General features: G+C 42.8%; 3 protein-coding genes across 6 annotated transcripts; 1 reads left to right on the top strand and 2 right to left on the bottom strand.

The window, feature by feature from the left end:
- Positions 1 to 3,817: 3,817 nt before the first annotated feature.
- Positions 3,818 to 32,565, top strand: TK2 (thymidine kinase 2). Of its 3 annotated transcripts, XM_032230419.1 has the most exons (11): positions 3,819 to 4,186; positions 6,812 to 6,849; positions 8,433 to 8,507; positions 9,689 to 9,742; positions 10,350 to 10,439; positions 11,246 to 11,319; positions 14,425 to 14,513; positions 14,690 to 14,769; positions 16,177 to 16,257; positions 28,633 to 28,707; positions 32,490 to 32,565. In XM_032230419.1, the coding sequence occupies exons 1-11, from the start codon at positions 4,012 to 4,014 to the stop codon at positions 32,499 to 32,501; spliced, it is 843 nt and encodes a 280-aa protein (XP_032086310.1). In that variant the 5' UTR covers positions 3,819 to 4,011; the 3' UTR covers positions 32,502 to 32,565. The 3 variants fall into 3 exon arrangements, with proteins under 3 accessions (XP_032086308.1, XP_032086310.1, XP_032086309.1); XM_032230417.1 differs by lacking the exon at positions 32,490 to 32,565 and having other exon boundaries at positions 3,818 to 4,186; positions 28,633 to 28,891; XM_032230418.1 differs by lacking the exons at positions 28,633 to 28,707; positions 32,490 to 32,565 and adding an exon at positions 18,115 to 20,221 and having other exon boundaries at positions 3,822 to 4,186.
- On the bottom strand, positions 18,428 to 27,752 carry LOC116517462. 2 transcript variants are annotated; one of them, XR_004256465.1, is made up of 2 exons: positions 27,293 to 27,380; positions 18,428 to 18,513 (listed from the first exon to the last, which is right to left on the bottom strand). XR_004256465.1 is itself a non-coding variant. In XM_032230416.1 (2 exons), exons 1-2 carry the CDS (start codon positions 27,611 to 27,613, stop codon positions 23,991 to 23,993), a joined length of 1,674 nt encoding a protein of 557 aa, XP_032086307.1. In that variant the 5' UTR covers positions 27,614 to 27,752; the 3' UTR covers positions 23,871 to 23,990. The 2 variants fall into 2 exon arrangements, 1 of the variants encoding a protein (XP_032086307.1); XM_032230416.1 differs by lacking the exon at positions 18,428 to 18,513 and adding an exon at positions 23,871 to 25,343 and having other exon boundaries at positions 27,293 to 27,752.
- A 320-nt stretch (positions 32,566 to 32,885) lies between the features above and the next one.
- BEAN1 (brain expressed associated with NEDD4 1) lies at positions 32,886 to 42,782 on the bottom strand. Its single transcript, XM_032231112.1, has 4 exons — positions 42,749 to 42,782; positions 39,878 to 40,132; positions 38,754 to 38,895; positions 32,886 to 33,245 (listed from the first exon to the last, which is right to left on the bottom strand). The coding sequence occupies exons 1-4, from the start codon at positions 42,780 to 42,782 to the stop codon at positions 32,897 to 32,899; spliced, it is 780 nt and encodes a 259-aa protein (XP_032087003.1). The 3' UTR covers positions 32,886 to 32,896.
- Between the last annotated feature and the right edge of the window lie 19,905 nt (positions 42,783 to 62,687).

The raw sequence follows: 62,687 nt of genomic DNA, 5'->3' as shown, positions 1-62,687 counted from the left end.
GCTGTCAGGAATTGAATTATAATCAATGAAAGTATAAATAAGTAATGCAGAGCTGCAGGGAATTTTGTATGGATGCTTATTTGAGAGGCTGTTATTAATTCTTCCTTATTTTAGATTAAAGGTAATCGTATTGGTCAGATAAATTAGTAAGAGACTTTGGGATCCATTAAAAAGGTGCCCTTGGTTAAATAACGAGCGAGGATGATATATTCTCAAAACTTTATTTTGGAAGAGCTTTGAGTGACAAAAGTGTCTTCTGCAAAGATGCTGGAGATATGAGTTGACAAGTGGTTTGTCATTTATATAATAAATTTATACAGCCTCTTATACATCATTCTGGGTGGCTTACAATTTATTGAATAAGAAATAATCCAAGGTCAGAGCCTCATTTCTGCATTAAATAGAAAATGCAACTTGCAGATTACACTGGCTAGATTCAGGGGTTATGCTAAAACATAAGGTAGTGTTTAGTTCAAGCTTCAAAAGTGTTGCATGTGAACCCACTTCAAGTGGCTTTTAAACCATGATTAATGTCACCATCATGGCTTGTACCAATCGGACTTCACCAGCCTTTTTCTGGTCCAAAACTACGATGAGCTTTGCTAAAGGAATTCCGGTATTGCAACAGGAAATAATTTAGCAAGAACCTTCTTATTTACAGCTCTGAGATAAAAGTAGCTCTTTGAAACACCAGGATGTTGATTCTTCTTTGCTTAGACTCAAATATTTATTGTGCTTCTTGACTGTTGTTATTAGTGGTTGAACATTTTGTTTCAATCTTCCACCTGGAATTGTTTTTTTGCATGACTTAGGAATTTTGTTGATATTTGTTCCAATTATTTATTTAAACAATGCTTACATTACTGTATCTAATCTTGATTATGGAAGGGTAACAGGGAAGCCAAAGAACAATTTATACTAAAACTCAACTTTGTGTAGACAAAAATGGCTGCCTAGTCTCCATCAGTCAGATAAAATGGCAGTGTAAAAGGGAGGTTTTCCAGAATGCCAAAGGGAAAAGGGTAAGTTTAATTTGGTGTTGAGAAGATCTGTCTTCTGCTCCCATTCCTCTTTCATAATTGTTGAACTGTGTAGCTTCAAGGGACCATAAGGTCATTTAGCTCAACCCTCTGCCCTGCAGAGGAAAACCAAATCCATTATCTTGAGAAAGGGCTGCCTGGTCTCTGTGTCCAAATCTCCAGAGCTATTTCTCTTTCATAGACTGACTGTTCCACTCTTCTTACTGTTCCCATCAGGATTTTTTCCCCTTAACCTCTGTAATTTATATCCATTATTTCTTGTGTGGTTTCCATGGCGATGGAAGAGTGGGCAATTAATTATGCAAGTCCCCCTCCCAATACTCCTGGAGGATGACAAAATCCTAATATCATGTGTTGCTGGAGGGCAGGCTGGGACCACTCATAGAGTGAAAAGGCCACGTTGATACATGAGAAATAATTGCAGGCCACAGAGGGAGACCCGACGTGCCAATCAGCTGTTTGACGGCTAGCAAGGAAGAGGCAGTGATGGAGCTGGCATCCTGGGTGAGGCCTTGAAGTAGCTTTTAGCATGTCTTTCGGGCAGAAGTGGCTTTGAAAAGTTAGCTAGTGGTGACATTTGATGACAATGAATTGCTTTTCAAAAAATGCTAATGGACTGCATGTTTCGCAGGCTTCACACTACGCATTCGGAAATGTTTTCATCACAGGGACCAGTGTAGTGATCGCAAAGTGGCATTCTCCTACAGTTGTGAAATAGGCTCTACTACAGGTAGTCCTCGACTCACAACAGTTCACTTAGTGACTGTTCAGAGTTACAACGGCACTGAAAAAAGTGCGTTATATGTCCAGTTTTCACACTTACGACCGTTGCAGCATTCCTGTGGTCACGCCATTTACATTTGGACTCTTGGACACATATTTATGATGGTTGCAGTGTCATGGGATCATCTTTTGCAAGCTTCTGACAAGCAAAGTCAACGGGGGAGCCAATTCACTTAGCAACCGTGTGGATCATTTAACAGCTTGCAGTGATTCACTTAACAAATGTGGCAAGAAAAGTCTTCAGATAGGCAAAACTCACTGAACACTTAATTTTTCACGTAGCAACATAAATTTTGGGCTCGATTCGTTCATGAGTTGAGAACTACCTGTTGTAGTTTGGTCATTGCCTTGTATGTGAAAGCTTATGAGCCCCACATACAGTGTGTTGCAACATTCAACATTACGGCAATAAGAGTGCGAGTTCCTGTCCACAACATTTCCTTGTCCAGTGAGTAGAAGAGAAGACAGTAGGAAGGGATCTTGTAGGTCATCTAGTCCAACCCCCTGCTTTAGCGGGAGAGCCCATACCATTTCTGGCAGAAGCTGTCCAGTCTCTTTTTGAAAGCTCCCCGTTATTCTGATTCTTCATTCTCTGCAATGCAGAGGCCATTACGATGGTTAACAAATCCATCATACTAAGCTATATAACAACTGACTTGATTTCAGCATTTTTGTGAATCACATGATTCTTTATTATTTCATTGACAACTTAGTTTGCTTTCATCCTCTCATTTTAATCTCTTCCAAATCAACCCCCTTGAGAGGAAGGCTGGATTGAAAGAAAGCAGCAAGCCCTCAAGTCATGAGCCCCTTGCCTTGCTACCTTCCCATAATCCACTTAACCAGTTTACCAAATTCACTCCCCTACCCTCCCTGGGCTTCTATAATACCCAGAATCATGGGATGCGTGAGCAGGCTGACCTCACCTATGCTTAACGGATGGTGCGGATGCTAGATGCAAAGTTTCGAACTGAATCGCACCCACCCGCCTGCAGCTGATTAAGAACAAAAAACACCCTCAAAACGACACTACAGAGCATGGCACACCAAATCAACTAGACACAAGGATAGTTTTCCCCCGAATGCCATCACTCTGCTAAACAAATAATTCCCTCACCACTGTCAAACGATTCACATTACAATTAGCTATTAGTCTTCTCATCATTCCTATCACTCATCTTCTCTCCCTTATGACTGCAGGACTGTAACTTTGTGGCTTGTATCCTTACGATTTATATTGATGTCGATGGTTTCCTGATTGCTTATTTGTACCCTATGACTATCATTAAGTGTTGTACCTTATGATTCTGGACGAACATATCTTGTCTTCACTGAGAGCATATGCACCAAAGACAAATTCCTTGTGTGTCCAATCACACTTGGCCAGTAAAGCATTCTATTCTATTCCATTCCATTCCTCACCTACTGTAGTCCTATTCTATTCTATTTTTTCTTTTCTATTCTATTCTATTCTATTCCATTCCATTCCTCACCTACTGTAATCCTATTCTATTCTATTTTTTCTGTTCTATTCTATTCTATTCTAGTCCAGTCCAGTCCAGTCCTAGACTTACTGTAGTCCTATTCTATTCTATATTTTCTGTTCTATTGTATTGTATTGTATTGTATTCCCATTCTATTCTATTCCATTCCAGTCCTAGACCTACCGTAGTCCTATTCTATTCTATTCTATTCTATTCTATTCTATATTTTCTCTTCTATTGTATTATATTGTATTGTATTGTATTCCCATTCTATTCTATTCTATTCCATTCCAGTCCTAGACCTATAGTAGTCCTATTCTATTCTATTCTATATTTTCTGTTCTATTGTATTATATTTTATTGTATTCCCATTCTATTCTATTCTATTCGCTTGCAAGCCCTGCTAGTACACCAGGCTAGAAGACTTGAACTACAACTCCCAGCACCCCCTGCCCAATCTGGGGAAGCCGCGGCCGGCTGACGCGGATCGCAGCTGCGCGTCTTTCCTCCCCCCCTCCCCCTTTTCCCCGTTGCAAAGCGTAGCTGCTGGACACGCGCCCAGGGCGCGCGGCGTCTGCGAGCGCAGCTGCTTGTAGCGACGGAAGGAAGCGGGTCATCGGCCCGGGCAGCTGCTCTTTCCTGCTTTTGCAAACGCGGCCGCCCTCCGGTTCCTGCGGGACTCCCCGCATGGCCTAACATGGGCGATGTGGTGGATGCGATCTCTCCGTCCCCGTCCCTGGCTGCCTGGCTTGCAGCTCTGGGCGGCTGGGCCTCTCTCGGCTTCCTCCCGTTGCAAAGCCGGCTTCTCGGAGCTCCGTCGCCCTGCGCCGCCGAAGGATCCACGCTACCCCATGGCCGGGTCTTCCCAGCACGCCTCTTGTATGTCCGGCCTGGCTTGGCTTGGGGTCCTTCCCGGGATGGGATTGGGAGGGGGGAGGGGTTGGCCAGATTTCTAGGCTGCTGCCCGTCGCAAGATGCAAACGGTCCCAGGGTTGAGTTCACACAGATTAACAGAGTTGGAAGGGACCTTTTTAGGTCTAGTCCAACCCCTGACTCAAGCAGATTCTACACCAGATGTCTTCAAACTTGGCAACTTTAAGACTTGTGGACTTCCAACTCCCAGAATTCTCCAGCCAGCTATGGCAGTTCATGTTGCTCGGAGATTCGCTTTGGTTTTGTTTAAAATCTTGGCTGGGAAAAGGTTAAAACCACGTGGGAATAGAAGCATAAATTGCCGGGTTTATTTAATTCATTAAATGAACTAATAGTGTTTTAGTACCCCTTGAATTGGAAAGCTGAAATTTCTAACTATTGTCTGAAAAGAGTCTGGGACATTTCTTCACTGCTTGTTTCTATTTTTTTGGTGTGTGTATGTATGTTTGTGATAACTTGACTATGTTGAAGTCAATCGTTCCCAGCATTAGGCTCTTCTCCAGGGAGTCCTTCCTTCTCATTAGGTGGCCAAAGTATTGGAGTTTCCTCTTCAGGATCTGGCCTTCTAAAGAGCAGTCAGGGTTGATCTCCTCTAGGACTGACCGGTTTGATCGCCTTGCAGTCCAAGGGACTCACAGGAGTCTTCTCCAGCACCAGAGTTCAAATTCTTTGGCGCTCAGCCTTTCTTATAGTCCAACTTTCACAGCCATACATTGCAACTGGGAAAACCATAGCCTTGACTATACACACTTTTGTTGGCAGTGTGCTGTCTAGATTTGCCATAGCTTTCCTCCCCAGAAGCAAGCATCTTTTAATTTCTTGCCTTCCATTCCCATCTGCAGTCCAGGAAAATAAAATCTGTCACTACTTCCATTTCTTCCCCATCTATTTGCCAGGAATTGAGAGGGCCAGATGCCATGATCTCAATTTACTTAATGTTGAGTTTCAAGCCAACTTTTGTACTCTCCTCCTTCACCCGCATCAAGAGGCTCTTTAGTTCCTCTTCACTTTCTGCCATCAGATTGGTATCATCTGCATATCTGAGGTTGATGCACAAAAGCTTATGTCATGGTAAACGTATTCATCTTGAAAGTGTCACAGGTCTGGACTTAAGGAGGATCCCGCATGAAATCAGGCCTGTGTTGAATGGTAGACAATAGGCCAACATCTGACAAAGACGTTGAGCTGGGCCTAGTCTGTGATTTTGGCTCTTCTTGTTTCCTCAGTAAATATGTCAGTTGGTCCTTGCTTTGATGCAAGAGACTCCTGGTCCTGTTACACAATCTTACCCTTTCCCACATCCTTCCTGTACCTATTTGTGTCTGCATCCGGTGTGGTGAGGAGTGCTGTGCAGGTGTGTTTGTGGCACCTGCATTCACACTGCCCCTGTCCTGCCTTTGCCTTATTTTTCCTCTCTATCCAGCAACGGAAAAGACGTTTGATGTTTTCTTTCACACATTGTGCTAAAATAATTGTTTAATTCTACCTTGTGTTGGCTGGATTTGCACATCATGTTTACCACACGTCATACTAAGCCACTTCATGGCTTAGTGTGACGTGTGAAACTTGCAAGGAACAAATTAAGTGACCATGATAGCACATCCTGCAATTCAACTCTGCCATGAGTGGTAATGTTGATTAGGATTCTGGCAAGGCTGTTCAATCTCCTATACTTGATCATCATCTTCTTTTAAATAATTGATATTAAAAGAAGATTTCACAAAGGTTTTAAAAAATATTGAAAAATAGAAGAAGAAATAGCGGAGGGTAAAAGGAAAACAGAAGAATAGCAAGAAAGAAAGCTAAGACGCTGAGCTTGTTGATCAGAAAGTTCGGCAGTTCGAATCCCTAGTGCCACATAATGGACTGAGCTCCCATTACTTGTCCCAGATTCTGCCAACCTAGCAGTTCAAAAGCATGTAAAAATGCAAGTAGAAAAATAGGAATCACCTTTGCTGCGAAGGTTCCAGCGTTCCGTGCACCTTTGGCGTTTAGTCATGTCGACCACATGACCACGGAGACGTCTTCGGACAGTGCTGGCTCTTTGGCTCTGAAATGGAGATGAGCACCGCCCCCTAGAGTCGGGAACAACTAGCACATATGTTCGAAGGGAACCTTTTATCTTTAAGCAAATTTGATTCTTTGCAGCAGTTGCAAACATAATGATTACCAGGTCCTCCCTCCCATATTGCATGTCATAGTTCCTTTCTTCCCCTAGACAAATCATTCTAATCAATACATCCAGAAATCATCAGTTCATTTTTATTCATATGCAGCAAAAAGTCCATAAGCGGTTTCCAGTTCTTTTAAACAACAGTAATTGTTGTTTTCTCCTTAAACAAGTTCTTGTCTAGATTCAACTTTAGACTGTCAGAATTAACAATTAAAACAAGTTAATTTAGCCATTTCTGCTATCTTCACAACCCATTCCTCCATGATTGCTGTTTCTATAGTCTTCCATAAAATAGCCTTAATACTATATTTCCCTTTCCTTTGTAGCATTACTAATATTTCAACTGATTACCAGCACCAATTACTCTTCCAGCTGAATGCCTTTGTTTTCTTTTACAGATAAGCGCCTGGCAAATGGAGAAAAAAAGAAGACAGTTGTAAGTATGAACCCCCCTCCCCCATACTGCATTAATGAAACAGTAATGAAAACAATTACTATGCATTTCTGAATGCAGACTTGCAAATCTTTTTGTTGGATACTATAAAGGAGAATAACAACAATATATATGTAGTATGTTTTAAAAAGAATTGGGGCATACAGTCTGCAGATGGAAAGAATAGGTGAAGTCCTTTATTGAAATCCTAATTGCGGTGACTGGAAACCGATAGTTCATGCTCGCTCGCTTGATTAATAGCATGATTGCATGGATTTTGTGCTACCCTTTTTATTTGATATTTGATGTATCAGTTTTTTGAATTTATCCAGACTGGGAAACCTGACTCCACAAAAAGGGTAGAACAAAGCTTTATTGAAATAATATTAGGCCAGGGGTGTCAAACTCAATTTCATTGAGGGCCGTATCAGAGTTGAGTTTGACCTGGGGGGGGGGGGGGACTGGGGTGGGTGTGGCCAGGGTGGGTGTGGTCAGCTCAATGTCACTCGTGTCGGGGGCGCCTGTGTTGGCCTGAGCGCTCTACCAATGAAAACGGGCTCCTGAGCTCTGTTTTTGGCTGCCACGGCCACTTGCCACTCTGTGCCAATGAAAACAGAGCCAAGGAGGCCCTCCCACACAGCCCTCCCACACTCCGTTTTCACTGGCAGAAGCACTGTGGGCCAATCATTCACTATTTCCAGGGTGACCCCCATGTGCCAGATCTAAGTACCGTGCGGGCTGGATCTGGTCCTGGGCCTTGAATTTGTATAGCAACAGAATCGGATTGTGAATTGGTTGTGAATCAATAGGCTGTAAGTAGAAACTTCTGTCAACCTAGCAGTTTGAAAGCATGTAAAAATGCAAGTAGAACAATAGGAACCACCTTTGGTGGGAAGGTAACAGCATTCCCTGCGGCGTCAGCGTTTACTCATGTCGGCCACATGACCATGGAGACGTCTTGGGAGAGCGCTGGCTCTTTGGCTTTGTAACAGAGATGAGCACCGCCCCCTAGAGTCGGGAATGACTAGCACATATGTGCGAGGAGAACCTTTACCTTTACTAGAAAGTTAGGTTGTATTTTACTTCTCCTCCTTGTACTTCAGAGTGTGGGGAAGGAACTAGCCTGAACTAGCCTGAATGATTGGCCCACAGTGCTTCTGCCAGTGAAAACGGAGTATGGCCGTATCTACCTAATACTTTCTCCTTTCCCAAGGCTTAAAGAATGTGTCTGCTCTTGTTTCTGTAAGAACTTTTGAGTAGTTCCTTCAAGACCATTCCATGGCTCTCTACAGCATGGTAGAAAACGATATTCTTTCAGCAAAGGGTTTAAGGGTGTATATATAACGACACCTATAAGATGGCTTAAACGGAGTAACACGATTATGTGGTGATTTACAATGTGGATTTGGGGAGGGTTTTTCACTTATGCAGAGAGAGAAAACAAAGCCCTCTAGATTTTTCACATTGAAAGAGTTCTAACTTTCTGCCGAATTTGAGCATCACACCATTAAGCTTGTTCACCTGCTGTCATTTCATCACGCTCCAGCCTTAATCAGGATTTCGTTCTTTCTTTCTGTTTTCATCAGATCTGCATCGAGGGGAACATTGCTAGCGGGAAAACAACCTGCCTGGATTATTTCGCTAAAAACACTGGCATTGAGGTGAAGCAGCATTGCGGCTCCTTGAGTTTCTTCATATTCTAAGTGTGTTTCATGTGATTGAAAACAAATAGGATCAGGATTACGGTTCACATGTTTAGTGACATTCCTGCCCTATGAAATATTTTATATTACATATATTTTATATAGAGAGAGTTCCAGAAATGTTGCTGTCCCCCCCTTGAAACTACTTTATATGACTCACTTTCAATGCTTCAGGGCAGATTACAAAAATGTCATAAAATAATTCATTTGTAAAACTCAATTCCACAAAATCCATAGCACCCAAAAAGTCTTGGTGAAAACAGGCTGCAGCTTTATAAACTATAATAAAAGGGGTGAGCTTTTATAATTTGAATGGCATTTTGCTTCGTAATCCATACCTGTTTTTGGAAAAAGTGGACTCAGTTGCTAACTGGTATCTGGGAGACTGAACCTGGTCTAAACCCATCTCTGTGTCACTGTATGCCAATTTCAGAAGTTGCCTATTGCTGCACTGCTTCTGAAACTTGATAAATATCAGCTTGGATCACTGTAGAAAGTCCTTGTGTTAAATTTCTACATGATAACGGTGGGAGGATTGAAAAGGCTGACTGGATGTTCAGAAAGCGAAGTTAAAGAAGGTGTAGCAAAAATAAAAAAAAATGTTTTTTTTAATTGAATAAATAAATTAAGACAAAACTCCTTTCAACACTGCAAAATTAGAAACACAAAGCAGAGACAAAAACATAGCTGATGAAACAATGAAAAGATCACAAATCAGGGGTTCTCAACCTTGTCTTCACAACACAACCCTTTTAAATACCTTTTGTGGCCACGGAGCATGGACCCTTAAGACTTAAAACAAGATTTAAATGACATTTCTTCAAGCCTTTGTGGACCCCCTATGATGACATCCCCCCCTCCCCAGGTGTGCAGACCACTGGTTGAAAACCACTAATATACATATTTTTTGGCTAGTAGTTTCACGTAGTAGTGAAAGAACATAAGAGAATCGTAAGAGAATCTTGGTCTTTGGCAAAGCAGTCAGTCATATAGAAGCTTACATACTTTGCATGCTTTCTGTCTAAGGGTACTAGATGCTAATCTTCTACATTTCTTGATTGTTTCTCTAGTATAGGTTCAGAGAAGTAAACTGAAATTTTCTGTATTGCACTGATTATTTTTTAAAACTTTCAACCCAGGTGTTGACAGAACCAGTATCTAAATGGAGGAATGTCCGTGGACACAATCCTCTGGTAAGTTTCTAGAATGAAGCTCCTGGACTTATTTTCCACATTAATTGTTTTAACTGCTTGAAAGGCCTTGAATTATAGTGAGAAAATAAAACTGAACTACCCTTGTCTAACCCCAGAAAATATGCTGATTCTCTAAATTCAAAAGTTATGATTTAGACTTTTTCCCAATAGGGTTGCTGATATGATTCACTATGATAAGATATTCCAAGCATATGCTGTACTTCCTCTTTGTAATTTGGTAATGAATTTCAAGCGTTTTTAAAAAGAAAATAGTAGGTCTCAATTTTAAGTGCTGGTCCTTTTGAAACCAAAAATACATTTAGGCCCAAAGGAAGATATGAGTCACAATTTTTCGTTGGTGGCCAGTGTCCCATTGAGAACTGATTATGCTTAGTAAATCCTTCCCATTGGGGAGAAGAAATTAAATAAATATTGGAGGATTTGGAACTATATGTGCTCATGTACCTAATATTGCAACAACTCTTCTCTTCTCTCCCCTTCCCCTTCCCCCTTCTCTTCCCTTCCCTTCCTTCTCCTCCCCTTCACTCCACTCCTCTTCCACTCCACTCCCTTGAATATAGTCTTATTGTTTTCTCCCCAATGGCAGGGCTTAATGTATCAAGATGCAACCCGGTGGGGGATGACATTACAGACTTACGTGCAGTTGACTATGTTGGACCAACATACAAAACCAATGGTATGTTTTAAAAGGTAGTAACTAGAATCCCAATGTAGGTAGTCCTCAACTTACGACCCCAACTGACCTCCAACATTTCTGCAGCTAACTTCTACATAGTTATGTTAAGTTCATTTTGCCCCCACTTTACAACCTTTCTTGCCACACTTGATAAGTGAATCCTTGCAGTTGTGATGCGAGTCTGACTTTCCCATTGACTTTGCTTGTCAGAAGGTTGCAAAAGGCGATCACACAACCCTGGGACGTGGCAAATACATGCCAGTTGCCGGGTGGCCAAATTGTGACCACGAGAATGCTGCAATAGTTGTGAAAACTGGTCAAAGACTTTCATCACTGAGGTTGTAACTTCAGTAAATGAATGGTTGTAAGTTGAAGACTACCTGTATTAAGAGCCAGTGTGACCCTCATAGTCAAGATTCTGGAAAGATAATAGGGAGACCCTGGTTCAAATCCCGTCTCTGCCATGGATTCTAAATGGGTAATTTTGGATCTGTCTCCTTCACTTCAGCCTTCTACCTTGGCTGATCAATGTGGGGAAAATAGGAAGAGAGAGAATTACAGTTTGAGTTCTTGAATGAAAGGATTGAAACCTAACGTTGCAGGCTTTGTAAAGGCCTTGCCGAAGTTAAATAAAGTTCAAGGGAATAAATAAAGAGAAAAAAAATCTCATTTCCAATAGGAATGTGTAGTCCAGTGGATGCTGCAGAACAGCTAATCTCCCCCTCCCCTTGAATAGCTAACAATCTGTGTGTCTGTCTGTCCACTCGTCTATCCATCCTAAATGGCTTTTGGCATTTAATTTGCAGATTTCTCCCATAAGAATGATGGAGAGGTCAATTCACAGCGCAAAGTACATTTTTGTGGAGAACTTATATCGCAGGTACGGTTCAGAGCGTGCTTTTTAAGAGAGTGGCTTCATATATTATTCATTCTGAAAAAAGCTCAGGAACACGGCCAAATCACCGTCAAATTGGCAGTTGCACATTGACTGAGTAAGGCAGGCTGGCGGCTGCTACTCGTCTTGCAGTATCTTTTCGATTTGTCTTGCCATTATTTTTTTGCACTGTGAATAAACATCCAGCCAAACTAGATTTTTTCCTTCTGAAATACGGGAGGGAAAAGAGAATCCACAAGGTGGCATCTCTGCTACAGAGTCTCTTGAACAAAGGTGCAGATATGATGGTACGATACCTTTTGGGTCTCTTTTATCCCAATTGCTGAAGTAATACGATGTAGCGACCACTGCATCTGTCTTGATTGCTATTTGTGTATGACTTTGAAGAAGTTACATTACTGCCTTTTTTGCATGTGCATATTGGATATAGTTTTGCTAATTGTTGGATTGGGTGGAAGGTATAGTATAGTATAGAATAGGATAGGATAGGATAGGACAGGACAGGACAGAACAGAACAGAACAGAACAGAATTCTTTATTGGCCAAGTGTGATTGGCCACACAAGGAATTTGTCTTTGGTGTATATGCTCTCATTGTACATGAAGAAAAATAAAGTAGAATACAATCATCAAGAATCATAAGATACAACACTTAGTAATAGTCATGGGTTACTAATAAGGAATCAAATTATACTAGGAAACAAAACACTATAATATGTAAAGATGCAAGCAACATGGTTATAATCTTAAGTGGGAAGAGATAGGTACTAGGAAGGAAGAGAAGAATAATGGTAATACAGTCTCAATAGGTAATGTGATAGTGTTGTGGGAATTAGTTGTTTAGAAGAATGATGGCATTCAGAGGAAAAATGTCCTTGGGTCTAGTTGTTCTGGTGTGCAGTGCTCTATAGCGTCGTTTTGAGGGTAGAAGTTGAAACAATTTATGTCCAGGATGTGAGGGGTCTGTATTTATTTGCACAGCCCTCTTTTTGACTCCTGCATATACAGATCCTCAGTGGAAAGCAGGTTGGTAGCAACTGGTTTTTCTGCAGTTCTAATTATCCTCTGAATTCTGTGTCTGTCTTGCTTGTTTGCAGAGCCAAACCAGATAGTTATGGAGGTGTAGATGACAGAGTCAATAATTCCTCTGTAGAACAGAATCAGCAGTTGCTCCTTGGGCAGTTCGAGCTTTCTGAGTTAGCGCAGAAAGAACATTCTTTGTTGTGCTTTTTTGATGAAATTTTTGATTTTAAGTCTTAAGATACGATAGAACCTAGAAACGTGAAGGTCTCTCTACCCTATTTTTATGAAATTAAGTTCGTTCTTTTGTATTATTTAAACCTGAACTATAATAAACAAACCACGGTTGTATACTGTATGCTCTGGTTAGTTATGGAGGAGAAAGCTGGTGAAAGCGCAGGAATTACCTCCCATGTGCTCCATGTGCTCTCCTGCATACAGTCCTTGTGTAGTAACCAGGCAACACCGAACTGATTCATATGAATGTTGAACTTGTTCCAGTGAATGATTACTGAAAACATATCAGATACATTACATTAAAATATTTTGGTTCGATTGTCATTGAGGTAGAAATACAGTGATGTGGTGGCCTAGCAGTGAAGACACTCGCCTCCCATTCGGAAGATTGAGAGTTCAATCCAAGGTAGCGGCAGATGTTTCTCTCCTAGGGCACAAAGGAAAAAAAATGCTGTGAACTCCACATAGATGTCAGGAAGGGCATCCAGCCAGTAAACGCTCAGCTCTGTCCAGTCACCCCCAATTCTAGCCCAAATTATGAGATTGCAGGGTCGTAAAAATGGAGTGGCTGAGGTAGAAATATACAGAAGTGAGGAGAGATATATACACTGATTCTCAAAGATAAGTAAAATGGGGCAGCCCTTCAACTTGGATGAAGACAACTAGAAAATACAGGATTGTTGGCTAGACTGAGAAGTTGTGAACATACTGAGAAGAAGGAAGTAGTGAATTGCTTCTGTACTTTTGTGAAATAAAAGATAAGAATGTACCTATATGAAGGCATCAGGAGTTGAGCTTGACTTAAGGGAGGTGGTAGACAGGTAGAAAGTAGCAGATGTTGGCTGACCTGCAAAAAGCTGAACAAGGTTGTGCCTGCTTAGTCCCTGCAGAAGAGATTTTCAGTGGTCTAGACTAGTAAACTAATTGTCAACCCTGAAGGGAACCTGGCTGAAGCCATCTCGGAGGCTTCAGGGTTGCCACACAACAGAAAGAGGGGGGAAATAGTTAGATGGGGTTTTGTAGCCAAAACAATAAAAGTTTTCTCATGGGAAACAAAGACATTCTCCTAGGGGGCTGGCCAGAGGAGGAGTGAAGTAACCAAGCAACCGGCCAGCACCTCGATCGGACAGCATGACCAGTGACTTGGGGGAAAGGGGATACTTTTACTTTTTAATTAGGTGAAAGCCGTGGGAACTTTCAGAGTTGGCTTTCACCACTTGTGTCAATTTGATGTATTGAATAAATTGTACTTTGAGGATTTTGCCTGCCTTGGAGTTCTGCTTTCTAGGGGTGCATTACTTGGAATGCTGACGTCAAGCTGACTTGACTGTGAGAATGTCCTACCTGACACACACAGACAAAAGAATCATCATCTCAGGAGAAAGCAAACTTCATGCAAAGTCAATGGGGAAGCCAGCGGGAAGTTGCAAACGGCAGCGATGTGACCATAAGATGTTATGATTGTGTGGGATTCACCTAACAATGGCAGTTGGGACTGCCCCAACTGCCGTCACAAGATGATGCAATCACGTGACATCACACCACATAGTTATGGAATTGCTAGTCCCTGTCAACATCTTTAAAATGAGGACTACCTGTAAGCACCCACACCACTGTAGACAGGCTGAGATTTTGACAATCAGATAGGAGATCTTGGTGATGACTTTTAGAGGCAGATCGGGCCAGTGTACAAGTTGTGATGATGAAGATGAGAAAGATTAGCAGTCACCGGTTGACAATAGGAAGATGAGAAACTGAACTGTGGACAATCTTTTTAAAATTTGAGTCCCAACACTGGATGCCTCCTCAGATCATTCTCCTATATTTATTGCAGTGGGAAAATGCCAGAAGTAGATTATGTCATCCTGACTGAATGGTTTGACTGGATCATCAAGAATATGGATGTGTCAGTTGATCTGATAGGTAAACACCTCTATTGATTCTTCAGGGATGGGGAGGTTTCGTGGCTTCCGATAATTTCGGTAATTTGAGTCTTGGAGACTAACATAAGATTCTCCAGCATGATGCCAATCAGAAATGAAACGATTGAAACTGCCCTTGTATCCTTAACAGTTCTAAACTATAATGGTTTAATGCAGTTTACCTACAGACCTCTCCTGGCATGTGTTACCAGAGACTCAAGCGGAGATGCAGGCAAGAGGAAAAAGTAATTCCCATGGTAAGGAGGAGATCTTTTAATTTTGGGGAAGATTACAATTTGGTTGGTTGGAAGAAGAATCAAAAGTCTTCAGTCCCAGTAACAAGATGGTCATAAGCATCCACTGGGGCAGGGGGGTCAAATGTCAACTTATACATGATGTCATCACAGAGATGATGCAACTTTAGTTCTTCCATCAGACATCATGGTGGAAGTGTGGCATTTGTGCAGCGGTATCCTGATCCATGTAACCATCGTTTTGAGGTCACGATGGTCTCTTTTGGATATTTAAGATTAAGTGAGGTACTAATACCACTCTATAAAGCCTTAGTAAGACCACAGCTAGAATACTGCATCCAGTTGTGGTCACCACACTATTAAAAAGGATGTTGAGACTCTAGAAAGATTGCAGAGAGGAGCAACCAGGATGATTAGGGGGGGACTGGAGGCTAAAACATATGAAGAACTGTTGCAGGAACTGGGCATGGCTGGTCTAATGAAGAGAAGGACTAGGGGAGACATGATAGCAGTGTTCCAATATTTGATGGGCTGCCACAGAGAGGAGGGGGTCAAGCCATTTTGCAAAGTACCTGAAGGCCAGAGAAGGAATAATGGATGGAAACTGATCAAGGAGAGATTCAACCTGGAAATAAGGAGAATTTTTCTGGCAATGAGAACAATCAACCAATGGAACAGCTTGCCTTCAGAAGTTGTGGGAGCTTCATCACGGTCTTAGATAAACGAGATCCAGGTCTCCTACCCAGCCCCCTTCCCAAATCTGGTTGTCCTGTTGCAACTTAAATCAGATATTTGGCTCTTAATTGCAACTATTCTACCTTTTGCTCCTACAGAACACAAATCATGATTAGGTAAAGGTAAATGTTCCTCTTGCACATACTCTAGGGCAGGGATAGTCAACCTTTTTATACCTACTGCCCACTTTTGTATCTCTGTTAGTAGTAAAATTTTATAACCACCCACTGGTTCCACAGTAATGGTGATTTATAAAGTACAGAAGTAACTTTACAAAGCAGAGCTACAGCAAATCCCTACTGCCCACCATGAAAGCTGGAACTAGTGGGTGTTAGGAACCAGGTTGACTACCACTGCTCTAGGGGGTGGTGCTCATCTTCGTTTCAAAGCTGAAGAGCCAGTGCTGTCCGAAGACATCTCCATGGTCATGTGGCCGGCATTACTAACACTGACAGCACACGGAACGTTGTTATCTTCCCACCAAAGTGGTCCCTATTTTTCTACTTGCATTTTTATGTGCTTTTGAATTGCTAGGTTGGCAGACTGGGACAAGTAACAAGAACTCATTCCATTATGGGGCACTAGGGATTTGAACCGTCAAATTAATCAAAGTATTTTTGTGTCTTGTTAAAAAAACAAAAACTGATCATCCTTCTTTTTTCCTCCTCTGGATAGGAATATTTAGAAGCTATTCATCAGCTTTATGAAGACTGGCTCATTAAACAATCATTGTTCAAAGTCCCTTCTCCGGTGCTTGTAAGTATACATTCATGATTGTTTTGAAAGATAGTTTGGCCAAAACAAGAAAAAGGTACCTGAATTAGGGCATAAATTTTATTATGTTTGTAAAAAAAACTGTCTTGCTCTCCATCCTGTCATGTCTCACTATTAACTATCTTCAAAGGCTTCTTCGACTTAACTATAAACTTTCCACAAGAGGGGAAGACCTTTTAATAGCATTGTGACAGGCAATCGGCTTGGATTTTGGCAACTTGGTTCCTTCTAGGAAATACGACAAGCTGGGGAATTTGACTGTTTCTTCTTAAGAGGACCGAGCAATTGATCCTCGCTTAGTGTGCCTATTTTGGCTTATTATTAATGGTTTGAGATCTACCTGATGGCCCTTTAGTTGAGTCCAAAGGTAGTCTGTGCAAGAGGTGGCATTCAGCAGGTTCTGACCAGTTCTGGAGAACCGGAAGTGGAAATTTTGAGTAGTTCAGAGAACCGGTAAATACCACCTCTGACTGGCCCCGCCCCCATCTATTCTCTGCCTCCCGAGTCCCAGCTGATGGGGAGGGAATGGGGATTTTCCAGTATCCTTCTTCTGCCATGCCCACCAAGCCACACCACACCCACCAAACCACACCCATAGAACTGGTAGTAATTTTTTTTGAATCCTACCACTGGTCTTTGCGCTCCTAGACCTTTCCCAGTTTACCCCTTATTCTTCCCTCTGCTGACTGGTCTTCAGGAGTGTTCACAGTTCAAACTGCTGGTGCTAAACCTCCAGGCTGTTCATGGAGAAACATCCCATTATACGACTTATTTGATTGCAATTCGTGTTTGTTTGTGCCAGATTTATTTGTGCAAGCACTCACCTCAGATTTGAACCCTTTTCTAGGGAGCTCCTCCTCTGTTTAGTTATCTCCCTCTTTGAACTTCTTTGGGGCCTGATCGCCTCAGATTTAAAACAAATGCACTTACATCGTTTCCAGGACCTTTATAAAGCTTGAAGATCTATTCTTGATGGTTGCCACACCAGATACTGATATAAAATATGGTAGTCTGGAATTCAACAGATTGACATGTGCAGACAATATGCGTTGCAATATTTATGCCTGTATAGAAACACTACAAAAATACTATTAATTGAGGAGATCACATATGTTGGCTGGGCTTTATAAATTAATGTGTTTAGCACAACTTATTATATGAACTATAATTGCTTGCATTTGCATGCTGCGCTAAAACCAAGCAACGTTTTTAAGCCAACAGTCCTGGTTGAATAAATTACAGTGTGAATGGGTTGTCTTTTAGGTGCCTGAAGGAAAGGAATACAATTGCATGCCATTGAAACAAAGAATGCCAAGAATACATATAGAATAGAATAGAATAGAATAGAATTCTTTATTGGCCAAGTGTGATTTGACACACAGGAATTTATCTTTGGTGCAGATGCTCTCAATGTACATAAAAAGACAAGATACATTCGTCATGAATCATAAGGTACAATATTTAATGATAGTCATAGGGTACAAATTAGCAATCAAATCATGCTAGGAAACAATATAAATCATAAGGATACAAGCAACAAAGTCACAGTCATAAGTGAGAGGAGATGAGTGATAGGAACGATGAGAAGATAAATAGTAATGCAGACTTACTAAATAGTTTGACAGTGTTGAGGGAATTATTTGTTTAGCAATGATGGGAAAAAACTGTTCTTATGCCAAACAAGCCAGGGTTTGTAAGCCAAGAACCAATCCCAAATGAGCTCAAGCTCATGAATGTTGGCTTCCTTAACATACAATCCCAATTCCAGACTTGGATACTATCTCATCTGTAGATTTTTTCCCCCAGAGATGTGCATTTGATCATTTGAGTCTTTTTAAGGTGCTGCAGGCTGACGACGACCTGCAGGAAATGATGGAGAAATACGAAGAGAATCAGGACCAAATCTTAATGCTGGACAACACCCAACGCCGGCTGTAGAATTAGCTGTCTTACTATGGACAAGACTCTGTTGCCCAAAACAAGACTTACCCAGGTGGTGTAGCCTAAGCTAGAGAGAGAGAGCGAGAGCTGTAGGCTTGTTTTCCTGCAAGCAGCTTGAATTGGTGGGCTTGGAAACTTTGAAGATATTCTGAGAAGCTTTGCAGAAAGATCCAAGGGCTTGGAATTAAGGAATTGCTGAGAAGGTCCACCATTTCCATGCAGGATGACCCACCAAGAGCCAGAATGCGCTCTTCTCGCCTCCTATCCACAGCTTCTTCTCTGTTTGGGGACTGTACCCTTGAAAAGTAAATACATACATATAAGGTGCAGCTAATTCTTCTCTTTCACAGCAACTAATCTACTGTTTTCAGCTTGCACTTAACGCTGCTAATGTGACCCAAGAGACTCACAGATGATGGAGAAATATGAAGAGGATCAGAATGGAATGCATAGCTATGACATAGTTCCTCCCGCTGCCAACAAACGCTGCTGTTTGGAGTTAGCAAACATGCAGCTCAAATGCAATCGCATTTAAATCTCCCCCCCCCCCCAAAAAAAAAGAATTTTAATAGAAGGGGACAAAGAAAACAAGCAGCCAGGCTTATTACTAGTACGCACTAATTGCATTTGTGTTAATACTTTAGGCATACTAAAAAGTCTATACAATATGGCCCCCAACCTTTCTGGCTTCGCGGACTGGCAGTCTTGGTGTTTGGCTGGCGGCATCAGTGTTGGCGAGATGGTGGTGGGGAGGAATAGTTTTGCATCCTGCGCATGCGCAAAGGGAGCTGTGTGTGCACAGCCCTATTCCCATTGGGCTGCAGCACGATACCTGTCTGTGACACTGCCCCGACCCTCGGGGCTTGGGGATCACTGCAATATGGAATAGTCGAGTTATTTTCCATCCATGAATACATAAATTGTATGAATTATATGAGACGGGTAAAGCAGCAAACCGAGATGGACTGTATTGTGTTGACCACCCAAAGTTGGGTGGTTGTCAGAATTCATTCCAGGAGCCCACTTTGGATGGCCCCCGACCCACTCTTGAGCACCAAGCAAGGCAACCTAACCTAACCCAACCCAATCAAATCCAACCAGGATGCAGATCTTTTCGCCCAACCCAACCAGGATGCAGATCCTTTCGGCTCATTCTTCCCATCTTTCAGGGGCAGATAAATCCCGGGCATCTTCACATTGAATTTTTAGGCAGCTCAAGCCAAGTGAGCATAAAAACTGTTAGATGATCCCCATGCCTAAATCACATCCAGGGCCACATCTGAACAGGATGAGAGTGAATATGGTCCAACGGACAGCCTTTTACTTTTAACTATTTTACTATTCCCTACAAGTCAGTTCATTTGGAATTATTTCTTTTATAGAGTTTTGTGTTTGATATGAAGAGTTGGGTCCAAGGAAGATTCATGTTGGATCAGTGACTTTATGTGAGGGTATATAGACAAATGATGGAGCAGAGTCATAACTTTTTGATCTTTCTTTTACTGTTAACCTAGTTTGGATTAAAATGTCTTCAACTGAGATGGGAAGATGGGTGTAAGTTTTGGGTCTGAAATAGAACATGGATCGGAAGGTACTTGTTGGCACTGAAAAGAAGATAATTTTGCTCAACCTATTACAAAAAATATACAAACGGTTATATTAAATGCGTGTAGTTTTCTATTCGGCGTGTTTTAGAACCTCTTGGTTAGTTTGCCAGGGTAAGAACAGCAGGTGTGATTCCAAGATATTTATCATTCCTTTCCTTCTTCATTAAAAAGTTGTTAAAAATGTGTTATTGTCTCATATTCTTAGTCCAAAAAGAGAACTGTCAACCTGTTAATTTAGTTTATTCTCCCCGAGACACGGAATTCTAGGATGGAAGAGTAGGTTATGTCTTTTATTTAAATTGTAATGTTATTACAATTCTGTAATTCAGTTATTCCCTAATTGAGCCGCATAGCGATGTAAAGAAAAATATAAGCATACATTAAAAATATGTAATATATTAAGTTATTGTCAGTGATTTGATCTATGTCCAGATACAATGGGAACACTGCAATTTTATCTGTTTCCCCACCTAATATTAAATACGGCGATCTGGTTGCAAAAGCGAGAGCAATTTTGAATCATCTTTTAAGATTCACAAATGATTTTGTATAGTTCTCTTTTAGGCCTGGATAGGAAAAAAAATGCACTTGGCAATGGACTCTTCACACAAGCCTACAGAAAGATTTTGATATTGTATATTCAGTCTAAATAGTGAAACAGAAAACTTTGCTACTCTTACTGGGTGTTCTTCCAAGCTTTATGTAGAGGTGTATGTGTGTGTCTGTACACTTTTATACATGCCCTCAAGTCAATGTTGAGTTCTGGATTAGTGTCTGCAGGTTTCTTGGCAAAGTTTTTCAGCAATTGTTTGCCATTGATTTCTTCCTAAGGCAAAGATAGAGTGACTGGCCCAAGGCCACCAAGATGACTTCATGCCGAAGATTAGAACTCCCACTCTCCAGGTTTCTAGCCTGGTGCCTCAAACCAGTGGTCTCCAACCTTGGCAACTTTAAGACTTGTGGACTTCAACTCCCAGAGTTCCTCAGGTCTTAAAGTTGCCAAGGTTGGAGACCACCGATTAAGAAGATAAAAATCCTGCAAAACCAATGGAGTCAGAGAGAAGATGATTAAGAACAGTGGTCTCCAACCTTGGCAACTTTAAGACCTGTGAACTTCAACTCCCAGAGTTCCACTTTGCTGGCTGAGGAGCTCTGGGAGTTGAAGTCCACAGGTCTTAAAGTTGCCAAGGTTGGAAACCATTGCCATAAACCACTACACCAAACTGGCTTGTTTTATTTAAGCACCCCCAAGAAAAGATAGCGTGACAATTTGGAATGCAGCGGTAGGGTAATGTTATAAAATGAAGACAAATCAAGAATTATATATATATATATATAATTCCAAGAGGAGTAATTTTCAAGCAGAAATAAAAATATTCACCCTTGGCTTTTTAAGCATTACTTATAAGCATCCCATGTTCTGAGCCTTGAACTTCGGCTGCTTGTGGCAATGAGTGAATGGCTAACTGTTCAACTTCAGAATATTTTTTTAAAAAAATAAAATTCCCTCTTGTAGAGATGAGAAACCATCATCCCTTCAATTGCAAGGCTCCAAGGCTCATGTTCCCTGAATATTGGTCGTATTAGCTGAAGCGGATGAAAAGTGAAGTCCATCGAATCCCTGAGCTCAGCTGTACTGACAAAAGAAGCACAAAACAAACTGGAGCAACAGGATTAGAAATGATAACCAAAGCAGGGAATCAAAATACAGATATAATCCTCAACTTATAACAGTTTATTTAATGACCATTCAAAGGTACGGCAGTGAAAAAAGTGACACATGACCATTTTTCACAATGACCATTACAGCCTCCTCATGATCATGTGATCGCAATTCAGGTGCTTGGCAACTGGTTCATATTTATGACAGTCGCAGTGTTGCAGGGTCCCGTGATCAACTTTTGCGACCTTAATGGCAGTGGCAAGGAAAGTCATAAATTGGGGCAAAACTCAACGGCATGTTTCACTTAGCAACATAAATGGTAGTTGTAAGTTGAGGACTCCCTGTATCCATGGTGAGAAATGATTGGACGTTTTCACATCCATTCCTTCACTAAATGTTGAAAGTATTTTCAATGAAGCTTGTTTGAAAGGCTATTGATTATATTGGTACTTTGGTATGCATAGTATGTTGGCTGCTGGTTCATTATTACAAGACTACATTTTTGGACAGACTTGTTCTAGTTGTCTGATCATGGATGGGACAAAATGTTTATCCACAAGCTCTGAAGAAGCCAAACCAATGAGAGAAGAAAACCAAAAGGTTTAGCATCGCCTAATTTTTGGGATCCAAATGGCTTTTCCATGGCAATTCAAAATAAATTATTTCCCCCTCATTTTTATTTTTTGCTAGACCATACTAGAATTTAAATGCTTCCCTCCTCAAATTTTCTGTGGAGTCCAATATGATTTTTCTTAAAAAAAAAAGGTCATAACATTCTTGAATTGTTTTCTATCCAATTATTTTTGGTTATATTTAAGTATAGAAACAGTTTACATTGTCTTTATTACAGATTAACAGAGTTGGAAAGGACCTTGTAGGTCATCTAAGCAGACCCTTTCATCTTGTCTAATCAACCTGCTATATTGCATAGAATCTTAACAGAAAAATATAACAATTAAGCCAACTGAGCAAATATGGGGCTATGCAAACCATTTGACATTCTCTGTTTCTGGATATATTTCCTGCATTAACAGCAATAGTATTTAACATTTAATATGATTCAGGTATTTATGAAACAGCCTATTATGAACTGACATCAGGATCCAGATGAATTCGATAACATTTTCTTAGAGGTAGTTCTTGTTTAGCGACTGCCCAAGGCAGCGATCGTTCACAGAGGTGAAAACGTAACCCATTTATGAACTTCACAGGCCTGTAAAGCAAAGGAAAGCTGAAGTAAAGATCATAAGGAATCGTGGTTTCTTTGGATGACTGCTTAACAGCCAAGTTGCTGGTTCCAATTCTCGTTGCTAAATCAGGACCATCTGTAATCTTGCGTTTTAAAGTTCACGATTAACATTTCTTCGATTAAATCTGAACTGGATAGGAAGAACAGAAAACGCTCAAGAGAAACTTCACCAAAGTATCCCTGATTTGTAATTTCTTAGTCCTAGTTCTTTATCCTGGACAACTTTCAGGCACTTAGGGACTGCATAAAATAGGAAGAAAGGGGAAGCACCAGTGTTCTCCCCAAAGTGTGTACCCTTCTCTAGCATGCCTGCCAAACCATGAACAGAGAGAGAGAAATCCAGAGATGTTGGAGCTGCATAAGTGGATGAAAATTCCTTCCTTGGAAATTGAAGGAACGTTGATTCCCCCACGCCCACCCCGCCCTTAAAAGTATAATGTTCTTTCAATGATCTCACAGTAAGATGATGCTAAACCTCTCATGAAGTCTTAGCTGAGCACATTTGAAGTCCTATGAAACATCCCATGATCCTCTCTTGCTTCAACTGCCAGAAAAGCCAACGCAGTCCTAGGCTACATTAGCAGAGGGATAGAATTAGGATCACATGAGGTATTAATATCGCTTTATAATCTCTTGCTAAGACTACACTTGGAATATTGCATCCAGTTTTGGTCACGATATAAAAAAGAAATTGAGACTCTAGAAAGAGTGCAGAGAAGAGCAACAAAGACAATTAGGGGACTGGAGGCTAAAACATGAAGAACGGTTGCAGGAGCTGGGTATTTCTAGTCTAATGAAAAGAAGGACTAGGGCTGACACGATAGCAGCGTTCCAATATTTCAGGAGCTGCCACAAAGAAGAGGGAGTCAACTTATTTTCCAAAGCGCCTGAAGGCAGGAGAAGAAGCAATGGGTGGAAACTAATCCAGATGAGAACCGATCTGGAAATAAGGAAAAAAAATTCTGACAATGAGAACAATTCATCAATGGAACAGTTTGTCTTCAGAAGCTGTGGGTGCTCCATCACTGGAGGTTTTAAAGAAGAGATTGGATGGCCATTTGAAATATACCGTTTCCTGATTAAGCAGGGTGTTGGACTAAAAGACCTCCAAGGTCTATTCCAACTGTTACTCTGATTTTACCACTTGATGAGACACATGTAAACACCCCAGTGCTCTTAGAGACCACATGGCCAATCTCGCTGCAACTCAGTAAATCCTGACTTGCTGGTCCCAGAGCTCTTAGGGACCTACTTTTTAATTATCTTTGTTAATAACAGCATAACCGTCTAGGCTAGGCTCGTTCACATGCGCCCCACAAGTGTCAAAGTCCGCCAAAGAGGAATGGTGGGGACATCTTTCTCGCCTATGCCGAAGACCTGCTGGAATGTCACCACTGTACTGATCCTCGGTCAGAACAGGATGGGTTAAAATGGGGACATCTAGATGCCCGCTATAACTCAGACCTGGCGTGGGATAGCTGCACCCGGCGATATGACTGAAGTGATCTGATGAATAGAGGTCCACATTGTCATGGTCTCCACAGGAGAGGTTTGCCGATTTCATCTCGTGATAATGTTCTTCAGGGACTTGGCAGCTCCTTGTAGATGCTGGCCGTGCTGTTTCTTCCACAGGGTACACCAACTTCTCTACGTGGTCTTCCTTGTTCTTCGGCTTCTCTCCCATCAAGGCCGAGTCATTGGAGGAGTTAGGTGACTGCTGCGCCACGCTGCCTTTCAGTTCTTTGGGTCCGTCGATGGTACCTGACCCAGGAACGCTCAGATGCTTCATGGCTTTGCAGATTTTAGACTCGTTCATCGTCTGCCGAGTCTGGTAGTCATAAGGAGTCTTGCTTACCCCAGTAGGATCGTTGAGGATGGCTAGGGCTTGAGGGCCACTTTCATCCGAAGGCAGATGAGGGAGGGTTTCTCCCCCACAGGATGGTAGGCCCAGCCTTGTTTCAGTAAGCCAGGCCTCCTCATTGGCTGCTCTCAAAGAAGAAGTGGTAGAGAAGTGGAGAGGCTGTTGTCCAATGACAATGTCACTGTACGTAATCAGGAAGTCCTCACTGTCAGTGCTTCTGATGCAGGAGTGTGTCGAGGTTTCCTCTGGTTGGTTCTGGTTGCTGTCCTTCTCAGGAGTCTGTTCGGAGGCAACTGGTCGAATCTCTCTTGAAGCGCATCGGAGACCAAAACTTTCGCCATGCTCCATCTTCTCCTGCTCTTTGAAGGCACTCTGGCTGTGGTTCAAGTAGGCCACTGCAGGATTTGGTGTCTCGTTGCTTTCTCCGACGGTCACTTCCCCTTTTCTTTGTGAGTGTTCCTGCTTTTGAGCTAGGCCAACACAAGGGGGACCATGTTTCTGAGCCCTCTTCTGTAGGATGTCAGCCAGGTCTTTCATGTCCCTTGCAACTTCAAGAAGGTCTTCACATTCGATTCTCGCCAGGAACATTTCAAAGGCAGCCTTCTCTGCTTCTTCCTCATTTAGTTTTCTGACCAGAGAATATTCAGTAGCAGAGGTGGCAACATAGCCGATTTCTGACAGCAGTTGCTGTGCTACACTTTCCGGAAGGATGGACTTTACATAGTAGACAAAGTTGCCTGTAAAAGTCTAAAGGGAATGAGAAGAATAGCATTAGGGAGACATCAGCATGGAGAAATTATTACTACTTTGTGAAATTATGGGTAGAAGATCTTCTGTTGCTTGAAGTCTGAATTCTTCTGTTGATTGTATCCACAAGGGAATTCGGACTTCAAGCAACAGGATAAGACTCACCTTGACTGGCCCCAAAGAGTCAGGCTGGTGTTAGAAATCTTCCTTCCTGCTGAAACTTCATTGTATGTTCCCCTGTTATCTCTTTACCTGGGATGTAGTTAGCTAAATCTGGCCATTGGGATGTCTATCATTGGACAAGGAAGGATCCCCCGCATGTTTCAAAAAGTTTTATTACATATAAAAAAATCCATTTCTAAATAGTGTTGTCTGCGTACACATAATTTTGAGAAATAATAATACTTACAATAGTATTCATCAGTTTGCCATTGATCTCATAATAATAATGTTTGCTTATCTATTTTCATAAACCTCCCATATAAAATTACTCCTTCCCTTATATTTCCATATTTCTAACTTCTGTTTTTATTGGCTAGCAATTGATAAAATTAGTCCCATGTTAAAAAAAAAATCCAGTTTCTTCGTTTTCCTTGATTTTAAGGGTTAATCTGTCCATTTCTGCACATTCTAATATTTTTTTTAGTTACGTTTTCCTCTGTAACGATCTTTTCACTTTTCCATTGTCGTGCAAATACAATTCTAGCTGCAGTTAATACATGTAAAATCAAGTATTGTATTCCCTTTATTATATTTTTTCCGGTATGACACCCAAAAAGAATATTGCTTGATTTAAGTCTATATGTTTGTTTATGATTTGTTCTAACCATGTATTTTTGGCCAATATTTTTTTTGGGGGGGCTTTATTTTATTTATTTATTTATTTATTTTGTCAAACATGTACGAGATAACAGGTATAAGTATAAACATGAACACAGGAAATAGGTATGAATAAATGGGACTAGTAGGACAGGGACGGTAGGCACGCTGGTGTGATTATGCACGCCCCTTTACAGACCTCTTAGAAATGGGGTGAGGTCTACGAAAGACAGTTTAAGGTTAAAGTTATGGGGGTTTGAGGAAGTAACAATGAAATCAGGTAGGACATTCCAGGCGTTGACCACTCTGTTGCTAAAGTCATATTATCTGCAATTGAGTTTGGAGTGGTTTATATAGTTTGTATCTATTGTTTGCCCATGTATTATTGAGGTTGAAGCTGAAGTATTCACTGACAGGTAGGAAGTTGTAGCAGACAATTTTGTGTACTACGCTTAGGCGTAGTTATAGGTTGGCCAAAATTTCGAGCCTGGTGGCATAAGGGATTCTATTGCGAGCAGAGGAGTGAAAGACTCTTCTCGTGAAATACCTCTTATCATTTATATATATGAAATACCTTTATCATTTGTTCCAATCATGAATGTATTTTTGTCCATTTGTTTTTTTTTTTTTTTTTTGCCTTTGGGCAAAAGGAGGAAGGATTTTTGTTTTTAACCTTCTCTGCTTTGGGTTCCTGGAGCAAAGCCCCCCTCTCTCCCCCCCCCAGCCTAGCCTTACTTGGTGGCTCAGTGGCTAAGACACTGAGCTTGTTCATCAGAAAGGTCGGCAATTCAAATCCCTAGTACAGATCTCCGTGAGCAAGGGGGTTGGACTAGATGAACTCCAAGGTCCCTTCCAGCTCTCTTATTTTTTATGGGAAGTGGGCAACGCCCCCTCTTCTATCCTCCCTCTCTATCAAGACGCCTGACTAGGTGTCCATCACCTAGCCTGACTCGGTGGCTCAGTGGCTAATACACTGAGCTTGTCCATCAGAAAGGTCGGGTTGGACTAGATGACCTCCAAGGTCCCTTCCAACTCTGTTACTGTTTACGCGAAGTGGCCAAACCCACTGGGGAGCTTCCTTCTCCCCCTCCCCTTCCTGCCCTGCCCTTCCCTCCCTCCTACCCAACTACCTTCAGCGACTTGATCTCCTTCCTCCAGGGCGAGAGGCAAAGGTTGACACATAGCAGCTCCAAGTAGCCGAAAGCCTGGCTCAGTTGGTGGAAGACGGCGGCACCGTCCTCCCGCCGCCTGCCGCGCATCCTCCAGCAGCTCTCGGCGATCGCGCCCACGTCCCACCTGCCCGCCTGGGCCGCCCGCAGCGACCCGGCGCGGCTCTTGAGCGGCGCTTCGTCGCAAAGGCGGAGTTTGCCCTCCGCCCAGCTAGCGCGGTAGAAAGCCAGGTAGTCTTGCAAAACTTCCCGCGGGACGGCCAGAGACGGACAGCTCCTCATCCTGGATCCCCTCCAGGGATTTTTCCTTCCTGCCCTCGCGATGAGCCTGAAACGGGGAAGCCCGACGGCCAGCCGCTCTTGGCTCCGACTCACGGGACGCGGAAACGGAGGCTCCCACGCTTGGCTTCCTCAGGCCCCGCTGGGGAAATGGGGCGGAGAGAGAGAGAGAGAGAGAAGCAGAGAGGCTCTGGAGGCTGCCATTGGCTTGTCCGTGGCTTTGCCCGCCGTGCCAGTTGCTGCCCCTGCTGTCACTCAAGGGGAAGGCTCGTCCTTTTCCCATTTCGGGCTCGCCAGGAGGCGGGAAGTGGGCGGGGGCTGCAAAGCGAAAGTGAAACCGAAGCGGGGGAGGGAGGGGGAAGAAGAGTTCTGCTTTGGGTATCCGTGTTCAAAGGCAAGTCTGGAAGTTATCGGCTGGCCCTCTCTCTGGGGGCTTGAGTTGTTCTAGAAGTGCCACCATGGGGGATGGTTGTTATTACAGGTAGTCCTCGACTTACAACAGTTCACTTAGAGAAGTTAAAACAGATGGTTTGAAATTAACACTGAGAATTGACTTAGGACCATTTTTCACACAACCATTGCAGCATCCCCATGGTCGTATGATTTACATTTATGATGGGTTATGCAGCCTCATGCAATCCCCTTGGGCAACCTTCGGACTGGCAAAGTCAATGGGGGAAACCAGATTCACTTAATAACCGTCTTACCAGTTTGACAACTGCAGTGATTCACTTAACAAATGTGGCAAGGAAAGTTGTGAGATGGGGCAAAACTACCTTCCTTCCTTCCTTCCTTAGCCATGTAAATTTTGGACTTGGTTGTAAGTTGTATTTTATAGCCACGGAAGCCAGCTGGGTGATTCTGGGCCGATCCCGCACTCTCTCAGCCCAAACTCACCACATAGGGGGTGTTTGTTGTGTGGAAAATAGGAGGAGGAAGGTGTGTTGAACATGTGGCCACCTTGAGTTATTTGTAAACATAAGCCTGAGATATCAACGAATGAATGTTTTGTTTTATATCAGGTGCAGCAGACTAAAACCTGGGACTGTTTGCCCCAAAGCCCACATCTGGCAAGGGGGCATTGGAAGGGTGATCAGGTAAAGCAAGCATTTTCTTTCAATCTTTATAATCATCATAGCGTCATTGTGGTGAAGTAAACCAGTTTAAATGCAACCCCGGGTTCAATATCTGGGGAGGTCATGACTATAGGCCATTCTGGAAGTGTTGTGGTCCTCTAATGGCCAGCAGAGCTGGCAGCAAAGTGAAGAGGTTTGGGAGGAGCATGGGCCAGTCCTGGAGGCTGGAGAAGGCTGGGATGAGGGCTCTGCATCGGAGGCAGTGAGGGGGCCAAGGCCATCTGCCAGTTCTCAGCTGCCTTCGGAGTTAGACAGCAGTGAGGCAGAGGAACAGCTGGAGCCTGTTCCCAGTGTGTCCATGCACAGAGCTGCCAGAAGAAAAGAACAACTCAGAAACCAGGGTAGACTTGGGAGTAAAGTCCCAGGTGGAGGGTGAATGGCTCCTCCCATAGGAAATAAAAGAAGAGCGAAAGGGGAGTGGGCTTTTCAGGGAACAATTTGTTCGTTCCGTCGTTAGATTTGTTTCAGGAGTGTAGAGATCTGTCCGTGAATCTCAGAGACTCTGTGCTCAGTCTTTCCTGGCACAGCACCTCATTTGGAAAATATTTACATGGCAGCTTTCCAAAATAGATAAGGAAATATTCCTTTGAAAGACTGTTTGCCAGGCCTTTGCTGAATATGAATGAGAGGAATCCACATTCATTTAATAAAAGGGGTTTTGTCGGGACCAGGATTCTGGCTTGGGCTTTTTGGGGAAGCCTAGGTCAGAACAGGAACGTAGAATGCCGAGAGCCCTTGGCGGATCCGGCATACTCTTCCTAAACTCATAGCTGTTGTGAACATTTAATTATAAGTAAAAACACTTAAATCTCACGACACTTTTGAAGATACCACTTTCCATAACTTGGTTGTTACCCACAACATCAAAAAGTGCTGCTAAACTTTTCCTGGAACTGTTGGATCCTTCATAAGGTCTGGAAACTTTTTTCAAAAAATCAAAACATTACAGATAAATGATTACTTTAAATGAATGAGATAGAAACGTCCTGCAGATTATGTTTCCCCTAAGTCTGTCTTTGGGTCAGGTGGCTGTTTATAATCTTAGATTATGTAATGGGATACAAACCAAGGATTGAGTTTTGGAATAATGTTGGAATATTGTGGAAAACCAATTCATATACTTATAATAAATATAGAGCAAGCTTTTGAATCATGCAGTATTTAAGATTTGGCGAAAGAATGATCCCATGTAAATTTAAATTGTTAGAATATGTCTAACTCCAAAAAGGCTGGCTTAATGCATGTTGTAAAAGCTTTCCATGTATTTTTTTTATTGCTCTTCGCTTTGGAATCATTATACAAATATCCATCGTTTAATTAGCGGCAGGAAAAATACAATTCTCTTTCTATTATGGCTGCGTAAAGTAATCATCACAGATGAGTGTTTTTTGTTTTTGCATTTAATTGTTAATGGAATCCCATGCTTTACAATATTTAGCCTTCTATAGCCAGAGGCAAATGCCACTTTTTTTTGCTGCTACATTTCTAAAGATTGCTAAAAGACAAACAAATAGAGCAAAACTAGCCATATTCTATTCTTGCTACAATGTACAGAGATCCCTCAACTTATAACCATCCATTTACCGCTTGTTCAAAGTAACAAGGGAACTTATGACCGGTCCTCACACTTACAAATGTTGCAGCATTCCCTACGATCACAAGATCAAAATTCAGGTGCTTGGCAACTGGCATGTATTTATGATGGCTGTCATGTTCCAGCATCATGTGATTACCATGTGTGCTCCCCCCCAGCCAGCTTCTGACAGTCGACGGGGAAAACCAGGTTTGCTTAATGGCCATGTGATTTGCTTAATAACTGCCGTGATTTGCTTAACTGCCCTGGGAAATAAAGACATAAAATTAGACGTGACTCATTTACCAACCATCTTGCTTAGCAACAGAAATTCTGCTCTTGATTAGGGTCGTAAGTCGAGGTTTACCTACAGAGGAAGAATGGGACACCCATGGGAAATGAAGCGCCATGGTGTTTCTCAGCTTGGCAACATTAAAATGGGTGGACCTCTGGTATGGCTCTGGGGAATAGATGCAATTGTTGGGACAGGTCCAAATCCAAATCTTAAGGAAAATTTTTATTATATGGAGCCAAACGAGGATTTTTGATCCTAGAGGGTGGTAATTATTGCTAGACTTTCTACAAGTTCAATGCAATACAGGTAGTCCTTGATTTACAAAGTTTTTTTTTTAGTGACTGCTCAAAGTTACAACAGGACTGAAAAAAAGTGGTTTATGACCATTGTTCACACTTACAACCATTTCAGCATCCCCATGCTCATCAAAATTCAACTGGTCACAAGAGGGAAATCATAAGAGATTGTGCACATGGGTGTTCTAGCTAGAAATGAATGTCCTTTGTTGGGAGGCTTGCTTCCTTTTGAGATGACACTTCCAAAAATAAATGGGGAAGGACCAAAATGAAAGACGACTTGATTGGAAAGGTTAATGAGATACAAGGACCTCACATTCCTGCTCATTTTCCTCCATGGGCCACATTTCTCCCTTATATCAAATTAAAATGTACCCATGGAAATACAAATTTTGGACAGAAAGTTTGGAGATTTCTGGGGCAATGGCCAGCATTTTCCAAGGCAAGTGGACTCAGGTTTGACAGCTCTGCCTTCAGGAATTGAATTTAGTCTATATGTGGGAGAGATCAAAGGAACAGCTGATGAGAAGGAGAACCTCTACTTTCCCCAAAGAGCAAGAATATGATTTTGTAAAAGGCGATAAAATACTCAGGTTAAAATTCTCCAGTGATGTTAGATGTCTTGTAGGACAGAAACAACAGCTGCAGTAAAACAATAGCAATAGCAGTTAGACTTATATACCGCTTCATAGGGCTTTCAGCCCTCTCTAAGCGGTTTACAGAGTCAGCATATTGCCCCCAACAACAATCCGGGTCCTCATTTTACCCACTTCGGAAGGATGGAAGGCTGAGTCAACCCTGAGCCGGTGACATTTGAACAGCCGAACTGTAGAACTGCAGTCAGCTGAAGTAGCCTGCAGTGCTGCATTTAACCACTGCGCCACCTCGGCTCAACAAGAATATAGCAGCAAGCCATCAAGAACCTAAGCAGAGATATAAAACCCTAATGTCCCAGCAAAAGAATTATTTTGCTCCCCGCTTGCAAAACCATGGAAGGACACCAGCAAACTAGTATCTAAAATTCAGAGTTACAATTCAGAAAAAAATCAGATTCCCATAAACCAGAGGTCCCCAAACTTGGCACCTTTAAGACTTGTGGACTGAAGAATTCTGGGAGTTGAAGTCCACAAATCTTAAAAGGTGCCACGTTTGAAGACCTCTGCCATAAACAAATTAATGATCTGAGATACTTCAAGAAATCTGTCGTCAATTATTAGTTGGAGAATCACATTTTGGTACAATCCACTGAATCATCCTCATCGTCATTAGGGACTTTCTCCATAGGCCTCAGAGCAACATGGATGTCATTCTCACTATTTTATTAGCTTTCCAACTCTCCTTGCGAGGTAGGTCGTGTTGATAGGCAGACCAGTTGGCTTCAGGATGGCTATTTTCCCAGACCACACTGAGGTGCAAACTAGCCAAATCCACATTTTAGCCTACTGAGTTTTGTAAAAACCCAACCCATGTTTTCCTTACAAAGAATCCCCTCCTCTGTTATTTATCTCTACCGTTTGTGAGCAGTGCTTAAAATATTGGTTGTACTTTTTTTTAAAAAAATGTGCATTTTATTTATTAGTCAAATTTATAGAGTTGCCCATCTCATCAAAGTGGATTCTGGGCAAACTTTTCCCCCAAACCAGAGAAGATCCAACAAGAATGGACAGTTCCATACGCCTCTGGGTGAGCAGGAGACATTATAAAAATGCTTCGGAGATGTCCGCCTTCCTTAGCATCGATTTTGGTGTTTTACCCTTTTCAAAGTGGGAGCGGAAACGGTGCAAAAGGCAGAGAGGCCAGCTTTCCAAAAGATGTTCTACCAAAGAAAGAAAATGAAACCCGTGTCTCCAAAAGCAGCCCAGCCTAGCCCTCTTCGAAGTAGAAAAAGAGAAAAGTTGTGTTGCAAGTCAACTGGCGGGGGGGCGATCGGTTCATCTTTCCGTGCATCTTCGCCTTGCAAGATGTCCCCCCCACGGTGTAATTCGTTTACCCTATTCTGTCGAAAAGTGTCCGATGATAATCTGCTGAAGCTTTCAGCAGAGCGAGTGAGGCTTGTGGGAGAGGAATGTTCTGTTCACCCACAACAGCCTCGTACGGTGGAGCGGTTTCGGTTGGGAAGGACGATGACGGGGCCGTGGAAGGTGGATGAAGGTCCTGTATCCTAACCCAACCCTCAGAATCCCACCCCGTTGTTGTACTGGTAGATCCCCTTTCTTCCAAGGAATTGTTCGTAGACACATCGTTCTGCTGACAAGGGTCTATCAAAGAATAAGGTGGAGGATCTTCTGTTGGAAGGTAGATTTGGGCTGCTCCAGGCCCAACACACTCATCGTATCTGAAAGAAAGCACAACCACAGGCTATTTCCTGCATGATTTGGGCCAATCTATCAATTCAAAACAATAACATACAGATCTCGCTTCGGAAGGGAAGTCAAAAATAATAGAATTGCAACCAACTGATGTAGCAGGTGAAGCCGAAAGTTAAATATGTTTTACACTACAAGTCCAACTTTTCCCTGAACTGGATGATTCTTTTTCAAGGAACAAGAAGCTTTAAAGGAAGTTGTCATGCTTAATGTAAAGAATAAAAGGTAAAGGCAAAGGTTCCCCTTGCACATATGTGCTAGTCGTTTCTGGCTCTAGGGACTGTGCTCATCTCTGTTTCAAAGCCGAAGAACCAGCGCTGCCCAAAGATGTCGGTTACCTGGGGCAGCCCTTGAAGAGCATTCGGAGACTTCAGCTTGTCCAGAATGCAGCTGCGCGAGCGATTGTGGGTGCACCTCGGTTCACCCACGTAACACCTATCCTCCGCGAGCTGCACTGGCTGCCTATTGGTCTTCGGATACGCTTCAAGGTGCTAGTCGTCACTTATAAAGCCCTTCATGGTATTGGACCTGGGTACTTGAGAGACTGCCTGCTGCCAATGACCTCCACTAGACCGATTAGATCCCACAGATTAGGCCTCCTCTGAATTCCATCCGCCGGCCAATGCCGACTGGCGACTACCCGGAGGAGAGCGTTCTCTGTGGCTGCTCCGACCCTCTGGAACGAGCTCCCCGTGGAGATTCGAACCCTCACCACCCTCCAGGCCTTCTGCAAAGCCCTTAAAACCTGGCTGTTCCGACAGGCCTGGGGCTAAAGAGTTTTTGCCCCCCTTCTCGAATGGTATGGTTGTTGTGTGTTTTTAAATTTTGTATTGTTATGTCTCGTCTTTTTATCCCCCTGTCTGTACCTCCTTTCCCTGATTGAATTGTGAGCCGCCCTGAGTCCACTTCGGGGAAAAGGGCGGCATATAAATGTTCAGTTCAGTTCAGTTTATTGGGATTTATATGCCGCCCTTTTCCCTGAGGGGACTCAGGGCGGCTTACAACCACAGGGGGGGGGGAGGGGGGGTGCAAGGTCAAAAACAAAACAATATGTGAACAAAGAAAGATAGTAAAACACAACTTTCATTCAACAATCAAACACTCGGGCGGGTGAATTGGAAGCCTATCCCCAGGCCTGCTGGGAGAGCCAGATCTTGAGGGCTGCGCGGAAGGTCTGGATAGTGGTGAGGGTACGGATCTCCATGGGGAGCTCGTTCCACAGGGTCGGAGCAGCAACAGAAAAGGCTCTCCTCCGTGTGGTCGCCAGTCGGCATTGACTGGCAGATGGGATTCGGAGGAGGCCCAGTCTGTGCGATCTAATTGGTCGATTTAGGGAAGTAATCGGCAGCAGGCGGTCTCTCAAGTACTCAGATCCACTACCATGGAGTGCTTTAAAGGTGGTCATCAGTACCCTGAAGCACACCCGGAGACCAACAGGTAGCCAGTGCAGCTCGCGGAGGACAGGTGTAACGTGGGCGAACCGCGGTGCGCCCACTATCACTCGCGCGGCTGCATTCTGGACTAGCTGCAGTCGCCGGATGCACTTCAAGGGCAACCCCATGTAGAGCCCATTGCAGTATTCCAGTCTAGAGATCACAAGGGCTCGAGTGACTGTTGTGAGAGCCCCCCGGTCTAGGTAGGGCCGCAACTGGCGGACCAGGCGAACCTGGGCAAATGCCCCCCTGGTCACAGCTGACAGCTGGTGATCAAAAGTCAGCTGTGGGTCCAGGAGGACTCCTAAGTTGCGGACCCTATCTGAGGGGTATAAAATTTGACCCCCCAGCCTAAGCAAATGTAATCAATCAATCAATCAACCTTCCCTCCAAAGGTGGTTCCTATTTTTCTACTTGCATTTTTACGTCCTTTTGAACTGCTAGGTTGGCAGAAGCTGGGACAAGTAACGGGAGCTCACTCCGTTACACGGCGCTAGGGATTCGAACCGCTGACCTTTCTGACCGACAAGCTCAACATCTTAGCCATTGAGCCACCACGCCCCTTTAATGTAAAGAATAGAAGGCTGCTAATTAAATGCAGATCCCCAATAGATCATTAATTATATTAACTGAAATAATAAATAGATTGAGAACTGATCATATGACCTTTTTTGGTAATAAAACAGCTGGAGGGAAACAACCAAGCTCAGAGAGCACCAAGGAAACCTCATTTCAACCCAGAGCTACAAATATTCTCCTTTATCCATAATAAATAAATAGCATTGCTATTTCATGGTTGCAAGTCTTCTTGGCTATTTTTTTTTGTTATTAACTCTGTTTTTATTCTATTTACAATAGAGTTTTTTCCTTCTTTATTTAGATAACATAAAATTTTTAACATTCTACTCTGTTATTATGGGAAGCGATGGCTCAGTGGCTAAGATGCTAAGCTTGTCAATCAGAAAGGTTGGCAGTTCAGCGGTTTGAATCCCTAGCACCGCGTAACGGAGTGAGTTCCCGTTACTTGTCCCAGCTTCTGCCAACCTAGCAGTTCGAAAGCACATAGAAAATGAAAGTAGAAAAATAGGGACCACCTTTGGTGGGAAGGTAACAGCATTCTGTGTGCCTTCGGTGTTTAGTCATGCCGCCCACATGACCACGGAGACATCTTCAGACAGCGCTGGGTCTTCGGCTTTGAAACAAAGATGAGCATTGCCCTCTAAAGTTAGGAACGACTAGCACATATGTGCGAGGGGAACCTTTACCTTATTCTATTATTCTATTTTTATTTAATTATAATCATTTAATTGTGAGCCATCCAGAGGAAATGAATGATCTATATGTTTACTAAATAAATACACAGATAGATAAACAAGTATGAGTCATTACACAGAGCAGCCAAATAAAGTCTGTCTGCCTATTTTTTTAAAAAAAGAAACTCTGTATCTGCTCTTTCTAAAATACTAACTCTAAAATAGAACTGACATGTTTCCAGTGAATTTGGGTCCCCAGGAAACCCATTAAGAGAGGGATATTTATGGACATTACTTTTGATGTACCCTTTCAAGAAAAATAGACTAGAGTGATTCCATCCGAATGCTTTGGCAGGATCCTGATTAAGGGAAGCAGGAAGAGAAAGGAAGCAAAATAATCCCAAATGAAATCTGTAGACTCGTACGAGAACCGATTAGGGATACATTTGCAGAGATAATCACATTTAGTCGCAAATGAGATTTCTGTAGCTCGTACATCAAAGCAATTAAATTATTAACGTCCCGAAGGCATCTTTCATAAATTAGTGTCCTAATTAGAATTGTATATAAATAGTTTTTCTGCCCTTCAAATTTTAAAATGAAGGGCCGCCACCCACCCCAAAATGGGACACGGCTTCACTTCAGTGGTCAGGAGTGCGAATTAATCGATTCTCAGAAGATTTGGTCCCAGGTGTTGATGTTGTGTTCTGTAATGGCTGCCTCGTTTGACCCCTTTCCCCAAACTGGTGCCCTCCAGATGATAGGGGATGCTAATCCCAGAATTCCTGAAAGCCCCTTTCACCCGATGCAAATGGACATGCATGGCTTAGGGCAAGCGCTGGCAATACAAAATTTGTATTTGATTGATGGCTGATTGATGGTTTGAGGAACGAACCATCGTTTAAAAATCCGCATACGCTTTCCATCTCCCCATTACATACAGTTCCATTTCAAATACTCCCAACTCAGGTTTCTGACTCTAGGGGGCGGTGCTGATCTTCGTTTCAAAGCCGAAGAGCCAGCACTGTCCAAAGACGTCTCTGAGGTCATATGGCCGGCATGACTAAATGCCGAAGGTGCACAGAACGCTGTTACCTTCCCACCAAAGGTGGTCCCTATTTTTCTTCTTGCATTTTTACATACTTTCCACCTGCTAGGTTGGCAGAAGCTGGGACAAATAACGGGAGCTCACTCTGTTACACGGCGCTAAGGATTCGAGCTGCCGAACTGCCGACCTTTTTGGTCGACAAGCTCAGCGTCTTAGCCATTGAGCTACCCCGTCCCTGCTATCTTTCCCACTACAGATAGCAGGTTTTTCTCTCCAAGACCTACCACTAGTTTGGAGAACTCCAGGCTGAAGCACTAGAGAACCGCAATATATCAAAGTATTCAATACATTGGACTTGGTTCTGTTACAGGGAGGGGGGGGAACACTGCAATGAAAGGGAGGTGCTAAACTTTCAGTAACATAATATGGAATGGTTAGCAACTGCAAAAGGTAGATGCTAAACCAAGGACTCATCACTGCCCCACAGTCAGTGGGGGAAAGAAAGAAGGAGGAGGTTTGGGAGAAGAGGTTGAAAAAGGGTGAAACCTGGAAGGTTACTGGAGCTGGCATTTGGCAACCTTGCCTTCCAGCTGGTGGAAACAAAAGCTGCACTTTGTAGATACTCTTTATCAGTTAAGCAGATGGCCAACTTCCCACTTAGGCTGCAGGAAGAGAATGGAAAGGTTGTAAAAAGCTCTGATTTATTGGGCCCCATGCCAGGAGTTGAATTTGCTTCCTGTAATTAAGTCAGTGGGAGAAAATCTGTATGCTTCCACCCCTTGAGAACAGAGCATAATAAGACTCTACAAATTACGGGAATGAAGTCCTGCTTAAATAAAAAAAGTACTCGAGAAGAGACAAGGCACCTTCACCTCTACACCAGGGAATATGAAGAGAAAGGAGGGTTGGCCAAGCTCCTTCTGCCAGCCTTCAAGCTGAGGCAGGACTGGATCTAATGAAGCCAAGTCTTAAGAATCCAAGAAGAGAAGATAGATAGATGATAGATAGATAGACAGACAGACAGACATATGATGGATAGATGATAGATTTAACTGAAGCAAAATCTTAAGTATCCAAGAAGAGAAGATAGATAGGGAAATAGGTAGGTAGGTAGGTAGGTAGGTAGGTAGGTAGGTAGGTAGGTAGGTAGATAGATAGATAGATAGATAGATAGATAGATAGATAGATAGATAGATGGATATATACATACATACATATGATAGATAAAGTAAATATAAAGGTTCCCCCGCACATAGGTGCTAGTCGTTCCCGACTCTAGGGGGCAGTGCTCATCTTTGTTTCAAAGCCGAAGAGCCAGCACTGTCCAAAGACATCTCCGTGGTCATGTGGCTGGCATGACTAAACACCAAAGGCACATGGAACGCTGTTACCTTCCCACCAAAGTTGGTCCCTATTTTTCTACTTGCATTTTTTACATGCTTTCGAACTGCTAGGTTGGCAGAAGCTGGGACAAGTAATGGGAGCTCATGCCATTATGCGGCGCTAGGGATTTGAACCGTTGAGCTGCTGATCTTTCTGATCGACAAGCTCAGCGTCTTAGCCACTGAGCCACCATGTTCCTATGCTGGCCATATGACCACATAAATGTCTTCAGAAGATACCTCAGCTAGGAAACAGAGATGAGCACCACCCCATAGAGTCAGATGTGACTAGGCAGGCGAAACCTTTACCTTTTAAAAAAACCTTTTAAAAAGAATAATTAAACAATTAAAAGAAATTTACCGTGGTGGTGAGTCTGGATGTATGATGTTGGCCTGGGAAAGTGCCTCCAGGTAAGAACTAAAGTAAAATGTTGGTGGGAATTCTTCAGCGCAGCTGGATCTTAGCTCTCCGACGGAGCCACCATAGGAAAAACAGTCCGGAGCTGGGGAAAAGAAAGGTAACATTAGCACAGTTCCAAAAGGTGGATTAAATAAGAATTGGAGACAAAGAATCTTGGAAATTCTAAATCTCTCTCTCTATAAAAATGGATGTGTATGTGTGTGTATGTGCATGTTCCAGCATAATTCTGGAGCGCCTCAAGCAATTTCAACCAAACTTGGTACATAGATGTCTTACTCTCTGGAAACAAATACTGTGGTGGTAAGACACCCCTAACATCCCTCGGGGTGTGTGTTCTGTTAAGATATAGCCTGTTGTGCCTTAAAAAGGCTTCTACTGTACAGTGCAGTGGAGTTGCCATGGTAACGGCTTCACAGTACTCCACAAGGGGGCTCCCTCTGGTAACGGGGGGAAATCCAACATTAGAAATTATGTTTGATCCAGACAGCGCCGGGTTATTAGCTAGTCACGAAGGTTTAGGAATGCAATTGTTAGGATGATGTGAGAGCTATGGAAAGGAAGGTCGGCAATATTTACATCTCGTATTTCAGGTAGTCCTTGACTTACAACTTCATTTGACACCCACACCCCAAAAAACTTTTTCATTGCTAAACAAAACAGTTGTTAAGGGATTTCTGCCCCATTTTATGATTTTCCTTGCCACGGTTGTTAAGTCAATCACTGCAGTTGTTAAGTTGGTCACATGGTTGTTAAGTGAATCTGGCTTGCCCATGGACATTTGGTTGTCCGAAAGTCGCACAAGGTGATTGCAAATTCCAGGTCACGGCAACGTGCCGCAAATACGAGTCCATTGCCAAGCAGCCAAATTTTGATCATGTGACCATGGAGATGCTGCAGCGGTCATTAAGTGTGAAAGCCGGTTATAAGTCCCTTTTTTCAGCGCCATTGTAACTTTGAACGGTCACTAAAACTAATGGTTGTAAGTCAAGGACTGTTTTCCCCCTGAATTTCTAATGTTGAGGGTACCGCTAGAAAGAGAAAAGAAACACAGAAGACTCCCTTACTGTAGCTGGCATCGCTCCACAGCTGGAGATGTCGAAAGCACTGATTTTTTCGCAGGCTGCCAATCAGGATGGCCACGCAGGATAGAAAGAGGACCACTCCTATGACTACCCCAGCCACAAGCACTGACGAATCCAGCATAATAGTGCCTCGGCTGGTTTCGGTGTAGTGAGTAATCTTGCTGATGAAGTTGCTACGGTTCAGCTGGATTTCTATGTAGCAATGAGACACAGAAAGAGAGGCCCGGTTGAAGAGATCTTACAAAACAGCCCATTTCAAATGTATATTCGCTAGATAAATCTTGGGGGTTTACAGGTGAATTGTAGGAGGTGACCAGGCTCAGCCCGAGGGAGGGGTCGAATGCACCATCAGTCTCGAGTACCTTCATGCCCAAAAGAGATCTTAAGTCCAGCCCAACTTGAATTCCTTTGACTCTTACCTACCACCAATTTACTTTGACCATTAGTAATTTGGATTCTTTTTTTTTTAACTAAATATTTTCATTGTACATTTTTCTTTATATATACATCACATTTCCAGTTATTCAATGACAGTATACTGGCTGTATCCAGTCCTTTTTGAGTATACATAGTTTTATACACCCCGATTATAACCAATATTTTCTTAATCATATATTTATAGTCTCTCTTATATACATAATATTGTACGTCATAGTTATAGACATTATTTTCATAATTGCACAATGTTCTATATATTAATCTCTTTTCTTTCCTCTCTTTACTTCCTCCTCCTCTCTTTTCCTCTTCTCTTCTTTCTCCTCTTCTCCACTTCCCATTCCTTCCCTCTCTCCTACTCCTCTCCTCTTATCCATTTCCTTCTCTCCTTTCCCCTCTCTACTTCCCTCTTCTTCCTTCTCCTCTTCTCTCAAACATTTCTGGCTGTGACGGCCTCCTGCAACACTCTGCCAGCAAAAATGGAGTTCAGGAGGGCCACACGTGGGCCTCCTGAGCTCCATTTCCGTTGCCAGAGGCATTGCAGGCCAGTCCCTCGCTGTTTCCAGGTGGCCCCGTGGCCCAGATCTAAGCAACCCATGGGCCAGATCCGACCCTTGGGCCTCGAGTTTGACACCCCTGCCCTAGACCATTTGAGACAAACGATTGTCCAATTTCTTCTTAAAAACCTCCAGTATTGGGCCAAGAATAACCAAGGTTGGTTTGGTACATCCAGGCATATTAAATGGGCTAACAGAGGCCAAATCTGCTCAGATTTGTGAACGCTTCTCCTTCAACGCAAAATGCTGGCTTGTCCTTTTTCCAACAGCTGACATTGCCTTTTATTTTATTTTTATTTTTTTGCTGCAACTGCCTGATAACAGACTCCGCCGTTGTGCACTGACATTCTTATTAAAGAGTCTGAAGGAATCAGATTGGATCACTATTGACCTGCATGCTCAGAAATGTCAGAAGCGAAGAGTCTGTGCCAGGAAAAGAGGGTGAGAAATAAATTGTTTGAGATATTTGTGCCTTTAGGGCACTGCGTGGATGTCACAGCCACTTGTAAATGTGCTATTTCAAATTAGCAGGTAAACACATACAGGCTTCCTATTCTTCATGCCACCAACCTGTTTTATCAACATGATAAATTCCACTGGAGGGAATGAAATTTGCTTGGGTGGGAAGCAAACATGACATATATGTCACCAGCTATAGCATTATCTGGGATGGGGCTTCAGGATTTTCAGCCATGCCAGGAAGCAGATTGTATACAACCACAATCTAGCCCAAAACGTTTGACTGCCAAGCAAGGCAGCTGTTAAGTGAGTGTTGCCCTATTTTACAACCTTTCTTGCCACCATTGTTCAGTGAATCTGGCTTCCCTGTTGACTTTGCTTGTCAGAAGGTTGCAAAAGGTATTCACAAACCCCGGGACACTCGATCTGTCATAAGTACATGCCAGTTGCCAAGTGCCTTGAGTTTTGATCACATGACCATAGGGATACTGCAATGGTTGGAAGTGTGAAAACTGGTCCTAAGTCACTTTTTCCAGTGATATTTTTTTCCAAATATTATACAATACAATACAATACAATAGCAGAGTTGGAAGGGACCTTGAAGGTCTTCTAGTCCTTCAAGGAAACCCTATTTCGTTTCAGACAAATGACTATCCAACATCTTCTTAAAGACTTCCAGTGTTGGGGCATTCACAACTTCTGGAGGCAAGCTGTTCCACTGATTTGTCAGGAAATTTCTCTTCAGTTCTAAGTTGCTTCTCTCCTTGATTAGTTTCCACCCATTGCTTCTTGTTCTACCCTCAGGTGCCTTGGAAAATAGTTTGACTCCCTCTTCTTTGTGGCAACCCCTGAGATATTGGAACTGCTATCATATCTCCCCTAGTCCTTCTTTCTATTAAACTAGATTGTATACTTGATTTATAACCACAATCTAGCCCAAAAATTTTGACTGCTAAGCAAGGCATCTGTTAAATGAGTGTTAAGTGAGTATTATGGTTAGATTGAGTTTGCAGACCAAATTGGCTTGGTTGAATCAAGGCTTATTAGCTGTGCATAGAAAACCACATTTGCACCAGCCTCTAATCCACAAACTGGTTCAGAAATCACAATAACTATACGCACATCAGCCATGAAGATAAACACAGCATTTTATACCATCTTGTAGATCAGTGGTTCCCAAACTTGGCAACTTTAAGACTTGTGGACTTCAACTCCCAGAATTCTCCAGCCAGCAGAGAATTCTGGGAGTTGAAGTCCACAAGTCTTAAAGTTGCCAAGTTTGGGAACCACTGTTGTAGATTATAACCTTTCAGCTAAACACAACCACTGCACGGATGCTTCACATTGTGCTAAACTCTGCACCTGGCCAGCTGAACAAACCAGAAGTGTGCTGAGTTCATACCTGTGAAGCCAGCACCACGACAACCACACCACATCTGTGTGAATTAAGGTTGATTTTTTTTTCATTGTCTGGAAGTGGATAATATTTGTCAGGCTGAAACATTATCCCGGCCTACGGTGGCTGCTGTTTTTCCCTTTAACATATTTAATTTGTTCTAAAAATAAATGAGCCCAATATAAGCTGGCCAAATTTTTTTAACAACCTGCTCTACTTCTTTCAAATATATATAAAAATACATACAGCCGGCTCTTATTACAGGTGACGTTACCAAGCCAACCCTAATCTGGCAAGAAATATATTTGATTCATCAGCTTTAAATAAAGCCATGCCTCTCTTCTATTGGTGGACTGGCCAAACAACCTACATGGCAAGGGAGGGACTGGTCTTACAGGGGAGGCAATGGGAAGCATTTACTAATCGATTATAAGCTTTGAAAAGATTTATTCTACTTCATTGCAAAATAACACAAACAGTAGTTGTGTTTGTACACTAGGTGAAACCAGGCTTACTCTTGAGTTGTTGATTAATCCCCAGTGGATTGATTCAACACTAAATCATAAACTATGTTTTCAAACCCAATATGCTAATTTAAACCCAATCCAACCCAAGCATACAGAATAACAGAATTGGAAGGGGCCTTGGAGGTCTTCTAGTCCAACCCCCTGTTAGGCAGGAAACCCTACACCGCTTCAGACAAATGGATATCCAATCTCGTCTTAAAAACATACACTGTTGCAGCATTCACAACTTCTGGAGGCAAGTTGTTCCACTGATTAATTGTTCTAACTGTCAGGAAATTTATTCTTAGTTCTAGGTTACTTCTCTCCCTGATTAGTTTCCATCCATTGCTTCTTGTCCTGCCCTCAGGTTCTTTGGAGAATAGTTTGACTCCCTCTTCTTTGTGGCAACCCCTGATATATTGGAACACTGCTATCATGTCACCACTACTCCTTTTCATCAAACTAGACATACCCAATTCCAGCAACTGTTCTTCATATGTTTTAGCTGCCAGTCCCCTAATCATCTTTGCTGCTCTTCTCTGCACTCTTTCTAGAGTCTCAACATCTTTTTTACATTGTGGTGACCAAAACTGAATGCAGTATTCCAAGTGTGGCCTTACCAAGGAATTATAAAGTGGTATTAACATTTCACATGATCTTGATTCTATCCCTCTGTTTATGTAGCCTAGAACTGTGTTGGCTTTTTGGGCAGCTGCTGCACACAGCTGGCTCATATTTAAGTGATTGTCCACTTGGACTCCAAGATCCCTCTCACATGTCATGGCTTAGCGCAGAAGTAACTTTCGTGCCAGATTTAGTAATAACAAACAACTGTTTCCCATCAGCAGCAGCAAAAGCCAGTTGAACACAGCTAGCCTGTCACAAGTTGAGAACAAAACCAAGAAAATTTTACAATCACTCCATGGATGAAACACTTTTTAAAAAGCACCCCAAAAATAAGGAATGCCTGTTTGCTTTGGCTTCCACAACTAAGTTGAAAATCGGTCTCCAGGATTGGCCCAGGTTCCTCCCCAACCCCCTTCCATTCCATTCCATTTATTAGACTTGTATGCCGCCCTATTCCCGGAGGTGTAACGTGGGTGTACCGGGGTGCACCCACAATCGCTCGCGCGGCTACATTCTGGAAAAGCTGAAGTCTCCGAATGCTCTTCAAGGGCTGCCCTATGTAGAGCGCATTACAGTAGTCCAGTCTTGAGGTCACAAGGGCGTGAGTGACTGTTCTGAGGGCCTCCTGGTTCAGGTAGGGACGCAATTGGTGCACCAGGCGAACCTGGGCAAATGTCCCCCTGGTCACAGCCTCACTGTCAGAATCTGCTGCCAGCTCTGCTGGCTGCTGGCAGGTGACAACAGGTGTGGTGGTTAAGGCACCAAGCTAGAAACGGGGAGAGTGCGAGTTATAGTCCCATCTTAGGTACAAAGACAGTTGGGCCAGTCATTTTCTCTCAGCCCTAGGAAGGAAGCAATGGCGAACTGCTATGAAAATCCTACCAAGAAAACTTCAGGGATTAGTCCAAACGATTGCCAGGAGTCAATGTTGAAGGGATGCCCTTGTACACAACCACAGACACACTTACACACCTGTTCAAAAAGAAATGTCTATGGTAGTGTTTCTCAACCTTGGCAACTTGAAGATGTCCGGACTTCAACTCCCAGAATTCCCCAGCCAGCATTCGCTGGCTGGGGAATTCTGGGAGTTGAAGTCCAGACATCTTCAAGTTGCCAAGGTTGAGAAACACTGGTCTATGGTAAGTATAGCCAGATGCACTCACCATCTAAGCTCGCAAAGACAAACAATCTCCTTGCCGGCGAGACTTTTCTGACATTCAAAGGCAATGGGACAAAAGAGACATGATGCTGGAGGCTCCCAACTTTTCATTTAATTTTGAAATGAAAAGTATCTTCAAAAAAAGAACAGACAGGTAGGGAAGGCAGCGTGCCTGGTGCTTCGGGACTCCATGTTACTTAATCGTTGGCCAGAATATCGAATGGGTTTGGAGAGAAAGTAAGGTTGCAACACTAAAGAAGTTTGGCATTGGAAGCCAGTCATTGATTGAGACGGATAGGTATATTGCGTTTCTCCCAAATTAAGACATGGCCTTATATTCTTTTGACCCCCAAAATAAGTGCTTGGCCTTATTTTCAGGAGGTCTTATTGTTTTTGAGGTGCAAGACGACCCTTAACCTCGGCCCATGGCCCGCAGATCAGCTGGTCCAGAGAGGGCCGGAAGTTCTGTCTTTATTTCTGGCACACTTTTGCCAGCCCTAGCGGCACTGGGCCTGCTGCTCTTTTTGCGGCTGCCACTAAGAGAAGGGGCGCGGTAGCTAGGGTTTGCGGTAGCGGCCTCCGTGAGGCCGTTCTGCGTGGATGGCAGGTGCATGTGGGGAGGCCCCACAGATTGGGCCTCCTTCGGGTACCGTCGACCGGGCAATGCCGGTTGGCGACTACTCGGGGGAGGTCTTTCTCTGTAGCTGCTCCGGCCCTGTGGAATGATCTCCCCGCAGAGATCTGGACCCTTCCCACTCTCTCGGCTTTCCGTAAGGCCACTAAAACCTGGCTGTTCAAGCAGGCCTGGGGCTGTTGACCCCAAAATATGGTCCAGCCCCACTTGGAATGGAGTGCATGGTGTGTTTTTAAGTCTATTTTTTCTTTTTTTTCTATGCCTTTTGATTTATTTGTATTGTGAGCCGCCCAGAGTCCTACGGGATTGGGCGGCATACAAGTGTTATTAAACTTTGAAACTTTGAGCATGGGATATGTTCCCCCTAGGAAATGATGGGGACCGGCTTTGCACGCGGTTAAATATTTTAGGGGAGGGCTTATTTGGGGGGGAGGGCTTATTTTAGTGCATGAGCTCAAAAGCCCAATTAGGCTTATTATCCAGGGATGTCTTATTTTCAGGGAAACACAGTAGAAAGGAAAGGAAATAAAAAATAAATTAAAAATAAGTTAAGCAAACAAATTTGCTTGCTTGCTTGGAGAGTTATGCATATTATAACTGAGGCATAAAGTATTAAACTGCAGGCTGTCTCAAGCGCCATTCTTGGATAAACTGGCAGGGCATCAGTTAAATAAACAAGCCCAAGCAAATTATAACACGGTGGCCCAGCTTTACAGACATGCTTATAAAACTTCCTGGACCCAATGCAACCTGACAGTTCTAATGACTCCCAACTCCCCCCCTCCTGCTGTTGCCGGGATCCTTCCGAAATCTGCCTTCACATTTCCTTCGTAGCAATCTGTTCCTGGTTCAAACACAATTTTCATCCCCAGCTTTTCAATCAACTGCTTAATGAAAAGATAAGTGTGGTCAAGGTGCAGATGGCCAGCAGAAATGGAAGGGGAAAAAAAAAATTCTATTCTCATTAGCAGTGGTTCAAAGGACACCGTTCCAGGAAATACTGCTGTTAATACTACTGCTGTTAAACAACCTGGGGGGAGGGAGAGGGGATCATTTCTTCCAGAGAAAAACAGACCTTTTATGCCAAATTATAGGATAGGTAACATTTAGAATTCTTCGAAAATCAGATTTGTCACAGCATAATTCCCCAAATTTGGAGATAGGACTCCAGCACAACAAAATGAGGCATGACATGGCCTGTAAATTTAAGATAATTAAGTTTTCTCCTGTGCCACCGGTCTCTTTATAAATAAGAAAATAGCAAAGAGAATCTATGCTAAAATTTTCTTCTCAAGTTGGCTTCTTCCAGATATGCTGGGACTCAGTTCCTAGAAGCCACATGTGGAAGTCTTCATTCATTCTTTGAATGAAGACTTAAGAATAAGGACTGTGAAGTGAAATAGGCAATAAAGGTAAAGGTTCCCCTCGCATATACGTGCTAGTCGTTCCTGACTCTAGGAGGTGGTGCTCATCTCCGTTTCAAAGCCGAAGAGCCAGTGCTCTCAGAAGACATCTCCGTGGTCATGTGGCCAGCATGACTAAATGCCAAAGGCGCACGGAACGCTGTTACCTTCTCACCAAAGATGGTCCCTATTTTTCTACTTGAATTTCTCCATGCTTTCGAACTGCTAGGTTGGCAGAAGCTGGGACTAGTAATGGGAGCTCACTCCATTACGTGGCGCTAAGGATTTGAACCGCCGAACTTTCTGATTAACAAGCTCAGCGTCTTAGCCACTGAGCCACCGCGTACTATAATAACAGAACAGAATATTAAACATTGTCCCTATCAACAATTACTTTTCTGAATTTCCACCTAATAAAATGCCTCGGGCACTCTGCCTCCCTGAATTACTTCCTTTGAAACACATCCATTATTACACTGATGGGCATAAAGAATCCTTTCTGAACAGATGCTGCAGGGTACCAGATTCCTTTTAAAAGCCTGGACAAAAAAACACCAAGAAACCCTCCTTATCATGTCCTTCCCTTCATCCATTGAAGAATTCAGGATATTATGTTAGGCTTGAATGATTCAGCAGACTAGAGGTAATTTGTAAACCACTTCCTGGTTGATACAGTCATAAGGCAGTTCTGCCAATATCCTCCTACCAACATTTCTTTCATTCATGAAAACACTTACAACCCAAACCAGCGGAACTGAGAATATGATTTATAGAGTCTTGAAAATGATGTCAATGAGCACTGCACATCCCTTGCAGTTCTCTCTTACTACCTGGTAGGATGCCTGTCCAACACACTTAAAAAAGGTATATTAAAAAAATCCCACCTTAATTAGGAAGCTGGCATTGTGCAGAGCACAATGCCATTGTATGTCATTGTTTCTTACTTCTAGTAGCAAAAATATGGGTAGTCTTCGAGACTTGGACTGTATCCAGGAGTCACACTAGGCAATTGAGCCATTTCCACATGACCTGCCTTCGTAGAAATCTGAGGATCCGGTGGCAAGAGAAGGTGCCAGACGTAGAAATTCTCTCCAGAGCAGGCCTGCCATCCGTTCACACCTTGCTGATGAAAGCCCAGAGATGTTGGGCAGGCCATGTTGCAAGGATGCTAGACCATCTCTTCCCCAAACAGCTCCTCTATGGTGAGCCGTCTCAAGGAAAGCGATTGCACGGGGGACAAAGGAGGTAAGACAAAGACACGTTGAAAGCCTCCTTCAAGTCCCTGAATCTCGATATCACCTCCTGGAAAACCTGGCACAAGATAGATCAACATGGCGCACGCTGATCCGCCAAGGCTGCCAGACATCTGAGGACAGAAGAACAACCACAGCACAAGAGAAGCGAGCACTCTGCAAAGCCAACGCTGCAAATGCTGCAACAATGGGGCCCGCACATCTGCCTGACATGTGGCAGAACATTTCGTGCCCGTATAGGCCTTACCAGCCACCTGCGGACACATCGTGGCCAGCCCACAACCTGTTAGATCTCAAGGTCCTCTTCGAACAAAAATATAGGTAGTCTTCGACCTAATGACCACAATGGAGTCCAACATTTCCACTGCTGAGCAAGACCGTTGTTAAGTTTTGCCCCGTTTTGCGATCTTTCTTGCCACCATTGTTAAGGGAGTCCCTGCAGTTGTTAAAAGTTAGCAACACGGTTATTAACTGAATTGGGTTTCCCCCCCATTGACTTTGCTTGTCAGAATCCGAGCCGAGGTGGCGCAGTGGTTGGAGTGCAGTACTGCAGGCCACTTCAGCTGACTGCTATCTGCAGTTCAGCGGTTCAAATCTCACCGGCTCAAGGTTGACTCAGCCTTCCATCCTTCCGAGGTGGGTGAAATGAGGACCCAGACTGTGCGGGCGATATGCTGACTCTGTAAACCGCTTAGAGAGGGCTGAAAGCCCTATGAAGCGGTATATAAGTCTAACTACTACTGCTACTGCTACTAGCGACCACTGCATCTGTCTTGATTGCTATTTGTGTATGACTTTGAAGAAGTTACATTACTGCCTTTTTTGCATGTGCATATTGGATATAGCTTTGCTAATTGTTGGATTGGGTGGAAGGTATAGTAGAGTATAGAACAGAACAGAACAGAATTCTTTATTGGCCAAGTGTGATTGGCCACACAAAGAATTTGTCTTTGGTGCATATGCTCTCATTGTACATGAAGAAAAATAAAGTAGAATACAATCATCAAGAATCATAAGATACAACACTTAGTAATAGTCATGGTTTACTAATAAGCAATCAAATTATACTAGGAAACAAATAAAACAATATAAAATGTAAAGATGCAAGCAACATGGTTATAATCTTAAGTGGGAAGATATAGGTACTAGGAAGGAAGAGAAGAATAATGGTAATACAGTCTCAATAGGTAATACGAATGTCGCAAAAGGGGATCCCATGACCCCAGGATACTGCAACTGTCATAAATACACGCCAGTAGCCAAGCATCCGCATTTTGATCATGGGATCACGGGGAGGTGACCGTGGTCATGTGAAAACGGTCAGAAGTGACTTCGAACAGTCACTAAATGAATGGTTATAAATCAAGGAACACCTGTAAGTATCTTTAGAAAAATTAAATGACCGGTGATTTCAGCCAGCTTTGTTTGCAAGCATGTCCATTGTCCAAGGTTTTTACGGTAAAAGTAAAGGCTCCCCTCCCACACACGTGTTAATCATTCCTAACTCTAGGGGGCAATGATATCTCCATTTTAAAGCGGAAGAGCCAGCGCTGTCCAAAGACATCATGTGGCTGGCAAGACTAAACGCCAAAGGCGCACGGAACGCTGTTGCCTTCCCACCAAAGTGGTCCCTATTTTTTTTCTACTTGCACTTTTTACGTGCTTTCAAACTGCTAGGTTGGCAGAAGCTGGGACAAGTAACGGGAGCTCACTCTGTTACGTGGTGCTAAGGATTCGAAGTGCCGAACTGCCACTCTTTCTGAACGACAAGCTCAGCATCTTAGCCACTGAGCCCCCGCGTCCCTGTTTTATTTATGTAAATCGACCCAGTATACTTAGAAAGCATTCTGAAGAATAACATGGGATGACCTGAGCCAGTGAAATAACCATGCTGTGAATGTAGAAATCTCCTTTACTAGAGTGCCTATTGACCTGCTGTCAGACTTTCTGAAAAGACATGGGACTCCTGCCTTATCGAGTCTGGCATTATCCGAGTATAAAATGTTCTGTCTTAAAAAGGAATGGGTTCAGCATAAAAGGTTGAGAAGCCTCTTTTATAGCGCAGGCAATTGAAATTGGTTTAAGCCTGAAAATGCCAATTGCACTGCAAAAGATGAAGATAAGATTGGCAACCTAAGTCATGTCCATGATGATCCAGGCTAGGGTTCAGTATCCAACACCAGTCAATCACACAAGACTTAGGATTTCATTAGATGAAGTCAAAGCACAGTAGGCTTTCCTTGCCTGTGGTCCTTATTAGCTGATCTTCTGAAACAAATTGCTTTTCGATAGTGGAGTTTCTGTTTAGGTCCCCGCTATAACCCAACGTTTTCTTTGTGAGACCATTTGAAACCACATGAGACTTTATGTAGACCCTGGGTGGGTTCCAGACGCCACTACTGCCAGTTTGCTCGTGTGTGCGCTTGTGCGCGCATGCGCGCGCATGCACAGTGCAATTAAAGTTGTTCTACGCATGAGCAGAACTGAAAAACAAGATGGCGCCACCGTTGGCGCTGATCGGGGAATGAGTTTGGAGGCGTGGTGGGCCTGGGTCGCTGCCAATTCCAGTGACCCAGGCCATCAAACCAATACTGATTCGGCTGAACCAGTAGGAACCCACCACTAAAGTAGACTAAGGTTCTCAAGATCACCAACAAGGAAGATACTTTGCTGAGAAGGAGCTTGCAAAGAGCAATGGTGATTGTGCACCCATATTGGAAACATATAGCAAGCAAGCTTAGCAATTTTCGAAAAAAACAGATCTTTTCACCCAAATAATCCATCCTTATCACACAATAAGATAAAAGGTAAAGGTTCCCCTCACACATACATGCTAGTCGTTCCCAACTCTACGGGGTGGTGCTCATCTCCATTTCAAAACCAAAGAGCCGGCGCTGTCCGAAGACATCTCCACGGTCATGTGGCCGGCATGACTAAATGCCAAAGGCGCACAGAAAGCTGTTACCTTCCCACCAAAGGTGATTCCTATTTTTCTACTTGCATTTTTACGTGTTTTCGAACTGGCAGGTTGGCAGAAGCTGGGAGAAGTAACAGGCGCTCACTCCGTTACGCAGTGCTAGGGAGTCGAACCGCCAAACTGCCAACCCTTCTGATCGACAAGCTCAGCGTCTTAGCCACTGAGCCATCTTTATCACACAACAGCCTAAATATGGACCAGGAAAAGCACTCTCTAATTTCTCACAATTTCTTTTTTTTAAAAAGGTGAGCAATCAAAAGGCAGTTCCTGAAATGTTTCCCTACAATTGTGTTTCTCTTAGCTATTGTGCCTTATAGTTTCTGAGAGTATGCTTAGCCTTGCAATGCCTTTTCTTTCCTCTCTCTTTGTAAGCTAACATTTTATGAATGCATGTTATCTGGCCTGAAGCTTCTTCTCATTATTGAATGGCTGGAAGTCACTTCTCATTATGCAGTGCTTTCTAGCAGGAATGACAAAATCCCTTGGCAACCACACTATTTGGATAAAGCTCGCTTATAAACTCTCTGCTATCACATTATTTATACATACTTGTGTGCGTGCATGTGTAATGCTGAGTACTTTTCCCAAATCCTCCATTTAAGAAAAAGAAATCAAAAGATCGAGTAAAGAATGAGCAATGCCTTGCTGGGTAATTATCAGACACGAAAAAGATCCTGGAATTGTAGAATCAGCAATGAGAAATGACTGCCTAAATAACTAAATACATTGTTAGAATATTCATGACTGGGAGAGACATGGTAACAAGGTCAGCCAATGAATAGGCATAACAATTAAGTCAGCCAATGGGAGCTTAAACAGATCTGAGTCTGTGCGGAGAATCAAAACTGAAACTACTCTGTCTGCTCTGAACTCTGAAATGAAACAAACTGCTCTTTCCTGCTTGTGTTCTGCTGGTAACTTTAGCCACGTTGAAAGAATCTGCTATTGGCATTGTACCTTTATTCATCTGTTATTATGTATATAAAGAAGTTACTGAATCTAGTAACTTTTGTGTGCTGTGTGAATCTGTGTGTGCTTTCTGGATTTGATTTTTCTGCAACAAACACTGACATAAATAAAAAGCAAATGCGATTTCAAGCTGCATCAGCAGAAGGAGAGCTTCCAAATACTAAATTAATCAATTTGCCATGACTAGTCTCGGGGACTAAATTTCAGCAACTATTGAGAGAAACTCAACCCAGTTTAGAGAAAAGCAATGAAAACAACCGAAGGACACAAAATTAAGTCCCGGGGAAACCTTTAGGTGCAACTGGACATTGAAGAAAAAGTCTTGAATAGAAAAGGAAGAGGGAATTGTTGGACCTTACACAAAAAGTAAGATGGGAAGAAAATTGACTTGAGTTGTTGGTACTAGAAAAAGCTCCTGCATATTCTTTGGACAGCAAAGGTGACTAACAAGCAAGTATTGTAGTGTTTAACACCAAACATGAACCATGGTAGCGCAGTGGTTAGAATGCAGTATTGCAGGTTAACTCACTGTTCACAGTTCGATCTTGACCGGCTCAAGGTGGATTCAGCCTTCCATCCAAATGAGGACCCAGATTATTGGGGGCAATATGCTGACTCTGTAAACCATTTAGAGAGGTCTGTAAAGCACTAGGAAGCGGTATATAAGTCTAAGTGCTATTGCTATGTGACTAGAAGGCAAAATTATGAAACGGTGTCTCATTTACTTTGACTGTGTCATGCGGGGGGATTCACTGGAGAAAGCCATTATCTTTGGAAAAGTTAGCGTTAAAAGGAAACCAGGCCACCAAAGAATATGATGATGGTTGGATGTCATCAAAGCTGAGACAAGCCAGAGCATAGAAAAACTCAAAGAAGGTAGCGCAAGATCGGAAGATGTGGAGAGATTTAGCCCATAGAATCGCCGAGAGTCAGTGAACGATTAACATCATCTTCACCATTCAAACGCTAGACAGGTTGTCATATAGAAACAAGTTGAGACTCCGTCTCCGCGGTCCCACAATGCAAGACACAGAAGAAGCTCTCAGAAGACAGTCTGGCAGAATTTTAAGAGTAACAGCAGATTGACAGCATAGCCAATTATCTGCCTTTCCCTAGTTCAGGTTTCTCCGTAGTAACTGTCGAGTGACATTGTAACCAATTATCTTCCTTTTACTACTGCAGCTACCATGCTCGAGTAAAACCTGAGCAGAAACTAGTTGAAGATGCTTTAATTTGGATTTCCCAAAGTGTGCTATGGGCTAGTTTAGACCTAAACGGACTTTCTCATTTGTGGAATGCTCTGACTCCATTTCTCCTCCAGCTGAAAGTGATGAAGTGATGAATTCCATGCTACCTTATTGTTCAGTTTGAAAGTCAGGATATAAATGGATAAATGCATTTTTTTAAAAAAAGAAACCGTCAAGGAAGAACTGAATCTATACCATAATAACCATGACACACAATCTGTCAAAAAAAGGAAAAAACTTGTACAGAGGAAGGATCTTTTCCAACTTTTAGCTAAGATACGTTTCCTAAAATCTATGGTGATCCAGCACTCACCAAACACTTTTCACAAGTCGGTAGGAGATGGAAATTATTAATACATACTACACATTAAAAGGTACTTCTGGAGGTTTTGGGCAAATTGGCTTCACCCAGCATTTACATTTCCCACAATTGGATAGATGCTTTTGTGGCAACTGGGATGATTTCTTTTGGAAATGGAATATGGCATGGACACTCTTTCCAGAATGATTAATACTCATTTGCAAGAAACTGTATGCACTGTCATCTATTATTGCTTCTATGCAAGTCTGCGGTCTCCATTTTGGATAATCTGAGATTTCATGACCTTGTTAGAGATTTAAATTGTTTATACATTTTAGGACCCTTCAAAATCTGTTTGTCCTTACAACTTTGTACGCATGTCTCCACTTGAAGGAAACATGCAGGATTTGACTGCATGAATGCTCAGTTTGAAATTGCTAAGCCTTTGAGACAATCTTTCCCAACTTGGAACACTCTGGATAAATGGATCAACCTACAGAATCCCCGAGATATTTCCTGGACTTCTATTTCCTAGATATTCTGAAAGTTGGAAGTCCATCCATGTGGGAGGAATTAAAATTGATGTCAGGGTGTCCAACTCAATTTCATTGAGAGCCACATCAGGGTTGTGTTTGACCTTAGGAGGTCAGGGCAGACATGTCCAGCTCAATGTCCCTTGTGTCAGGGACGCCTGTCGTGGCCCAAGCACTCTGCCAGTGAAGACGGGCAATTCAAGAATGGACATTGAAAGTCACAAATTTAGCCGAGATGGCTAAAATATGTGCATATCTTAAGGACCACTCAAACAAGAGATATAAACGAGACTGGAAAAAAATGGATCGATTATAAACAAAATAAATATGGGACTAAGAAATTCCAGATAGCTTATGATTAAGATCAGGAATGATATAAATTGTTCAAAGTTAGCCTAGCAAGGAGGAGCTAAGTTTAATGTAAAGATGTTATCAATTTTCTGTTCTTTTTTTCAATATATTTTAGACTGTTTTTGTTAAAGATTTATACCGTGTATGGGTTCTGGGAAGTCGGGGGAGGGAAGGATGGGGGGGGTGTTGGGGAGGAGGGTGGGAGGGAGGGATGAATATTAGGCTTGATGAGGAGTGTTAGATTTTAATGTAATATGGTTGCACATGTATACTGTCTTCTCTTATTTTTTCTTTAAAACTAAGATATGTTAAGTATATTGCTATGGAAGCATAAATACCATCAACATAGAATGGAGTTTGCTCAGAAGCTGAAATACACCAATGAGAGGAAGAGTGGGAAACAGAGGAGAGAAGAAAGATAGGAAGAGAGGGATAGGAGAGAGGGTAGGGGGGGGGAGATGAGGAGGATAAGGAGGAGTGGAATGAAGAGAGAGGAGAAGGAGAAAGAAGGGGAAGTAGAGTAGAAAAGGATGATGGAGGGAAGAAAGGAGATAGGTAGAAGAAAGAGGTGTATGGAGAGCAGAAGAGCTAATAATGGGTTTTTATCTTTCTGGGCGTTAATGACAAGAGGAACTGATGTAATTACTACTTAATACAATAGGATATTGGCTATGTAATAGTATACATGTGATTATATGTTATGAAAATGGAAAATAAAAAAGTATATTTCAAAAAAAGAGAAAGAAAACGGGCTCCTGAGCTCTGTTTTCAGCTGTGGTGGCATCCCGCAACCCTCTGCCAATGAAAATGGAGGAGTGCAGGAGGACCGTGGATGCCCCTCCCCCCCCGAGCTCCATTTTCACTGTCAGTGGTACCATGGGCTGGTCCTTTGCTGTCTCCAGGGTGGCCTCACGGGCCAGACCTAAGCATCTCGTGGGCCGGATCTGCCCCCCTAGGCCTTAAGTTTGACACCCCTAGTTTAAGATGTCATAAAACTCTTGGACTGCGACTACTTTCTTCAGATCAACAATATCAACTGGCAACCTACAATGAAGGTTGTTGAGGTTATGTTTCTTCTCAAGGAAATCTATCCCAACGCTCAACAAACCAAATCTTTTGAGACTGATGTTAAAATGGATTGTGTTGCTACTACTCTGCCTTCCACATTGTTTTATCTCTATGCACTTTATAGATGAAAAAGGCTCTTACTCAAGGTTAAAATTCTGTTCTCTACAATACGAAGTACAGAAGACATGACACACTGCATTTGTAACTTCACCGTTGTTAACATATCATTTCCCTTGACCAAGAAGCCCTCTACCCTTAGCTGCAAGTAAGATGGAATAATTAAATACCATTAAAAGGTACTTAATTTGCATGAAGTAACCTTGAGTATACTCTTAATGTGCCTCATTTGCAAAAGCACTCCCAATTGTTTAACCTCCTTGACTTCCCTTCTTGCAAAGACAATGTTTTTTATGAATTTTTTTAAAATACTCTTAATGGTATGAAAACCCACCAGATGTAGCTTAATTTGGATGTTTTTCTTCTGATGAGATCTGATTGGCGTTTTTATCTGAATATCTATGCTCTGCTAGCATGTTTTGAGAAAGATTTCCTTATGCAGAGGACTTTTGATCTGGAATAGAACAGGGCTCTCCAACCTTGGCAACTTTAAGACTTGTGGATTTCAACTTCCAGAAGGAAATTCTGGAAGTTGAAGCCCACAAGCTTAAAAGTTGCTAAGGTTGGAGACCCCTGGAATAGAATATGAACCCTCTTCAATGTTCTGGAAGTCAGCTCTGTTTCTTCTTAATGTTCTTCTCAACAAAATATTCAAGAAACAGCTCACTCAAGGTTGACATCATGGGAAGCATAGCTCACCCAACCCAACTTCATCCTGTGATAAGTAGCAGAAATCTCAGCTGAATGTCTATGTGTGAACCACGCTTGTTGCACCCAAGGGGATAATTCACCTGAACATGTCACTGGGATGGAGACGTATTCTTTGCCACAATCCTTCCTGTAGTAGCAGAGAAGGCCAATTCATCAAGCAGATGCTATCTTCGCACTGAAGTTTTCCTTTTCTGCAAGACAGGAAATTCTTTTCATCTAAAGAAAGAAGAGAAGAAAACAATAAGAGGGAAAGGGAGATTAAAAAAAAAAGTCAACAGCAAGCAGAACAACATGTGCGTTAGCAAGACCCCAGCTTTCTTGAGAACTTAATGCTTGGGTGCGGATGCACAGAAGGCAGAGGAGAGGAGAGCAGTGGAAATCTATTGGCCGATCCTTGGAATGGAAGAGCCACCGCTGCTAGCAAAGCCCCACCTTAGCTCTGAGGATAAAAGGCAAGGGGTGGAGATGAATAGGTGTGGCAGGCAACTATTCATCTCCCTGCTGGACAGACTGGTTAGCCTGCTGTGTGTGTGAGAAACTTTTTGCCTGGGCTGCTGGTGCTCCTAATAAAATGGAACATTTATTTAACTGTAGAGGGCTTGTCATCTTTGGGAGCCGGCTGGGGAATTCTGGGAGTTGGAAGTCCACACACCTTAAAAGTCACAAAGGTTGGGAAACATTGCTCTAACTTGCAAATAGAAAGTCCTTCTCACATCTCTACAGATTCCTGGGAATGGGCTTTGATATAATATTAGGGCCAGAATATGCACAAAACTTTTGATTTGTGTACTGTCTGCCTAATTCCCTTAAGGCCCAGGTGGAAAAGATGCCAGCAATCTTCTTTGCTCCCAGCCCTGGTGGTATCCAAGAGATGCTTGCCCGGTCTTGCTAATGGTTCTTGTGGTAGGAAGGCATCAGGCTTAAAGAGCCTTCAGCAGCTTCAACTTGGGAGGTCTGACAGGAGCTCACAGTTTATTTTGCTATAAAGGCAGCAGAGAGACGACATACGCCTTGCCTCTGTGATCTGTTAGCATGGCATCGCTTGAATCCAAGGAAATGTATACATACGCACTGCAAGATAATACAAACAGACTGATGGAGTGGTTTTGAAAATATTCAGCGTAATCCTATTCTCTTTTATTTAGATGCAGTGCCTCCTCCTAAATTTTGAATGTTTTTATTCTTGAGTCAATGGAAAAGACTGAGGCTACATCTTATCCCCTATAACCATGATGGTGAACCTATGACACGCATTCCAGAAGTGGCACAAGGAGGCATCTCTCCAGGCACATAAGCCGTAGCCTGTTGCTCTTCTGGGTTCTGGTGTGCCAGCCAGCTGGTCTTCATGTGCTGCCGGAAACTGGAAGAGCAGCTGTCCAGTGTGCATGCGTGCAACAGGAAGATGATCTTCCGGTTTCCGGTGCATGGATGTTCGCCGGCCAGCTAATCTTCATGTGTGCATGCGTGTCAGAAACCGGAAGATCAGGTGGCCAGTGCTCATGTGCATGCTGGAAAGCAGAAGAGCAGCTGCATGGTGCATGCATGCATACTGGATGGCTGCTCTTCTGTTTTCTGGCACACCTGCGTGCACCAGGGGTGGGTTTCTCGCCCCGTTCCAACTGGTTCGGTTGGAACGGGGCTGGCAGCGTCCTCGTGCACGCGCGCAGTGCACGCGCGCAGTGCACACATGCGTACTAGCATCTGCGATGCTCCAGCTGCTCCTGGAGGATCGCGCAGGCGCTGTATGCGTCCTGCGCATGCGTCGAAGCACAGAACTCGTCAAAACCGGGTAAGAAACGCGGGCGGGTGGGTGGACCCTTCGGCGTTCCCGGAAGTTACTTACTTCCGGGTTCGCCGACCAACCGGTTCGCGGGGACCGCCGCGAACCACCTGAAACCCACCCCTGGCATGCACACTCCCATTCAACACTGCCCTGTAACAAACCACAGTTCATTTCTTTAAAGAAAGTATTTGTTAAACTGTAAACACATTACAAGTAACTCTTTTTGAAAAAAAGAAAAAGAAAAATAATGCTATTACCTTGCAGCATTAAATATAAGCTTTGGGACTACACAACTATGTCGAAGTTGCATTCAACACAACAGGCTTTAAAGAAGAAACCCATCCATCTGTCCATCCATCTGTCCATCCCTCCATCCATCAAATATTGTGAACATAACCCTTTCAACTTGAATTAACGGAAGCCTATTCTTCTATAAAGTCAGGCGGGAAGAAAAAGGAAAGGCCAACCTAGATCCTGATTCACAAAAGGGGCGTTGCTTAGACTAACCATCTGGATAGCTCTAAAGACATGTTTAATCTGATGTTTTGGTGTCATTCTTTTGATAGCCAAAGGCCCCATGCTAATCAGCATAATTGTTTATGATTTATAATTTTTCTTAGGCTGCTGCTCCAGCAGAAAACGCTTGCAAGGCCCTCCCCCTCCCTCGCACATCTCCGTATCACCCACTCTGATGGCACATGTCTCTCAGAAAGCCATAAGCATGTACATGCCTGGCAGCAGAGTTTTGCGCAAGACCTGCAATGGAATAATTTTTGTGCTTTTAGCATGCAGGGGATAATGTTCTTGGAGGATCTAAGTCATTAGTTGCCCAAGTAAAAGTTTAATTTCAGTAACGGGGATATTTCTCTTACTAGCACAAATCCCTCTCTCTGCTAAATAATTTCTTTCTTTCTTTCTTTCTTTCTTTCTTTCTTTCTTTCTTTCTTTCTTTCTTTCTTTCTTTCTTTCTTTCTCTCTCTCTTTCTTTCTTTCTTTCGAGCCATTGCCAATTCCTGGCGATTGCCTGGAAAAGTCCCTGCAGTTTTCTTGATAAGATTTTGGAAACACTTTGCCATTGACTGGTTCCTAGGGCCGAGAAAGAGAGAGAGAGGGAGGGGGAGAGATGGAGAGGGGGAGGGAGGGACTGATCCAAGGTCATCCTAGTGCAGTGTTTCTCAACCTTGGTGACTTTAAGTCCTGTGGACTTCAACTGGCTGGGGGATTCTAGGAGTTGAAGTCCACAGGACTTAAAGTCACCAAGGTTGAGAAACACTGTCCTAGTGAATTTGTAACTAAGGCAGGAGTAGAATTCATGGTCTCCCAGTTTCTAGCCCAATATTTCTCAAACTTGACAGATAGGTGGACTCCTAGAATTCTCCTGCTAGCAAGGGTGGCCAGGTCATGTCTGAAGTTCAACTCCAGAATGCTGGCTGGGGAGTTCTGGGAGTTGAAGTCCACCTATCTGAAAGTTGCCTAAGATTGAAAAAAACCCTTGGGCTAGAAACTGAGATGTCAGGTTTTCAAGTGATGAAACCCATTCAAGAAATAAATGTCCAAAGTCCATCTTTGAAAACAAATTTCATTTATTTAGGTAGACATAAAATTGGCAAAGTCTAAAATCCCTGCTGCGCTTATATTTCTAGATGCCGAGAAAGCCTTTGATCGAGTGAATTGGCAATTTTTATTGAAAATAATGCAAAAAATGCAAATAGGAGAGCATTTTTTACAATCAATTAAAGCAATATATCAGGAACAAACAGCTCAAATCATAGTCAATAGAAGTTTAACAGATTCATTTAAAATCGAGAAAGGTACAAGGAAGGGTTGTGCCTTATCCCCATTATTGTTTATCATAACTTTGGAACTATTGTTGAATAAAATACGGGGTTCAGATGATTTACAGGGAGTCAAGATAGCAGTTAGATTTATATATATATATCGCTTCATAGGGCTTTCAGCCCTCTCTAAGCGGTTTACAGAGTCAGCAGATTAGGCATCAAGAATATAGAGTACGTGCTTTCGCGGATGACTTGGTTATAACATTAATCCAACCACAGGAATCTAGTAAGGTTTTAATGAATATGATTTATCAATATGGCCAGGTGTCCGGATTTAAAATAAATTTAGGGAAAACAAAGATGCTAGTTACAAATATGAACACTAAACAAAGGGAAGAATTAAAATTGGCAAAGTCTATTGTAATTCCAGATCTTGACACAAACCGGAATTACACCACATAATATTGTAAATTAGAAACATCCCACAAAAGTCACATTCTCCAAAAAACACTCAATCCATATTGCCCGGCTCCACCTTCGGTTCTCAGCAGGAGCAGCCTTTGTTCCCACAGGAAAGGTCACCTAGCCAAAACAATCCTCACTATCTAGTCGCTCCTTCCCTCCACCTTAAGAATGTGGCGAGCCCGGAAAAACCCCTTACATGGTAGGGAGAAAGAAAAAGTATAATAGAGAGCTAAATAAAATGGCTACACATATGTCAAATTTGGGCTTGACATGGGAGACTGTGAAATCTAGTCCTGCCTTAGGCATGAAGCCAGCTGGGTGACCTTGGTTCACTCTACATATCTCCAAGTTGCTAAGCTTGAAAAACACTTCTTTTTAAATTAAAAAAAAAATATTTTAAACTAGTAAACACAACAACAAAAACGAACACATAACTTAAAACAACACAGGAACTAAGCATTCCATCCTACAGCAGTTCCATATCAGTGTATATTTACAGTTAACATGACCCGACAAAAGCGCGCACGACAACAGTGCGCCGACAAAACCGCGTTGCTAAAACCGCGACGTCATCACCGCGGCGACAACAGCGCGGCAACAGAAGGGCGCTTTACAACAGCGCGGCGACAGAAAGCCAATTTAAGTTAAGGTAATGGTTAGGTTTAGGGTTAGTTATGTTTAGGGTTAGGTTTCGGTGTAGGGTTAGGGTTAGCTTTTGAAAGCTAGTAAAAGCATTTTGCTGAGCGCTTTGGAAGGTGCGGATTTGCCCTCCGTGGTTATGTCGGCGCGCTGGGTCGCATTTTGCTTAGCACTTCGGACAGCACAGATTTGCCCTCTGCGGTTATGTCGGCGCAGAAAAGGGCTTCATGGTTTTGTCGGTGAACCTACAATTAATGTTCCCCCTCCTATACATTCCAATTTTACATTTATGGTCCCCTTGTTTCTTACTCCTTTTCATGTACTATTCCTTAGTTATTTATACTTAGCCGTTTATATCAGACTATTGTTTTGCCTTTATCATATTATATATACTTTTGTTTTGTTAATCTATTTTAACTTGTCTTTCCTATCCCCTAGCCTATCGCTGTATCCTAATTCTTCTACTATATCTTAATTTTACATTTACCTATTTCTTGTTTCTGTCATCTAACCGTTTGTACCATTTCCCCCAAATGAAATAGTATTCTAATTCCTCCTTTCCTTGTATTTCCTTTGTCAATTTATCCATCCAGTGAAAAACACTTCTATCTTGATGTCTTAGCTATTGCACCGTACTAACCTTATAGCACAACTGCAAGAGGATATTTAACCATTTCTGAGAAGATTCAGATGCCAGGGGTTTTCCATGCCTCTCCTTTCTATGTCCCTCAAATCCTTATCTCCCATCCTGTAAGGGTTTTTAATCGAGGGAGGGAGGGAGGGAGGGGAGAGAGAAAGAGAGAGAGAGAGAGAGAGAGAGAGAGAGAGAGAAACAGTTTGGAAGTGGGCTGCAAAAGCATTGTTGGAGAGGTATGAAACCTAATACTTGAGGGGGGGGGGGACTGATGCTTTTTTAGGAACAGCAGTGTGCTTCGGTCTCAACTCGCTTCCCTCCTACTCAATCTGGAGGCTTGCATGGAATACAGGTTGACTAGGAGACCAATAATACCTAGATAATCCTGAAACAGCATCATACTACATCTCGCAGTCAGGAAATTTCTCCTTAATTCTAGGTTGGTTTTTCTCCTTGACTAATTTCATCCATTGCTTCTTGCTCTGCCTTCAGATGCTTTCAAGAATAAGTTGGCCCCCCTCTTCTCTGTGGCAGCCCCTTAGATATTGGAACATTGCTGCCCATGTCCTTCTTATTATTAAATGAGACATATCCAATTCCTATAACTGCTCTTCCTAATCATCTTACTCAATCTTTTTTTCTGCACTCTTTCTAGAATCTCAGCATCTTTTTATATCTGAATTACATTTCAGAAATCTTATCACAGATCAAATAACTGCCACCATAAAAACCATGATGGTGCGGTGGTTAGAATCCAGTATTGCAGGCTAATTCTGCTGACTGCCAGCAG

This window comes from Thamnophis elegans, chromosome 14 (assembly GCF_009769535.1).
Source record: "Thamnophis elegans isolate rThaEle1 chromosome 14, rThaEle1.pri, whole genome shotgun sequence".
NCBI lineage: Eukaryota > Metazoa > Chordata > Lepidosauria > Squamata > Colubridae > Thamnophis > Thamnophis elegans.
Note: the sequence above shows the minus strand (reverse complement) of the source record. Positions and strands in the feature narration are given on the sequence as shown.

Excerpts from the sequence above, each read along its gene's own strand:
- TK2 (XM_032230417.1), top strand. The coding sequence starts at position 4,012 with ATGTGGTGGATGCGATCTCTCCGTCCCCGTCCCTGGCTGCCTGGCTTG. Across the intron at positions 8,508-9,688 it reads CTAAAAACACTGGCATTGAG|GTGTTGACAGAACCAGTATC; the intron begins GTGAAGCAGCAT and ends CTTTCAACCCAG. Across the intron at positions 11,320-14,424 it reads GTGGAGAACTTATATCGCAG|TGGGAAAATGCCAGAAGTAG; the intron begins GTACGGTTCAGA and ends TATTTATTGCAG.
- LOC116517462 (XM_032230416.1), bottom strand. The coding sequence starts at position 27,613 with ATGAGGAGCTGTCCGTCTCTGGCCGTCCCGCGGGAAGTTTTGCAAGAC. Across the intron at positions 25,344-27,292 it reads AGGAGATCAAGTCGCTGAAG|ACTTTTACAGGCAACTTTGT; the intron begins GTAGTTGGGTAG and ends CATTCCCTTTAG.
- BEAN1 (XM_032231112.1), bottom strand. The coding sequence starts at position 42,782 with ATGTGGTGTGGTTGTCGTGGTGCTGGCTTCACAG. Across the intron at positions 40,133-42,748 it reads TCGTGGTGCTGGCTTCACAG|ATCTCTTCAACCGGGCCTCT; the intron begins GTATGAACTCAG and ends CTGTTTTGTAAG. Across the intron at positions 38,896-39,877 it reads GTGGAGCGATGCCAGCTACA|CTCCGGACTGTTTTTCCTAT; the intron begins GTAAGGGAGTCT and ends TCTTTTCCCCAG.